This window comes from Pteropus medius, unplaced genomic scaffold, assembly GCF_902729225.1.
Source record: "Pteropus medius unplaced genomic scaffold, Ma_sr-lr_union100, whole genome shotgun sequence".
Taxonomy (NCBI): Eukaryota; Metazoa; Chordata; class Mammalia; order Chiroptera; family Pteropodidae; genus Pteropus; species Pteropus medius.
The window spans coordinates 516,996-584,359 of NW_024348242.1; the positions used below are offsets into that span (position 1 = coordinate 516,996).

At 59.3% G+C, this 67,364-nt stretch overlaps 4 protein-coding genes, 1 long non-coding RNA gene and 1 pseudogene across 5 annotated transcripts in view; 2 read left to right on the plus strand and 4 right to left on the minus strand.

Annotated features, from left to right (window-relative positions):
• LOC120615970 (polypeptide N-acetylgalactosaminyltransferase 9) overlaps positions 1-4,942 on the plus strand; it is a 6,785-nt gene extending 1,843 nt beyond the window's left edge. Inside the window, exons 2-5 of the mRNA XM_039879201.1 lie at positions 1,435-1,572; positions 1,941-2,036; positions 2,989-3,156; positions 4,247-4,942. Coding sequence (XP_039735135.1) covers positions 1,435-1,572; positions 1,941-2,036; positions 2,989-3,156; positions 4,247-4,393 — 549 coding nt within the window. The 3' untranslated portion in view covers positions 4,394-4,942. The remainder of the gene's footprint in view (positions 1-1,434; positions 1,573-1,940; positions 2,037-2,988; positions 3,157-4,246) is intronic.
• Positions 4,943-10,113: 5,171 nt separating this feature from the next.
• Positions 10,114-10,232, minus strand: LOC120616184 (uncharacterized; annotated as a pseudogene).
• A 3,544-nt stretch (positions 10,233-13,776) lies between these two features.
• LOC120615972 (uncharacterized) lies at positions 13,777-16,534 on the minus strand. Its single transcript, XR_005656406.1, has 2 exons — positions 15,744-16,534; positions 13,777-15,401 (listed from the first exon to the last, which is right to left on the minus strand). It is a non-coding gene; the product is annotated as an uncharacterized LOC120615972 (long non-coding RNA).
• Positions 16,535-17,903: 1,369 nt separating this feature from the next.
• Positions 17,904-22,345, minus strand: NOC4L (nucleolar complex associated 4 homolog). The gene is made up of 15 exons (XM_039879202.1): positions 22,185-22,345; positions 21,775-21,895; positions 21,193-21,299; positions 20,808-20,915; positions 20,394-20,543; positions 20,207-20,306; positions 20,083-20,117; positions 19,669-19,719; positions 19,482-19,593; positions 19,241-19,301; positions 18,946-19,056; positions 18,676-18,836; positions 18,509-18,591; positions 18,156-18,269; positions 17,904-18,070 (listed from the first exon to the last, which is right to left on the minus strand). The coding sequence occupies exons 1-15, from the start codon at positions 22,296-22,298 to the stop codon at positions 17,951-17,953; spliced, it is 1,548 nt and encodes a 515-aa protein (XP_039735136.1). The 5' UTR covers positions 22,299-22,345; the 3' UTR covers positions 17,904-17,950.
• A 109-nt stretch (positions 22,346-22,454) lies between these two features.
• Positions 22,455-33,297, plus strand: DDX51 (DEAD-box helicase 51). The gene is made up of 15 exons (XM_039879203.1): positions 22,455-22,753; positions 22,839-22,990; positions 30,136-30,286; positions 30,440-30,585; positions 30,671-30,742; positions 30,813-30,919; positions 31,052-31,160; positions 31,248-31,393; positions 31,515-31,707; positions 31,784-31,899; positions 31,976-32,092; positions 32,210-32,311; positions 32,434-32,497; positions 32,574-32,708; positions 32,883-33,297. The coding sequence occupies exons 1-15, from the start codon at positions 22,486-22,488 to the stop codon at positions 32,907-32,909; spliced, it is 1,905 nt and encodes a 634-aa protein (XP_039735137.1). The 5' UTR covers positions 22,455-22,485; the 3' UTR covers positions 32,910-33,297.
• Positions 33,298-43,466: 10,169 nt separating this feature from the next.
• EP400 (E1A binding protein p400) overlaps positions 43,467-67,364 on the minus strand; it is an 84,458-nt gene continuing 60,560 nt past the window's right edge. The window contains exons 31-51 of the mRNA XM_039879483.1: positions 65,468-65,608; positions 65,172-65,255; positions 64,418-64,552; positions 64,110-64,154; positions 63,872-64,025; positions 63,427-63,668; positions 63,108-63,281; positions 60,727-60,863; positions 60,545-60,601; positions 58,319-58,397; positions 57,966-58,211; positions 56,955-57,000; positions 56,775-56,884; positions 52,816-53,017; positions 52,545-52,714; positions 51,263-51,481; positions 49,274-49,469; positions 48,813-48,937; positions 47,318-47,464; positions 46,824-46,901; positions 43,467-46,397 (exon numbers count right to left, since the gene is read on the minus strand). Of these exons, the coding sequence (XP_039735417.1) occupies positions 46,125-46,397; positions 46,824-46,901; positions 47,318-47,464; positions 48,813-48,937; positions 49,274-49,469; positions 51,263-51,481; positions 52,545-52,714; positions 52,816-53,017; positions 56,775-56,884; positions 56,955-57,000; positions 57,966-58,211; positions 58,319-58,397; positions 60,545-60,601; positions 60,727-60,863; positions 63,108-63,281; positions 63,427-63,668; positions 63,872-64,025; positions 64,110-64,154; positions 64,418-64,552; positions 65,172-65,255; positions 65,468-65,608 (3,060 nt within the window). The 3' untranslated portion in view covers positions 43,467-46,124. The remainder of the gene's footprint in view (positions 46,398-46,823; positions 46,902-47,317; positions 47,465-48,812; positions 48,938-49,273; positions 49,470-51,262; positions 51,482-52,544; positions 52,715-52,815; positions 53,018-56,774; positions 56,885-56,954; positions 57,001-57,965; positions 58,212-58,318; positions 58,398-60,544; positions 60,602-60,726; positions 60,864-63,107; positions 63,282-63,426; positions 63,669-63,871; positions 64,026-64,109; positions 64,155-64,417; positions 64,553-65,171; positions 65,256-65,467; positions 65,609-67,364) is intronic.

Consider the following 67,364-nt stretch of genomic DNA (forward strand, 5'->3'; position numbering starts at 1 on the left):
GGAGACTCGTCCTGGACACAGCTTTTTTTTTAACGTCGGCCGCAGTAAGAGCTGGAGTTTGTAGCATGACCCGACACACACGCGTGCAGGTGTACGTCAGCACAGGGGTTTCGCACACACGACAAGGTTGCAGAAGCAGCGCTCACCGCTATGTGTGCAGTGTGTGCCGACAGTTTCAGTTCTCAGTGCAACCCCCTAAATCAGTCTCCTACCTGCTAGCAGAAGGTACCCCAGTACTCCCTGGGGGCCCCATGGGCGGTTTCCAGCCGCGGACCAGGAGGCCGTGAGCGCACGCTCTCGTGTGTAGAGCATAAGCGGGCTCACCTCTCGTAGCACCTCGTTTTCCATAAAGTGAACCGACAGGGAAACTCTAACCCTACGACACCCCCAGTAACCCTCGAAAGGCAGCTTAGGGCGCTATGGCCGCCGGACTGACCAGCGACCGCCCCCCACTTCTGACCGTCGAGGTCTCGGGGGGCCCCCACGCCTGCAGACTCCCTCGGTCCTCGTGGGGCTGCACGGGGCTTCCTCCGTGATCACCCCACTGTGCAGATGAAGGAACCACGGCCCAGAGGTGAAGGGACTGTCCCAAAGCCCCACACTCGGCGCTCGGCCGCCTGCCCGCGGCTGCCCGTCACACCGGGCCCTGTGTCTGTCTCCGTGGACAGAGGGCTGAGGGGCCCTGGGCTTGGGGAGGGCACGTCCTCAGACCCACGCAGACCCAGGGGCTCGGCGCTGGTCCCGTGTCGGGGCCCAGGCCCACCCCCAGATGCAGTGACTGGCCAGGGGGACAGAACTCAGCAGAGCGTTTCATCCAGGGTTGTGGGTTATTACAGAGCGGGGATGCCGGTTCTGGGGGTCACGCAGACCGCTCAGCTCTCCTGGCAACGACGCATCACCACGTGTAAGGAGTGTCGCCAGGCGGGGACCTGTGGCATGCCTCGGCGCCCGGAGCTTAGCGGGGCTCCCGCGCTCAGGGCTGACATCCCATGTCTACCTCAGTGTCCAGCCCTCGCAGCCCCCAGGCTGACTCCCCGCAGCCCGACCCCTGCGTGGGTCACACTGCAGCATGGACGCTCTGGCCTGGCCCAGATCCCAGCAGACAAGGACACTCTTACCAGGAGGGGTGTCCAAGGGCTCAGAGGTCACCCCCTGGGAGGGGCACAGGCCAGTGCAGGGGGACAGACGAGGCCGCACACACAGCCAGCAGCTTTCTGTCCAGGCCCCTCCCGCCAGAAACAGCCGTCCTGAACCTGTAGGGTCCTAGGGGTGGGGCCAGGGGGCTGCCCCAGATGAGGTCCAGCCTGGGAGCCCTGAGGGGCAGGGCTGCCTCTAGGAGGAGGCCCCCCATTCCTGGAGCACCCCATCACGGCGGGGGCCGAGTCGTGCGGTCTCACACACTCAGCGCCGGTCCTGCCTCGTCTCCGCCTCCAGAACCCCGGGGTGGACTTCGGGGACGTATCCGAGCGGCTGGCCCTGCGCCAGAGGCTGAAATGCCGCAGCTTCAAGTGGTACCTGGAGAACGTGTACCCCGAGATGAGGACCTACAACGACACCCTCACGTACGGAGAGGTACCGCCTGTGCCCGGGTGGGCCTCGGGTCAGGCAGGCTTCCCGCCCAAGCCCCGAACCCTGCCACTCCGGTGCCCGGCCCCCAGCACGCTCACGTCCCAGCTCCCTTCCGAGGAGCCCGGCCAGCCCCTCCCCAGCGAGCTCACCGGCCGGAGCCCAGGCCCCTGCCCCGCGCCCCTCCTCGCCTCAGGGCAGACCCTGAGCCCCGCCGGGCCTCAGCCGCCCCTGGGCGTCAGGCTTGTTCCTGAGACAGCTGGCCGCAGAGCAGGCCCCTCTGGCCCTGTCAGGGGACAGGGTGGGTGAAGCCCCCCGGCCCGGCCTGGCCTTGAGACCCCGCCGTGGGTTCCTCCTTGCGCTTCTGGCTGCAGGTGAGAAACAGCAAAGCCAGCGGCTACTGCTTGGACCAGGGAGCCGAGGACGATGACCGAGCGATCCTCTATCCCTGCCACGGGATGTCCTCACAGGTAGGGCAGGGGGACGCGGGGACCGCAGGGCGGGGGTGCGGCAGGCCGGCCAGGCGGCCCGACGCCACTGTGCTGTGAGGCCACCCGGAGTGGAGTGGGGGCCTCCAGGACACACGCACATGCAACAGACACACGGACTCACACGGAACACACTCACACACACTCAGACCCAGCACAACACAGTCATGTTACACACTCACACCCAGAGTCGTTCATACACGCCCATCACCCACACGCTCACACACGACACGTTCACTCAGTCACACACTCACACTCACACTCATTTGCAACACACTCATTCTCACACTCACATTTACTCACACACACACACAGTTGCACTCAGTCTCACATGCACACTCACTCATGCTCCAGGCAAGTGAGGAGCGAGGCCTTTGGTGCCAGTGGGCTTGGGCGGATCGTGAGGCCCCCGGGCCCGGGGCCCCCTCCGGGGTGACGGTGGCGGTCACCCTCAGGGCTGTGCCACAGGGGACGCTGACGGCAGAGCGTTTGCCACGGTGCAGACGTCACCCAGGAGATGGGCGCCGTCATGCACGGGTCGCTGCTGTGCACGGAACACTTCACGCCGGGCGTCCACCGGGCCCGACGCCCTGTGAGCTCCTGGTTACAGACGGGGACCCGAGGCACAGAGGGTGGCATGACGTGCCCAGGGCCAGGCAGCGGGGGTGGCGGGAGTCTGCAGCGCTGGTCTCCGCTGTGAGCGAGCGCCGCCTTCGCAGAAACAGTGTGAGCTGGGACACGGCCGTGTGGCCTCGGCCCCTCGTGTGCTTGCCTTGGGGACTGAGGGTGCAGGAGGTGACTCTGAGGCTGAGGTGTGGTTCGGGGGCGTGGTGGCCCCGCCGGGAACATGGGAGGAACGGGCTGGCGAGCGGGGCCAGCCCTGGCCCGGCCTGGGAGCGGCCGCCCAGGTCACCACAGCCCGCGGCCTCCGCAGCTGGTGCGCTACAGCGCCGAGGGCCTGCTGCAGCTGGGCCCCTTGGGCTCCACCACCTTCCTGCCCGACTCCAAGTGCCTGGTGGACGACGGCAGGGCCCGCACGCCCGCCCTGAAGAAGTGCGAGGACGTGACGCGGCCGGCGCAGCGGCTGTGGGACTTCGCCCAGGTCAGCGGGGACCCGGCTGCCCCTGTGAGCCAGGCCGTGAGGGGCTGACAGCAGTGGGGACCCCGCGCCAGCTGCTCCCACATGAAACCCGTCTCACAGGGGTTAGGCCACCTGCCCAGGGTCACAGCCAGAGAGGGGCCGGCCGGTCTGCCCAGCCAAGGCTCACACTCCCCTGCCCTGCAGCCCACGCCTGGCGAGCTCCGGGGACAGGCAGCCTGGGACGGCCACCCGCCGGCCACAGGCGAGGGGTCCAGGCTAGCTCCCCAGGCTCGGCTGGATCAGCCCCTGGGCCCTGTGGGGGCTGCTGGGCTCGAATGCCGAGCCCCGAGGACAGACAGGAGGGCTGACGAGTGTGCTGGTGGCCTCCCTCTCAGGACCGAGGGGGGTGGACATCACACGCACCCTCGGTGGGCGGTCGTGGACCCAGTGCCTGGGAAAGGGTGCAGGACATGGGGCCAGCCCTCCCGGGCCCTCGGCTGCGTCCCTTCCACCCTCTGCCCAGGCACTGCCGAGCCCCAGGAATGTTCTCCCCACGTCCCCGACCACCCACTCACGCCCAAGCTCCTGCTGGGCAGCACATGTCCAGGATACATTCCTGATCTCCGTCCCGACAGCCTCAGCCACCGAGCAGGCCCGGGACGGTGTTTGGGGCTTGGGGCGTGGGAGGCTGTGGGGCTAGGCGGAGCCAACCTGGGTCCCCAAGAGGCCAGAGGAGCTGGGACACGCAGTCCCCAGACCGCGTGTGGGGACACGGCGGGAGAAGGGTGGAGAACATACAGGGTTTGGCCTGGGGGTCCTCAGGCTCCGGCCAGTGTCCTCGGTGTTTGGGGACCAGAAGGCCTGTCGAGGTGACCGAGGGCAGGTCAGACATGCCAGAAGCGAGGGAGGTGCCAGGGACATGCCCGAAGCCTGGACTCTGTCACCTGGTCACCCTCAGACCCCGGGAGCAGGGCCAATGGGAGGGATGTGGGGGGTAGACAGGGCCCCGAGTCTCAGGCGGCCATGAGCGACCACATGGGGCTTGCACCCCTCACTCCTGAGGTGCCGTCGGGACAGCCCCGGGCGCTGACCCCGTCTCCCTCCCCTGAAGAGCGGCCCCATCGTGAGCCGAGACACCGGCCGGTGCCTGGAGGTGGAGCTGTCCAAGGACGCCAGCTTCGGGCTGCGGCTGGTGATGCAGAGGTGCTCGGGGCAGCGGTGGACCATCAGGAACTGGATCGAGCGTGGGCGGCACTGACCCCCGCCCCTTCCCCAGCACGGACCCCGGGCCCTGGGGAGGGCGCCGCCTCGCGCCAGTGCCCAGAGCCCGGCCGTGCCTGTGCCATCTCCGGCTGGGACCTCTCCTCGGCTGCCGGCAGCCAGCGGGCCCTGTGCCCTGGAGCAGCGGGGACCCCGCTCTGGAGGCCAACTTCGGGGTCAGCCACCTGCCAGGAGCGCGGACCGTCCTGGCTGGGCCTCCGCCCGAGCACACCGCTGAGAGCCGGCTCCGGCCCCACACCTCGTGCCTTCCCACGGTACCCGGCCCAGCGCCTGGATGGCCACCCCTTTTGCATGTGCTGAGGCCCCGTCCATCCCCCAGGCAGCAGTGCCCGTGGACTCGGGGGGCGGCGGGCCACGCCCTCCTGCAGCCACCCCTCGGACTCCAAGAGCCCGCCGAGCCTCTCCGTGGCCGGCGCGAGGGGCGGCAGGGGCGCCCGCCCCGGGGCAGTGCGGGGTGTGACGCTGTCGCCGCCTCGATCCGAGGAGCCGGCTAAACGCTGCGGACCTCGTTTCATCTGCCAGAGTCGGGGCTGGTCCGCTGTCTCGGGGGGGTCCCTGTCCCAGCGCCTGACCCAAGGGGTCAGCCAACAAGGACCCGCGGCCCCTCGCCCGTTTTTATAAATAAAGTTTTATTGGCACATGGCCACGCCCACCTGGTTATCTGTTGTCCATGGCGGCTTTGGCCTCCAGGGCCGGAGCTGAGAGCTGGCCTGGGCAGGACGACTCTTCCTGCCAGTGACAACTGCAGGGCTTGGGAGGGACCAGGAGGAGGTCCTGGTGGCCCCTTGCCGAGCAGCTGCTTCCTCCTGCTTCCTGTCCTGCTGTCCAAGGGGGGTGGGGGTGGGGGTGTCCCGAGCTGGCCTGGCCCACGGGGCAGTGGGAACAGACGCAGGAGGGCGCCAGGCTTCCTATAGGTCTCACCTTGCTGCAGTCAGGTGGCCCGTGCTCTGCACAGGACTGGGAGCCTGGCCCAAGCTCCAGAAGCGCCGCAGTCAATCCCAGGGGAGTCGCTTTCCGGGAGAGGAAAAGTCATTCCTGGTGCCGCCGGGGGCCCCAGATTCCAGGAGCCGTCTCCCCAGAGATCGGCCCTGGAAGAGAAAAGCATGAGACTGCAGTCCCTGGGGGGGTGAGGGCCTCACCTGTCCTCAAGGTCAGAGGGGACGTGCGTGGTCATCCTGCCCTGAGGTGGAGCAGTGAGTCTACACCTCACTGACCTTCATCGCTGGCCCAGTTACACGTGCCCATCCCCGGGGACCTGCCCAGTGGGCGTGCACCCCCACAGAGCCCCTGCCTCCACCTCTCCTCCCTGGGGACCTGACTACTGGGTGTGCACCCCACAGAGCCCCCTCCACCTCTCCTCCCTGGGGACCCCGATCTCCCCCTCCTCCAGGTCCTGCTCCTGCTGCTGGGAGAAGCTCCAGAGGGTCCCAGTTTCTCCATTCTCGGCAGAGAATTCTACAGGCTCCCACCCAAGCCCCCAAACACTCTATTCTAGGTGGTCCCCAAATTCTAAGTGAATGATGGAAGCAAAAAGCTGGTGGTGAGTGAGGCCTCAAAAGCCAGTTGCTAGCCAAGGATCTACCCCCTGGGTCCACAAAAATCCAGAAGTTATGACATGTGGCACCATGAGTGAGCAGTGTCCTGTTTGTGGTTTAACATGGGACATACCATGAGCTCAAACTTACAAAGCTCACCTGTGTTAGAACTCGCTAGGCAGCGAGAGTCATATCAAAGTCGGCTGGTTCGCAGCCCGCACAGGAAACCTGACACCTAGAAAATTACCTCTCAACATCTCGACACACCGCCTTGGGAGGTGGTGCGTTCCCGTGTTTGAAAGCCTGCTCTGTCAGCCAGAGTCGTGGCTGGGCCCAGCTCCTGCAGGCACCAGGACATGCGAGGGTGGAGGAGGTGCCCGGGGGGAGGATGGCACTGACCGGGTCCACAGGCTGGAGAACAGGCAGGTCACCCAGGTGGCCAGGCGGAGGCACCAGCACAACTAAGCTGCAACAGGTTGGCCTCCTTCATAAAACGTGGTCATGAATCGCTCTTATGTCTCTATTCGCCTCAGTCTTACCTACCTCACGAAGCCTGGCTTTCCGGGAAGAACTGCCCGAGGATCCTGGGGCTAACTCAAAGCAGAGATCCGCTCCCACTCCCACCCCCCACCTCCACCACCACCACACCCCCCACGAAGAAACCCATCCGCTGGAAAGAGATAGAAGGTGGGCAGGACATGCACTGCTGGCATGCAGCTCACGGCCACATGGTGGCGCTGCTGAGATGGTCCCTGTGTAGTTTTGTGATGGACATTTGTCCAACAGCTGTCCCTGCGGGTCTGGACCCCTGCCTGCACGCCACGTGTGCCCCACGCTGGGGCCGGTTCACAGGTCTTCCCAATTTACAGTGACATGCACTCCCATTGAGGTGCCCTGGGCTCAAAATAACTTCCGAGCCCATCTATGGGCTGTATCCGAGCCAAGTCCACTCCCTGAACCCTCCGGCCCTGTGTCCACTCCTCTTTCGCCTAAAGCTCCAATCGTTTTTCTTCTTTGCCTGTTTTCAAAGGCACACACTCGGCACGAGGCGGGCCCCGGTTTCACACGCAGCTGCTTCCGCAAGCCTGTTCCTTCCACGCTGCCTGACAGCCTAGTGTTTTTTTTTTTCTTTTAAAACAATAGTCATGTTTCAAATGGCCAAGATACAAGCAAACAGAATTTAATAACACTTAATAGCAGACCTGCTTCTTTCATTAATTCAATTACAAATTGGCTCTGTAGCAAATTCAGAGAAATCCACATTGTTTGTTTAAAACGGTTCACTGGTTACCAAACCTAGTAACTGGGGCCTTGGAAGGGGCTGTTAATACTCAGATGCTTCTGATGAAAAGCAGTGAACACAGATTTCTCCCTTTCCTCTGCTCTTGGTAGAGATAATGAGAATTTTGTCCAACAAAAACGGTCATCACTCCAGTGAGTCTTCCTTTACCACTCAGACCGTCTGGGTGAGTGGAACCTGTGGGAAGCAGTGGGCAGTGGGATTTGGCCCAGGGAGTGGGGTCCCCAGGAGAGCGGGCAGGGGTGCGGCAGCCCCCAACACCGGGGGCAGCATGCAGGCCTGGCGAGGGCTGGCCGGGCACCCGACGGACAAGGAACAGAGCCTTCTGCAGATCCAGGAGAAGCACTCGTGGAGCCATCTCCTGGCCCCGAGAGCCGGGCTGGCCTGGAAGAGGACACGGGATGAGGGGCACTGGTGTCTACAGCCTCCTCCCACCCAGTGCCCACCCCATCCTGGGGCCCCTGGCCCAATCCCGGGCGCAGATGGCAAAGGGTACATTGTGGTTCCTCCCCCTTCCAGGGGGTCCCTGGGCATTATCGGCTTTCAGAGCGGAGCCCTCCCCCCCCACATTCAGCAGACATGGGAGGGGGTGGGGTGAGAGGTCCAGGTGACGGGCATATGGGTCTCGGTCCTCTCCTCCACCCCCACACCTGGCCAGCATCCCACAGGTCCGGCCGGGAAGGGCCCCAGCCTCACTTAACACTTACTCTGAGATTCCTGGTCACACCTGCAAATTGCGTGGTGGGTCCTGCCCACACGCCTGCCACACCTGAAACCTTTCCCCAGGCCCCCCTTTCCACAGCGACTTGCCTGGGCCAGTCATTTATTCACTCGCTCACTCACTCATTTATTCAACAGGTTCGCTCCGAGCACAGTGGCGGGAGGACAGGGACGACGGGAGCCCCGCCCCCGCCAAGTCCGAGAGTGGGGAGCAAGGTGCAGGACCCCCTGGGCCAGGTGAGTCATGACCGAGGTCTCTACAAAGGTTTGCGCAGAGCTCTATGACGTGACTTCATAGCGCGTCACCACTTTGGTTCCTGAGAACCGAGTGTTTATAATCGAAGGAAAGGCTACTTTTCATTTAGCAATATCGACTAAAAAACACCAACTAGGCGTTCGTTACCGAAAGGACTTATTGCGGGGCTGGGGGGGAAGGTTGCATCCCGGTGCGCACAGACACAGCGAGCCACGTGCACGCACTGTGGGCCCCAAGGCCAAGTGCACACGGCGCAGAGAGAAGCTGGGACCGAGCCCTGCGGCCTGGCGCGGCGGTGACAGATGCGAGGACTCCGCCCACAAGGCCTAGCTCCGCCCACAGACCCGTCACCACGGAGACGGGGCTCCTCGGCGGACCTGCTCCCAGGAGGGACGTGGCCTGTCCGGGGAGCCCGCGTCCGCTTCCGTGGGTCCTGACGAGTGTGGGGCTGGGGAGCGCGCGGGCCTGTCCGAGCTCGGGGTCCGAGCACGGAGGCGCGAAGGGGCGGCAGTGGCCGCGTGCACGGGGTGCGAGCCCCCAACTCGAAGAGCCCCGAACGCCGCAGAGAAGCTGCACCCGGTGAGCTAGGCCGTGGCGCCCGTGGGGCCGGGGCGTGTTGCTTCCCCGTATTAGTGAGCTGCTCCCCCAGAGGCCAGAGTTAATTAACTGGCAAGCTCGATGAGTCGCACAGTTACCTGCTCCGGGGTAAATAAGATGAGCAGCTTTGTTTTTCATTCATGCTTGCTCTTTTAAGCACCTGATAGTCATTTTAAAATTAAATTAAATGGCTTATCTGTGCTGATGGGAATCGACAGGGCCATCTTTCTTGGGTGACTAAGCGTTGGCTGACAGGCCTGCCACCCTGCTAACAGTCATCACAGCACCATTTAGCCGGGACACATTATGGGGCTTCAAAGTAATGCATTTCCAAACCGGGTTCATTCTTCCAGGAAGGTCAGTCAAGTGTTGTCCTTTCTAACCTCAGAACCCGCCTTCACGTGGTGTCTGGTCTGTGGTCTGGAAGCCACAGTGGCCAGATCGGCTGCCAATGTCCCCACGGAAAACAGAAGTGTCCTCCCTGGTGGGCTGGCTCCTCTGTCCCTCTGCGAGGCTGTGGGGGCTGCTGGACGAGAGAAGGGGGCAGGGAGGGGGAGACCAAAGACAGAACAAAACCATTCCAGAAGGAACCGTCCTGGGAGAGTGTCTCATTTTAGAGCTTAAGAAGGCAACGTTTTAAAAGGAGAGCTTAGAGACCAGATGGCAGAGCTAAAGAACGAGGTGAAAGCCACCGATACCAGAGCTTAAGAAACAAAAGGAGGCTCAGAACAACACAACGAGAAAGTGAAAAGTCAATGGGACTGAGCAGAAAGCGAATGAGCACAGCTAAGACCCAAATCGCTGACACAGAAGGAAAGCCGAAGCTCTCTCGATGATTAGACTGCAAAAAACTAAAAGCAATAGAGAGAATAAATTACTTGGAATCCACATGGAGATGACTCAGCATAAGGATAATCGGTGTCCCTAAAAAGGAAACTTCAGAAGCAGAACAGGAAAGTGGGCTCAGAGGATCCAGAACAGAACAAGGTCGTGGGGCGCACAGCGCGCAGCCCCGCTGTGGCCGGCAGCAGCGCGGCGCCCGCCCCGCTACGCAGTCTGAGGTGGTGCCGAGCCTGCGGGAGGCGGGAAGCTGTTTCAGGGGCACGCGCGAATCCTGTCTGATTTTGCAGTTCTTTTTGCCACCTAAATTATTTCAAAATTAAAAAAAAGAAAAACACTTTTTTTTTTCCTTTTCTTTTTCTTTTCTTTTTTAAGCGAGGCAACTCTTGGTTGACCTCACAGATTCTAAGGACCTTGCCAGCTTACAATCCCTTATGTTTTATTTTTTACGCCTACAGCACCTGGTCTTCCTAGGTGGTCTGCCATCCAAGTACTCACCAGGCCCGACCCTGCTTCGCTTCCGAGGTCAGACGGGATTGGGCTTGTTCAGGGTGGCACGGCTGTAGAGAAAACACTTTTTAAATGCACATTTTATTATCTGTAAATTATGCCCCAAGAAAGAAAATGTTTGTTTAGAGCGCATAAAGTATAACTCTGCTTAGTAAATAAAACGTGTGTGTGTGCGTGTGTGCCGTTGACCTTGAGATGGAATATGCCTGCAGAAAAGGAATCCTGTGGTCAGCAGGGCCCAAATTCATAACCAGCGTCCAGTGGCCAGTGTTTACAGGGGCTTCACACAGCCTGCATATGGGAGAATCCCAGACTGAGCTGCCACCTCCTGACCGTGTTCCTGCTGGCTGAGCTGACCCTATAAAGGACTTCCTGGAATCGTATTTCGACCAATGGACTGAAACCAGCCCCATCCAATCAGAACTGCACAGCTATAGCCTCATTTGCATCTTTACTGACCAATCAGAGCAGCTCCATAACCACTAATCAAGACAATCCTATTTGAACCAATCAGACTGCGTAAATTTGGATCCTTCATTTATATGGACATAGACCCATCAGAAACCAGGGGCAGGTACCCTCTATTAAAGCCAGCTTCCCCTTTGTCTCACGGATGCAAACTTCCGGTGTCCTCCAGAGGCCCGGTCTTCCCGGTTTCCACACTGTTTACCTGAATAAAGTCTCTCCTTTGACAGAACCCAGAATGGGGACGCCCGTTGGCACGGTGTGCGTGGCAGCAAACTCGTTAACAATGCAAAAAAGCTTAGAAGCAAATACACCTGAACCCCACAGGGACTATGCATCAGTAGTGAGTTTAAGAAGTTTCATGTCTTTGTTGTGCTTTTCTGTTCTATCTATAATAAGGAAATTATATTCTATGTTTCATAATTATGATCGCACTTACAATTAATGTCTATAGTAATTATAGTAATAGCTTCATTTGTTTAAATATAAATTAATTATATTTTTATCTATTATTTATTAGTTATTTTAAGTAATATTAATTATAGTTACTATAATATATAATTCATAACTAATAATTAGTATATTAATTTTATACTTATATCTTAACGTAACTGTTATTCATTTAAAATAACTAAGTAATAGTTGTAATTCTTACAGTTCTTCTATAATGAAATTTCTAATATTATTCTATAACAAAAAGCAATTATTTTTCAAATCGAGGTGAGTGGAGTGGGGGTCCCGGGTCTGCTGGGCTGACGGGACCCAAAGGGGCACCCTCAGGCCCATCAGCAGCTGGGGTCCACTGTGTGTCACCAAGACCTGCCTGGCGGGGGTCCCGGGGAGCCCTTCCTGGGTCCCTGACAGGTGCCCACCTGTCATTCCGAGCGCGTCCTGCCTTGTCCATGCTCCCCACTCTGCTCCTCAGATGCAGACCGATCAGTTGTGACAGCTAAAGCCACCAGCCCAGCTAAGGGGGGCTCTCGTGCCCATCCTCACGGGCGGGCTGCGCTCCTGCCGGCTGCTCTGCCGGCCCCTCGTGACGCCCTCTCCTTTAATTCCCTTCCGCCCCCCAGAAAATGGACTGTAATTGCTTTGGGAAGCGTCCTTACTTACAGGAAGAGTGAGTTTATGTCCGCCCAGAACCAGCCATTAGACCAAGCGAGCGACGTCTGGACTAGAGGCCCCGGGAAGCCCTGGGAGCCGCCGGCCTGAGGGGCAGGGCCCGCCGGGGGCTCCTGGCAGTCTGAGCACAGCAGACCCCGCTGTGGCTCACGTGAGAAGGGGCGGCCCCACCCCTGCGGTTTCCGCCCAGGTGGGCCGAGAATTTGCCTTTCTTTTTATCTTAGAGTAAAAAGATGTTTTCATGTATATTACATGAGAGAACCACATGGAAAAAACGAAGAACATCTACAAATCAGAAGAAAGAAATCGAATAGAAAATGGCCGGATACGCCACCTGGACAGAGGCCCCGAAAGTGACGACGCAGACGCGACAGACGAGAGGCCAGCCCGGTGCCGACACTGCTGGGTGCTGCGGCAGCCGCGAGGCGCGTGCGTCTCGTGTTTTCATCGCAATAAGAGATGATTTAAAGTGATAACTGGCATTTCTAACATGCTCCGGGGTGACGATGCTGCTGCTCCGGGACCCCGCTTTGAGAACCAAAGGTGGGAAGCAACCCCGCCCTGCTGAGATCGTGGCCACGAATGTGTCCCAGCCCCTGCAGGCGAGGGGAAAGGTCAGGTGTGAAAGTCGCCAGTAAGCCCAGGAGAGCCCTGGCAGGCCACCTCCAGGAGGGGGCCGAGACGCCGCCGGCAGCTTCAGGGAGACCCTGGCTGGGCTGGGGCTACACTAGCCGAGTCCCAGACCAAAGCTCAGACACAGACTGGGACCCCTCCCTGCACCTCCCCCATCTGCTGACCCCTCTCCCCACTCCCCCACCCCAGGCTTCGTGAGCAGGGCAGGCGGCCACCCCAGGCCCCCGGGCAGGGCCACAGGAAGGAGCCTAGAGGAACGTCTGTCTCATCAGGGCCTGAATGGAATGGAGGTACGGACAGGTGTGGGACACCAGGTCTCACTGGGCCCGGGGCTGGGACACCCTCACCTCCCTCAGCCCTCAGGGGCTGGAAGGTGCCCGGGAGCAGTTCCTGGAACTGAGCACCAGAGTGTGAAGATGCTCGCTCAGCTGGAGCAGGGCCTGGGCTGTGGGCGGCGTAGCCCGAGGCCTCTCTGCGGGGAAATCTGAGAAAGGTGCCCTCCCTCGCCCCCGAAACGCCCTCGGAGGCCACCCTCTGGCTGCCCTCAATCATAGCCATGCGGGTTGGCTCCTGGGCTCAGAGCAGGTGCAGGAGGATGGGACAGATTGAAGGCAGGCGCCAGTCACCCCCACTCCACAGCGCCCCCAGCAAGGGCCGGCCCAGGGTGCAGGATACTGCTGAGGCTCTGAGGGCCTAGAGGGCTGGGGCAGGCCACCCCAGGGCCACCTGTGGGGACAAGTACCAGTGCCTGGAGCAGAGCAGACTCAGACACAGAGAAAACCTAGAGCACTGGGCCAAAACAGCCTGGACAGTGGCACCAAGACCCTGAGCGGCCGACGCCCACTCCCGGCTGGGGACAGAGAGCGGGGAGAGGTTTGGTCCTCATGCTCTGCCCAGCTGTTCGACCTGTGACCACGGCAGGGGCCTGGCCGCCGGCTTCGTGCAGGATGCTGGAGGATTCGGGGCTGGTGAGAAGCCCCGGGCCCCAGCCTTGACACCCCTGTCTCCCTCCCAACAGAATCTCACCCTCCCCGTGCCACAGGATCACGAGGTGAGGCCAAGAGCCCTGGTTACACACTAAAGGACACGAGAATCCGGCAAAGTAGCAGCCACTTGGGGCAGGAGCTCCATCCTGGGTGCAGCCCAGGAACCGCCCAAGTGGCCTGCCAACACAGACGAAGGTGCCCCGAGTGACGCACGGCCCCATCGGCTCCCTCTGCAGGACCCGCGGCCCCTGCCACACCACCTGGGCAACACCAGAGTCCCCCACCTGCTGTCTGGCTGCCCTTCCACGGTGGGTGAGGTGAGCAGGCCTCCTGCCCAGACAGACCCTCCCGACCAGCCACCAGGAGCCCTGCCCGCCCCCGGCCACCAAGAGTGCGTGAGGAGGAAGCGCCACGTTTATTTTTTAGTGGATCAGCTGAATTGCTGGGTCCGGGGCCACCCTGGCTGGGGCAGAACCAAGATTGATCGGAACGCCGGGCACCAGTGCCAGGCTGACAGTTCTTGCCTGATGGGCTCACACCCCTCCGGGGCCCCCGCGTGGGGCTGGACGGAAGGAGGATCAGGAAGGGGTGGACCCCTGGGCGGGCACAGCTACAGGGCCAAGCCTGGTCCCCCATCACCCCAGGTCTGTGAGCGGGGTCTCCGGCTGCCCCCTCTCACCCAAAGAGGGAGGATCCCTCCAAAGGGCCAGCTTTGCTCGGGTAGACGGCCCTGCCCTGTCCTGTGCTGTCTTCCTGCAGCTGGGCACTCCGTTCTCCTGGCTGCATGTCAGTGCCCGCCCCCCCAGGCACCCCACAGCTGCTCCCGACAGACCCCTCCCCAGGCCCTGCCCCGTGTCCCAACTGGGACCTGGGCACTGAGAAGGCGTCTGTCATTGAATCAGCAGCAGCGCCCTTTGCTCCTGGCGGGTGGCGCACAGGCTCGGGGTGGGCGGGGGCACCCATTCCCCCTCTTCCATCCTGAGGCACTCTGCAGGGCCCTGCGGGACAGAGACAGGCTTTGCAGGCCTAGAGAGGGGACAGTCAGGGGCTGTCAGTCAGTGGACGGTCACCTAGGGCTGCTCCTGGGTGTCAGTGGGCATCTGGAGGCGGAGGCACCCCCGGGTGGCTGGATAGAAGGACTCGCCTTGAACGGTCAGTGCAGTGGCCGCTGGCCATCACCCATCAGAGACGGATGCGGTCACGTCCCAGAGGGCTGGCTGCCTGTGCGATGCTGCCGACACGCTGCACCCTCAGGCAGCGTCTTCCTGGGGATGCCCCACACAGCCCCCGCCGGGCACAGGACCAGGCGACCTGCTCAGGGCCTGGCGTCCGTGGGTCAGCTCTGCGCGCACCCTGTTCTCGTTAGCGGGTTGCTGCCATTCAAGCTCAGCAGGGTTCAGGTGTGTGCAGCGGGTGGGGGGCTGAGGGGCCGTGGCAGGTATGACCGTGGTGGAGGCAGTGAGGGACAGGGCTCCCAGCAATGCACAGCACTTGGGGCCTCGCTGCAGACGCGCCCGCCCCGGGGCGCCCGGCCATCTCCACAGGTGCCCAGCCCTCGGCGCCTGCCTCAGTCAATGAAGAGTTTCCAGGAAGAGGGAATTTCAGGCGTCCACATGCCTCCCATCTGCCTGGACGTGACTCCGCCAGCACAGCGCCAGCTAGGAGCCCAGAGGGAGGACAGAGAGATGGGAGGGACAGAGAGCGGGGGAGAGGGGCTCATCACCAGAGCTGCCACATTTAGAGCTGGACAGACGAGGGGAGCCACGTTGAGGTCCAGAAGGGGCGAGTAGCAAATTCAGAGTGAGTTTCTTGCTCTTCTGTGAAGGACCAGTAACCAGCCCTGTTGCCCAGAGGTTCAGGGGCAGGAGAGGTGTCACAGGAGCCGCCTCGGAGACAAGCCCGGGCAGCCCCTTGGCGTCACGGGGTGGGGTGGGGGGCAGGTCGCCAACACAGAAAGAAGCATAACTCGGCCCTGATGGCCTCCTCGCCTCTGGTTCTGGCCACCGGGGCGATGACCACCCCTGCTGGAAAGAGGTTGTGCCATTCCTGAATTTTAAATGAAGCCCCAAATGACTGCGGGGGCAGGAAATGTTCCTAACGCTTCATTTTTGCTTGGAGCACTGTCTCCCACTAATTAAAATCCCCAGCTCGGAAGCGGCTGGAGGAGCCCAGCCCTGGGCCCTGACCGAGGCCTGGGGCTGCGACCTCCCGTCCCTCCCCTGTGGTCTCCGCAGGGCCGCCCCAACCATGGTGACGGGATGGCCAGGGACTCATGTCCCAGAACCAGCCAGGACTCCACGGATGTGCCTCGGGGCGCCCCTCTCCCTCCAGAGGCTGCGTCTCCCCGTTTGTACACTACTCACCTGAATAGTCTCTCCTTTACCTGCGCCCCAGACTGAGGGTACCTGTTGGCACAAGATGGGGTGCAGCGACCTCTGGTCGACAGGTGAGACCTTCAGACGGTTCCCAGAACTGACTGCAGGCCCATCGTGAAGCCAGAGTGATGCGGTGTGTGCCCCCCGCAGAGCCGTTTACTGCGCATCCCAGGCCGAGAGCAGTTTGCACAGAACTCCAGGCGCGGCTCCAAGGCAGTGAAGACCCCGCGACAGAAACAGACCCCAGGGTCCCCAAGCCCTCTGGGACCTGCCAGCCCTGCCCAGAGCTGTGCCCGCACGTAGCCCGTGGGGACAGGCCCACGTTGTTGGCGACTTTCCACATGGCCCACAAAGCCACCCACAGTCACTCCCTCGGCAGAAACCTCCCAAGGACCCCGCTGGCCTTGGGGAACCTTCGTTTGTCTGAGGTTTTCCCTTCCCGCCTGTTTCTGCGACACGTTTTTACAACGCGCATGAACAAAATGAACGGAAGGGCACCCGTCCGTATCTGGCACGTCTGTTTCGCCATCTTCGTGGCTAAATGATGGCGGGTTCCAGGCCCCCCGACCTGACAGGCTCTACTGCTGTCCCTCGCCTGCCAGCCTGTTCCCCGCCGGGAGCAGCCCTGCCCAGACCTCAGCTGAGCTCGACCAGTACACCCGAACCACCGATGACCAAGTGACTCTCATGCTGTCAAGCTGCGTGCCACTAAGTTGAGTGATTGCCACGCGGTAGTGGCCCCTGGGGCAGCCCATGGTGGATGACAATGAGGCACAGAAGAGCCACACAGTTTCCCACGCGAGCACCTTCTGGTGGACACTGAGGCCACGACCTTCCCCAGCCAGCTGCCAAGGCCCTGGGGACACAGTGACAGATCAGGTGCCAGCAGGCAAGGGGCCTGGGCTCCCAGTCCGGCGGGTCGCAGACTGACATGTCAGGAAGTCAGGAAGTCAGCCTCCCAACACCTGTCTGCAGCCAATTTGCTGGGAGGCCCTCTCGTTGTCAAGTATTCATGGCATGTGTGACTATGACGTAACAGGCCAGAGCCCATCCATGTCCTGGGGGAAGACACGGCATGACACAGGGACACTGAGAGACTGAGACAGATGGAGGATCCACTGAACTCTGGACCCAAAGTCACTGGAGCCAGTCAGGGGCAGATGCTTAGGGGTATGGGAAGGAGTCCCCACGTCCCTGGCTCACCGAGCAGAGCAGGCACATGGGAAGTGCAGCGGGCACAGCTCAACCCACACGTGGCGGATGCCCCGACTGCGTTTCTGCGAGGGGGCGCAGTCTACCCTGAGCTCGTACCGAACGTGGCAGGAGTGGGGGCTGCTGGTCGGGGCTCCTTCCCCAGCTTGCGTGGGGCTAAGGGAGATGGAGGGTGCATGGGTCCAGGTTAGGCCGGGAGGAGCCACAGTTTGACACGGGCTGGCTAGGTGGGGACAGGGTCATCCAGAGACTGGCAGTAGCAGGAAGCCAGGCCACTGTGCTCGGGGGTTGGAGGGCCAGGCTGTGGGGGAGCCCGTCGAGACCCCTGTGACATCAGCCCTGGGTCTGCGCCATGGCACTCAGAGGAACTTGGCTTGGCAGTCCCCTGGGGGGGTGGGGCACTGCCCTGATGGGCACCTGGGAGGCCCACCATCCCACGCAGGTGGCTCGTCCTGCCTTCACACCTGTGAGGCCTCCGCCTGCCCTTGCGCCCCCTAATCCTGGCACTGGTCTGGACGCTCATCCAAGGGTCCCTGTGGACACTTCCCACTCAGGAGGCCTTCCTCTGCTGCCTGGAGGGATTGGAAGAGTGGACTGGCCACACCGGTAACACCCTGAAGACCCTCCACCACTCACCGCCCACCTGTGTACCTGTGACTCAGGGTGGACTCGGGATAAACGCGTGCTCCACAGGACCTGGCCAGGGATGGGAGGCTCGTGCCCCTCCCTGCACTTCCCACGACTGACGCGCATCGGCCCCTCCTGCAGCCCCCACGCAAGCCCCACCTTGGCTCTCTCCGCAGACAGCACACCCCACGGAGGCCAGGTGCATGGCAGGTGCTGTGGGCGGACACCAGGGCACCCTCTGGGCATGGCCAGCACAGCCCTGGGACAGAAACAGGCCGCTGCCTGCCTACCCGCACCCACCAGAGCCACTCTCCTACAAAACCGTTTATTGGGGGTGGGGGGTGGGTCCCCATGGGTCAGCTGAGCGCAAAGTGCTGGGCACAGAGGTCAGCTGGCCGGCCCAGCAGCCCCTGGGCTGGGACGAACTCCAGCGGCACCGTCTCGGGCCCTTTCTTCTTCAGGTCCCGCTCGAAGATCTGCAAGGAGCAGACGGGCAGACGCTCCGGCACCCTGAGGACCCCGTGCCCCACCCCAAGCCACTGTACCCCGCCACGCCCTCACCTCGAACGCGGTGAGCTCCAGCAGTGGCGCGATGCTGACCTCAGGCACAGACAGTGCCTGGTTGATGACGCTGGCGGCTTGAGACACCTCAGGATGGTAATGCTGCTGGAGGGCCTGGCGGGAGCACGCGGCTGTCACCACACCCCACGGGCAGAGTCTCACCTCCCAGCAGCCCTCGCGAGAGGCAGAGAGGGACTACAGACGCAGGCCTGGGCTGCCCGAGGTCACTGGGGTGCTGGGGCTGGGACCCGGGATTCTGGAGTTTCTGGGAGGGACCAGAGCCGGCAGCTCAGGGAGTCCGCGGAGGCGGGGCACGCGGCGTGCAGGACTCACGGCGGCCCCAGTGCGCTCACCTGCAGCTCCCAGAGGGAGCTCTCCAGGGCTCGGCTCTTGGCTGGGTCCTCCTCACTGGGGTCGTAGGGGTCGGCATCCAGCTCTGGGGACAAGACCCAGCCCTGGTCTGCCACCTGCCCTACACACCAGCCCCTGAGACCAGCCTCCCAGGGCCCCGACGACTCACCAGGGCCCTGCGGCCGGTGCACGAGGACGCGGCAGGCTGGGTGTCTGCGAAGCAGGTTGCAGATGAAGGGCAGGACCATGAGCAGGGCCTCGGGGGGCGCCGTCAGGGCCAGGCGGGACAGGCGCTTGGCAAAGGCAGCCACCAGGTAGGCGGGCAGATGGCTGGGCAGGAAGGCAGGAGTGAGACACCACAGCTCACGCAGCAGCCCCTTCCCGGCCCTGGACTGCAGCCCCCTGGGGGCGGGGACCCTGCTGCATCCCGGGCACTCACGAGGACGACAGGAAGAGATCAGCCAGGTGGAAAAAGCGAGCCCGGTACTTGACGTGGAAGACGGAGGGGTCCAGGAGGCCATAGAGCTTCCGGTAGAAGTCGGGATACTCCCTGGGGTGCAGGACCAAGTAAGGGGATACACACTCGGGGGTGGAAGCAAGGAGCAGCAAACAGGCCAGGGTCCCAGGGAACCACAGCCCCATCGGCTCAGCACCCTCCCCTGGGCAGAGCAGAGACCTGGTCAGTCAGGGAGGGGGCAGTGGAGAGGCCCGCACGCCCCCGAGTTGACACTCACAGATTGTGCTTGTGAATCAGAATGAAAAGTCCGTTCAAGGCCAAAAGGCTGATGGCCCCCCCTGCCAACAGACACACAGCTATGGAGCCCAGCCTGACCTGAACCCCCACCCTCACCCTGTGGACGAGCCCCGCAGGGCTGGAGGCCACACGGCAGGTCACCAGAGCCACCTGCCCACAGGCCCGCCCACCTCCGCCCTGCACGGCTCGGGCCCCCACCCCGACTCCCCCGACGTGCGCACCGACATCGTAGGCGCGGGTGAGGAAGTCGATCATGAGGCTGGGCTGGGCCAGGTGCGGCAGGATGGAGTCGTGCATGATCACCAACACCTTCTTGCAGAGGCTGACGGGCAGCTAGGGGAGGAGCAGGTCAGGTGCAGCCCGTGCCCGCCCCCGGGCCCAGGCCCCCGCGTCCGCTCCTGGCCCTACCTTGTGCTTGAGGAAGCCGAGCCACATCAGCTGGAAGGCCTTCCTGTGCTCCTGTGGGGGCAGGGGGTCCAGGCTGCACACACACCCCGCCCGCCCCCACCCTCTCCTGACGCGCTCAGTAGGAGCAGCTGGAGCCCGAGCCCCAGAAACCCCGATGAGGCAGGAAGGAGCGTGCTGCCTCCCGCGCACCCACCGGCCGCAGATGGGCGCTGCGTTCAAGGACACAGGGCACGGAGGGGCCTTCTGAGAGGCGTGGGCAGGCCACTCTGAGCTCCAGGAACCAACTGCCTGCAGGCCTCCTCTGCCCCATGTGTCCTTGCGAGTGACCCCGTGGCTTGTCTAACCTGGAAGAAGGTGGTACCCCAGGAGAAGGCCTGTCCCCGAGGTGGCCACCCGCTACCCGGAGTGCCTCACCTTCAGGTGCATGACCTTCCACTTGTCTGAACGCTCTGCAAGGCAGGGAGGAGGGGGCGGCTCGTGAGGCTGTGAGGGTGCAGGGTCCGCCTGGCCGCCCACCCACCCTCCCCCGGACACGCACCCACGCGCTTCACGTAGAAGCTGGACGCGGCTCCATCCTGGCGGGGCAGGCTCACGGCGGACAGCAGGGTGAAGGCGTTGTTCCAGAAAGCGAGGGGCACCTGCAGGGGCCTAGCTTGAGCACCGGGACTCCACACACACGCGGCCTGCCCCGCTCCCCCACCAGACACACGACCCAGACCGCTCACCTCAGGGTGCCTGTTGGTGACCCGGGCCACGGTGTCCGTGGCCGCCAGCATCGTGTGGTAGCGGATGTCGTCGTGTTCCAGGTACTCCCGGAACTGGGAGAGGAGCAGCGAGCGGTCCTCCTCCAGAGACAGCAGGCCTTCCACCACCGACTGGGCACAGGGTGGGCAGCTGAGTGCCCCTCCCCCGCGGACCAGGCCACCCAGGGACTGAGCTCACAGAGCAGAGTCCGGGTGGGCGGCCAGAGCCCGCCGGGTCCCACGACCAATGGACTGCCCAAGGAGACTCCCGAGCTGGCAGCCTCGCCCCCTCCCACAGATCAGATGCGGCAGAAGCATCACACTCAACGGCCGCCTGCACCAGGACTGTCCCGGCTCTGGCCAGTGACATCTGCTGGGACCCCTCTGCATGCTCACCTTGAAGAGTTGGCGGGGGAACAGGTAGCTGCCCTCCCACTTGGGTTTCTCCAGGGGATGCGTTCCTTCCAGCTGCACGAACTTCATGAGCGTGCTGAGGGCCAGCTCCTAGGAAGAGGGTGGCAACGTGGCTGCGGTGCCCCAGGGACAAGGCAGCCTCCCCACAGGCTGATCCGCCAGCGTTTAGGCCTGAATGCCTACGAGGAAGTCAGGAGACAGGATGGAGGGCCCCACCAGGAAAAATGGAAGTGTTCTTACCAGACAGGTAAGCGCGGAGAGACAGATCCCCGCAGTGCAGCCCCAGCCTCTGCTGAGCGGGAGAACCTCGGGGCCGGGGTGCAGGAAATGCACGCGGGTGAGGCCAGGCCGAGGGCCCGAGACTCACCGTGACCTGGAACGAGGAGTGGGCTAGGAGCTCCGCCAGGCGGTTGCAGCAGCTCTGGTAACGGTGCCTCATCCACACCTTGTACTTCCGTGTGGCCCCCTGGGACCCTGCAGGCGGGGGCAGAGTGGCCAGCCCACATCAGTGCCCACACACGCCAGACAGGCCACTGCCCCCTCCTCAAGCCAACTGGGGAGATGAGCGGAAACCAGGGCCCCAGACCTGGGGCGGGACCAACACATTCCCCCAGCCAAGGCCAGCAGCTCTTACCCCAATGGCAGGGTCCCCATCCCCTTGCTTTTCCCCAAGACCTGGACGGCCCAAGAATCAGGACACACAGTGCCAGCTTTGTGTGGTACTGACAGTCAAGGTTAAATGGCATGAAGCCCCACAAGTGGTACAAAACACACACGAAAATCATGCCTTTAACTTTCATTAAATCCGTCCTGTCCCCTCCCCACACGACCACCAGTGTCCACGTTGGCCTAGTGAGTCTTCCCACCAACCTGCACCCTCTGACGAGGTTGAGGGTCTCCTCCCATGTTGACAAGGTCTCCCGCCAACCCTGCCTTCCCGGGCGCTCACCTGCCATGACCATCTCCTCCGGGGGCAGCTGGCCCACGAACAGCTCCCCCCGCTCCAGCAAGGCTCCGAAAAGGCGGCTGCAAGCGCGCACCGCGTCCTGGATCTCCTCCTGGTCCTCGGACTGAGGGAAGAGGGCGGTCGCAGGGTGCCCCACCGGGGGCTGTGGCCCTACCCCTCTCTTCACCGGGACTCCAGTCCCATCGCAGCCCACCTTTGCCCCCGGCGTGACCCTCCCACCCCGCCTCTGCCAAACCTCCCACCGGACCCTCCGATCCGGGAGCCCTGCCGGACCGGAGAAGACCCCCAGCGAAGTCTCGAACCCCGCGTTGCGACTGCTCGCGCGCGCCGGAGCCCAGGCCCCACGGAGGCCGCCCCCGCGCCCCCCGCGCCCCCCGCCCCCCGCGCCGCACCTGCAGCACCGCCAGGACGTCGAACACGGCGTTGGCCTCGCCGCGGCTCGCCAGCACCGCCTCCAGCAGGCGGCCCAGCGCCCGGCGCACGCCCCGCGGCCCGTCGGGGTCCATGCCGCGGCCCCACGCGGAGCACCCGGGCCGTCGCGCCGCCCGGCGCGCCAGTGACGTCACCGCGCCCGCCCCGCGCGCAGGGGCCTGGGCCTCCGGCGCCGCCGTCCGGCGCGCCCCTTACGTCACGGCCCCGGCCCCGCCCCTGCCGTCATCGCGGCGCGCCGGCGGGCGGCGTGCGGCCGCAGGCATGGCGCTCTTCCACGTCGCGCGGTACGCGGGGCCCGAGGCGGCCGGGGCGGAGGCCGAGGCGGCCGGCCGTGCCCGCGCGCTGCTCGAGCGGCTGCAGCGCCGGGCCCGAGAGCGGCAGCAGCTGCAGGAGGAGCCCGGGGAAGCCGCGCAGACCGCGGGGGCGGCGGGGCGGCGGCGCCGGCGGCCGCGCAGAGCGCGGAGGCGCCAGAGCGGCGGGACGCCGGAGAGCAAGCGGCGGAAAGCGGACGGCGAGGACGCGGGCGCAGGTGGGCCCGCGGGGCGGGGCGGGGCGCGGCGACCCGGGTCCGCGTGGGGCTGACGCGCCGCCCCTGCCGCGCTTCTCGCCCGCAGAGAGCAGCGAGGAGGCGCCGGGGGAGAGCGGCGGGGCCGCCGAGGCCGCGGGGCCGCCCGAGGCGCCGGGCGGACGCCCCCTCGATGGGGCCTGTGGACCCCCAGCCCACGCCTTGCTACTCGGGGACTTCAAGAGGAGCAAAGCGCCAAAGGTGAGCGGCCGGGTGGCACCAGCGCGGCGGGGAGCCTGCAGGGCTGGGTGTCCGTGGGGCGGCGGGGACGCTGGTGCCTCTCCTCGTGGGGCTCGGCACGTGTTCAGCCCGTGAACACCTTCACCGGGGGGCGAGCCGCACCTCCGATGTGCGTCTGGCAGGGTTTTCTTTCCTTAGTGGCTTGAATCCCGCACAAACAGCATTTTTACCTTAAATTGTAAAAGTTTTCCATTCTTTTTTTTTTTGGTCAACGAAAAGAAAGTTTGGACTTTTTTAGGTGAGTTTTTTATTTATTCCCAGCCCAGGACATGCCCAAGAGTAGAGTTCCAGGAAATCAGTGCTGGGACTTTAGGCACATGAGGGGACGCTTAAGGGCAGGGGACGGAGGAAGACACAGCTGCGCGCCGCAGTTCAGTTCCGCGCCGCAGTTCAGTTCGGCGCATTCAGGGGTTAACAGTGCTGCGTCCGGGGAAGAGGCTGTGCAGATAAGGCAGGGTTGTCAGGCACCTATCGTCGGGAGTTGTGGAAGCAGTTACTTGTGCGTTTGTATCAGGATGTGGAAGGAGCAGGCACCGCCATCTACATGTTTTACCTTCGTAATTGGGGCTGTCAGCAAGTGTGAGGCCGCCCTGTGGAGGCTTTGCTTCGGAATTCACTGCGTCGTCACCTTGGTTACCGAACAAGCCGGAGCTGCAGCGTAGACACCCTTTCCTTTCTCAGCTCCCTCTCTGGATCTTAAATCAGTCTGAACGTTGCTCTGGTGACCGTTGCGATCATCCTTTGGTCCCCTGCAGGGAGGAAGGCTCCTTTCTAGGAAGTCGACTGTTGTAACCGCGTCTGCACGGACCAGCAGGGAGGAAAGGGCTCGCGGGTAACCTGGACCCTGAGCCTGGGCGGATGGGCGGATCGTTGCAAACGGCCTTTTCAGTGGGTCGGGCCAGGCGTCGTTAATGAGGGGGGCGCTCCTGGGCGCTCCTGGTCGCTCCTCATCCACCAGCTGTTGTGATCCCACTTCTGTCTTTTCTCCCCTCGTCTGTCATGACGGAGTGACAGTAAGAGCCAGGTAGTCGCTCAGCTCACAGGCTGGGAGCTGCGGCCAGTGTCAGCCAGAGAGCCCTCGTTGCGCGTCGTCGTCGTGTTGATTAAACTGTCAGTGAGTTTTCCTCTTCGTCTGCTGTCATCTGTGCGTTGTGGTATGTCTGGCCAGGCGAATAAAGAACTTTAGTCATTTCACCTAAAAGCTCTAATTTTTTCCGGCCACTTTTCGTGGGAACAACATCACGGGGAGGTCAAGTTCAACCCCCTAGTGCACGTGATGTTCATTGTCAAAGTTGCAACAAGTGTCATGAGCCTCAGGTGAAGTTATTTTGCTTATAACCTCAGTGTTACTCCATGTTCGTCTTGTAGTGTTTAACATAAGTTGTGTCAGTGCAATGAAGTTACTTAGAGTAACAGGAATTTTTAATTCTTCCAAACAAAAAGTTCTTTCCCATGTAGCTGTATTGTTGTTTATTGGGGTAGATACAACAGGCCAGGTCTGGGCGAATTCAGAATTCCATACAGTTCGAGGGCGTTCACCTTTTCAGTTTTTACAGTCTGACCATGAGCTGGGTTCCTATTGTTGTTTTTTAATACTATCCATCCATTTCCCATTGGAAGCATTTGAGAGTTATTAAGAATAGACCATAACCAGCCAGTTGAACTATTGAAAATTTTAGTTTAGGGTTCAGCTGAGGTGCCTGAGTTGTTAAAATACAACATCGTAAGTCACATTTTCCACCTAAAACTTCCCAGAGTCCAGGAGGACCGTGAGAAACCGTGGACGTCCGGCCCGGGCTTCCGCACCCGTCACGGTTGGCCGTGGCTTCGTAGCCACTCCGCCTCCCTGTGTGTTAACACAGACGACGGGCCTTGCTGAGCTGGCGCGCAGGCCCGTTCCCGCTGTCGGGTTCGTCCTGACCGGTGAGCTGAGGCTTCGTGGCTTTTGCAGGCTGTTTCCATCCACTCCCTTCTCGGAACAGCATTTCTTCATGTGTGCGATTTTAGATAAAGAATCTTTCTAACGAATGACATTTATTAGCTGCAAATGCAGCTTGTCCCAGAATACCAAGGCAGCCACGCCCCTCCAAGTGTCTCTTCATTTCTTACGGAGGGTCAGTGCTGTCGGATCCACCAGACGTGTTGTGGCCTGGGGCCATTGGGGTACACCACGTGAACCCACGGTGTCGAGTGTCCCATGCCGTGGTTAAGTGAGTAGTGGTCACTCCCGAGAGCCTAGTTTGGGCATTCTATAGCGCATCCCACAAATGTCCGGGCCTTGAGTTGGGAGGGGCGCGTTCAGGGGATTTTAATTCACAAGTTATCCCTGTGGTTCTTTTTGAGGTGGCCCACGTTTATTTTAGTGTTTAATCTGTACCTTTCCAGCCCCGAACACATGGTGGTAATTGTGGGGGAGGAGACACTATAACAGACAGGCACGTAGCCACGAGTTTTAGATTGCGGTGACCATAGATGGCCTTTTCTGGTTTTCTGTTGTTTGTGTTTATAGCCACACAGTGTTCATCTCTCTTTGTTTATCTGTCTGCCAGGGAGATTATTAGGGAGATGTTCTTGAAAGTGTTCTCCCAAAGTGAGCCATTTAGCCCAGTTTTTAAAGTGTAGCTCTTGAGAAAAGTCGGAATCAAGGGCTGTGTCAAGGCTGAGACTGCCCCGTAGAACCGGTCCTGGTGGCCCCACGGGCCCGTCTTTGTAGGACGTGATGAGTGAGCTCACGCACTTGCTGCAGTGCAGGTGAGTGGGCCGTGGCAGGCGTGATCGGCTTCGCGGGCCGGGACGGTCTGGCTGCCGCGTCAGCTAAACGATTCGGTTCCTTCCGCTTCGCCGGCTGCAGCTGTCGCGTGCCGGGAGCTCTGATCATTCTGCAAACTGTTTGCCCTCCCTTGTGGGCGGCCCCGAGGGAGTTAAGGCTTCCACAATGTCCCAAAGTTGTGAGCTGCACTGAAGGCCTGGCCGCGATCCGTGTACATATCGGCTGCTTGATCTCCGGCCGGTTGACAAGCTCCAGTTAGAGCGATTAGCTCAGCTTGCTGGGCAGACAGCCAGGCGAACGGCACGTTTCTGTGACGCCCTCCACGGAGGTTCCTGCGCACGCAGCTCAGCAGCCTCCTGTTTGTCTTTGAGACAAGACCCGTCTGTAAGCCCAAGTTAGGTTGGTCTTGTCGCTAGGCGTCTCCCTCAAATCTTTCCTCGGAGTAAGAAAAAAATGGTTAGGGGGACGCAGTTGTGGCCGCCTCTGTCCTGTGGGAAGGAGGACACCTCCACGCACGGTGGCAGGGTCAGGGTGCTGCCCCGAGTGAGGGCAGTGCCGGGTGCACAGACCCACAGACCGCAGCCCTTCCTGGGGTCACCTGCTGGCGGGAGGGCGCGGGTGTGAGGAGAGCTGGAGCGTCTCAGCTGAATGAGACATAGACGATGAAGGCTTCTGGGACGGTTCCTCACATGATAGCAGGGGTGGCCTCGTGCACAGACGCGGTTCCTTTGCTCCTGCGTCTGCCTGCTGACGGTAATCCCTGTAGCAGGCCGCTGGGGGTGGCCACGCCTAGGCCTGTCTCTTCTCGTGGATAGAGAAAGAGCGAGCAGCAGTTAGGGTGTCTGGGCTTCGGGCATGTTGTGTTTCAAGTGCTCTCAGCCTCCCGCTCTGGAGCCACTCGACCAGGCCTGGCTGACCCAGTCTGCGTAGGTCCCGTAAAGATAGAGCAACACGGGAACAGTTCGGTACCTAATTTCTGCAGTCACCTGTCAGCCCTAAAAATTCTTTCGTCTGTCAGTTTTTGGAAGAGTAAAGGCTAAAACTCCTTTTATCCGTCGCCACTGGCCAGCCCGTCCATGTGGGGCCAGCGCAGACGCCTGGGCAGTGTGAGGTGTCAGCCCCTGGCTGATGTGCGAGGGCGGTGGGCGGGGCTCGCAGCCAGCGTCCCTGTCCGGGTCGCGCTGGGAATGTGCTGGGGAATGACGCCTCTTACCGGGGCTCGGGGCTCCGAGGGGCCACCGCGCTGGTGTCAGCCCCTCCAGCCTTCCCACTGGGCTCTTCCACGGGAAGGGCGGGGTGCAGCGGGGGCGGCACGTGGAACGCTGGGTCCCGTCTCTGGGTGGTCCTGGGTGGAAGCCCTGCGCCCTCGGACTCGGGCCCGTTGCGTGTTGGCAGTTGGCACAGGTTCAGTCCTCACTCACCTGCCGGAGGGCTGACTCGTCCCCTGAGTCAGAAGTGGGGCGCGCCCACAACCCGCCAGGCCCATTTTGTGATATTCGCTCGTTCTCCAGCCTCTCTTCTGTCTGTTCTATAATCATTCTTTCACATATAGTTTGAACTTGAATCCCTAATTCTAAAATTGCCACCTCATGGGAAAGAAAGGTGGGCACCGTGTGCACTAAAACCCCTCACTTTTGTAAGTGCGCCGAGCCCTGTGGGCTGCGAGGGACACATGTTCCCCTGGGAGGCGTCCTCGCTGGAAAGCAGTCGGTTCCGAGGAGAACACCGCCGTGCCGACTCGGAGCCCCTGCCGTTTGTGCTCTTCACGCGGAGGAGGCGGGTAGGGACAGACGGTGCGGCTCCGGTGGCAGCGAGAGCCACTTCTCTGGGCGGGTCCGTACGGAGCGGGGCCGCCCGCCAGGCTCCTCGGAGCAGCCGCCTGCTTGCTGTCTTCTTCCTCGAGACCCCCGTGACTCCCGGAGCCCTGCGGGTGGCCAGGTCGGTACAGCGACAGCAGGCCGTGTGCGGTCGTCGTCAGGGGCTTTCTCACTGGCTCGGTTTGGTCACCTAAGTCATTGTAGTTATAAATTCGTAATTTTTGTGGCTTCATCTTTTTTTTGAATAGTTTTAGGTAGTTGACTGGCCAAGTCTACTGTTACGTTGGCATGTAATGTGGTTCAGTCTAGGTTATGTCATTTTATTAGGGTGACCAGTCAGTCCTGCATTTAGCCCATTAAAAAGCCGAACTGCTGAAGGAGTATTTGGTGGTTTTGGAGGCTGGTGGTGCCGTTCCCGAGTCTCGTCAGGAAATCCGGCGCAGGGTCGCCGGGCCGCTGTTCCACTGTGAGATGTTCGCCCATCAGGTGCACGAGCCCTTCATAAATTTTGGACATTATCCCCTTGTCAGGTGCATCGCAGGCGGAGGTCTTGCCCCACTCAGGAGGCTCTTTTCGTTTCGTTGGTTTCCTTTGCTGTGCAGAAACTTTGTAGTTCGACGTCGTCCCGTTTATCGTTTGTTTCCCCCACCTGAGGAGACACATCCAGAGCGTGTGACTAAGCGCAGCGTCAGAGCTTCCGCCCGGTTTCATTCTCGGCGTTTCATGGCTTCAGTCGTACGTTTGAGCCCGTGATGCATTTTGGCCTTGTCCCGGTATTTGGGGTAGCACGGCGGTCTGCTTTCATTGTTTGCGTGTATCTGTCCAGTTTTCCCAGCACCATTTGATGAAGAGCCTGTCTTTGCCCCATTGTATGTTCTTGCCTCCTTTATCACCGGTTAATGGACCACGTAGGCGCGGCTTCATTTCTGAGCTCTATTCTGTTCCATCGATCTGTTTGTTTCTGTCCCGGTCCCGTGCTGTTTTGATGACTATAGCCTTACAGTGTAGTTTGACATCAGGGAGCGTGATTCCTCTAGGTTTGTTGCTTAAGGCTGCTCTCTGGCTCTTCAGGGTCTTTTGCTGGTTAATATAAATTTTAGGGTTATTCTCGTTCTCTGAAAAACGCCATTGGCATTCCGATGGGATCGCACCGAATCTGTGGACTGCCTGCTCGGGGCCGCGTTAACGGCCGACCCTCCCTCCCTGCGCGCGTGGTGTCTGCCTCCATTTATCTGCAGCTCCAGTTTCTTCAGCGTGTTGCTGTTTCGAGCGTGGCTCTTTTATTGTCCCCAGGTATTTTATTCTTTTCAATGTAATTGCAAATGGGGTTGTTTTCTTAATTTTATTTCCCCCGTAGTCTGTTATTGGTGTATAAAAATGCAACCCATTCCTGAATATTTTGTATTTTGCTACTTTACTGAATTCATTGATCAGCTCTAACAGTTTTTTGGTGGAATGTTGAGTGTTCTCCATATATAGTATCATGTCATCTACAAACAATGACAGTTTTCCTTCTACCCTTCCGATTTGGATGCCTTTTGTCTCTCGTCTGACTGCTGTGGCTGAGGGTCCCAGCACTGCGTTGAGTAGGAGCGGGGACAGTGGGCATCGCCGTCTGTTCCTGATCTTAAACAGAAAGCTTGCAGCTTTTCTCTGTTGAGCGTGAGTTAGCTGTGGGTTTGTCGTTTATGGCTTTTATTTTGTTGAGGTGTATTCCCTCCATCTTCACTTTGCTGAGTTCTTATCATGAGTGGGTTTTGGACTGTGTTCAGTGCTTTTCCTGCCTCTGTTGAGATGATCATAGGATTTTTATCCTTCGTTTTATGTGATGTATCACAGTAACTGACTTGCAGATATTGAACCAGCCTTGCGTCCAGGAACAAATCCCACTTGATCATGGTGTGTGATCCTTTTAATGTGTGGCAGAGGCCAGTTTGCTAACATGATACCACGTGCTCACCAGCCTGAGAACCAGATGGGAGCGTCCACGCGGTCCCTGGGCTCGGCAGGTCATCTTAGTGGATGGTTTCAGTAATCAAGTTCTGCAGGCCTCTTGGAGGGTGGCGAGGGCGAGGCCCGGTCTGTGCAGAGGGAGGGGCCCTCTTCCGTCGGGGCCTGCATGCGGGTCCCCTTTGAGTCGAGCCCAGCTGGGATGGGGGTGGGGGAGGCGGGGCCCAGGCCGAGGGAGGCAGCAGAGATCTCAGTGTTACGAACAGGTTTCTGTGGTCGAGTGTGGCCAGGGACAGGAAACGGGGTGGGGGCAGATGCGTGCCAGGCCTTGCGGGGCCTTGGGGTGCCTTGCGGGTTTGGCTCAGGGAGTGGCTGTTACGTAGGCGTGAGGGGAAGCCCCAGGTGGATCTGCTCCGGGCAGCAGGCAGTGGGGAAGCCAGGACCCCGGGTAGAGGCTCGCTGGCCTCCGTCCTGCGGCCTGTGTAGCCTGGTTTCTGCCAGCCTCGCCGCCCTGGCCAGGGGTGCCCTGGAGCAGTCACCTGGCCTGCTTCTCGTACCCTTTGTGATAGGTCCAGCCTTTCCTGCCAACGTGGCTGGCTGAGCCAAGCTGTGTAAGCAGGAATGTCACCGAAGACTTAGTGCCCATTGAGGATGTCCCCGAAGTCCACCCTGACCTGCAGAGGAGGCTGCGGGCACATGGCATCACGTCCTTCTTTCCAGGTGCGCCAGCCCTGGACAGGTGGCGGGGGGTCAGGTGGTGACGCTCCCTACGGAGAGCAGCCCAGCTTGCTGGCCACAGATGCACCACATACCTGTCCCATTGGGGGGTGGTCCCCACACGGACGTGACAGGTGCCTTGTCCCCCTTGTCCAGTCCAGGCCGCGGTGATCCCCGCTGTCCTGGAGAGCGCAGCCGGCGGCTTTCTCGGGGGCAGGGGTGGCTACCGGCCCAGTGACCTCTGTGTTTCAGCCCCGACGGGCAGTGGGAAGACGCTGGCTTTTGTCATCCCTGTGGTGCAGGTGAGTGTGAGGACCCTGCCCTCCGAGAGGGGTTGGCAGGCAGGGCGCCGGCCCTGATGACGCAGGTGGTCCCCCTCCCCCGCAGGCCCTGCTGCAGCGAGCCGTGTGCCAGGTCCGCGCCCTGGTTGTATTGCCCACCAAGGAGTTGGCCCAGCAGGTATGCGAGCCCCACGCCCGGGGTCAGACCCAGAGTCCTGGCAGCTGGTGACACCTGTCCCCGCTTCCAGGTGAGCAAAGTGTTCAACCTCTACACGGATGCCACACCTCTGCGCGTGGCCCTGGTCACCGGGCAGAAGTCGCTGGCCAAGGAGCAAGAGAGCCTCGTCCAGAAGACGTAGGTCTTGCCAGGCCGTGGGCTGTGTGGGGACGCGGGCCTGCTGAGCGGGAGGGGAGTGGCCACCAGTCCGCAGGCTCCCTGCCCAGGGGTCAGAGCAGGGGCCCCTCCGAGCTGCTCTCTGTCCCGCAGGGTCGACGGCTTCCGCTGCCTGGCTGACATCGTGGTGGCCACCCCGGGCCGCCTGGTGGACCACATTGACCAGACCCCAGGCTTCAGCCTCTGGCACCTCCGCTTCCTGGTAGGTGGCCCACCGCCCGGAGGGAGGCCGGGCCTGGGGCCTTTGCTGCTCTCGGCCGCCAGACGCCAGGCCTCCTGCTGCCCGCAGATTATCGACGAGGCCGACCGCATGATAGACAGCATGCACCAGTCCTGGCTGCCGCGGGTGGTGGCGGCGGCCTTCCCGAGTGAGGGGGACCCGGATCCCTTCGCTCTGCTCCAGCGACGGCAGCCCCAGGTCGTGACCGCCGCCAGGTACCCGGCCCCGAGCACGGCCCCCCAGTCTCGTCCCTGAGACCCACTCCTCCCTTTTCGGGGCTCAGGAGGGTGGCTGGCCAGGTCAAGGCTGCCCTCCCAGCGCCTGCCCCTCTCTCAGCACCTGCTGCCCCCAGATGCCACTGCAGAAGCTGCTCTTCTCGGCCACCCTGACCCAGAACCCCGAGAAGCTGCAGCAGCTCGGCCTCTACCAGCCCCGGCTCTTCTCCACGGGGCTGGCAGGCAGGGGCCCCAGAGATGCCGCCGTGGACGGGGACTCGGGCGGGAAGTACACCTTCCCCACGGGGCTCACGGTGAGCGGGGTGCTCGGGGAGGGGAGAGGAGGGGTCACCGTCCCGGGACCCGGCCAATTCCGTGCTGTCCCCCCAGCACCACTATGTGCCCTGCCGCCTGCGCTCCAAGCCGCTTGTGGTTCTGCACCTGATCCTGGACTTGAACTTCTCAAGGGTCCTCTGCTTCACCAACTCCCGCGAGAACTCCCACAGGTGCGGCTCTGTTGGGCGGGGGAGGTGGGCAGGCGGGTCTGGCCCTGGCCCACCAGCTCCAGCTTTTCCCACCCAGGCTCTTCCTGCTCGTCCAGGCCTTTGGAGGTGTGACCGTGGCCGAGTTCTCCTCCCGCCACAGCCCAGGCCAGCGGAAGAGGATCCTGAAGCAGTTTGAGCAGGGGAAGATTCAGCTGTGAGTGCTGGAGCGCGGAGCCGGTCCTGCTCTGGGGTCTGCCTGGTCCCCAGCGGGTGGCAGTGGGGTGTCCTGGCTACGGGCCACGGGCAGGGCCCACAGCTCCTCGCCCCACAGCCTCATCAGCACAGACGCCACGGCCCGCGGCATCGACGTGCGGGCCGTGCAGCTGGTGGTCAACTACGACGCCCCCCAGTATCTGCGGACCTACGTGCACCGGTGAGTGCTGGCTCGGGGCGCAGGCCCTCGGGGGGCGAGGGGGTTGCACCGGGAGGGAAGCTGCATCCCGCAGACCCCCGAAGGGCCAGCGCCGCGCTGGAGGTGCCTGGGCTTGGTTTCAGGGTTGGAAGGACCGCCCGCGCCGGGAACACCGGACAGGCCTTCACGCTGCTGCTCCGAGTGCAGGTCAGGCCGGGGCCTTGGTGGGAGGGGCCGGGCGGGGGACGGCAGCCCCTCCAGACAGCTGGCCGCTTCCCTCCAGGAGAAGCGCTTCCTGCGGATGCTGGCTGAAGCTGGGGCGCCCGAGCTGCAGCGGCACGATGTCCCCGCCGAGCTCCTGCAGCCGCTGGTTCCCCGGTACGAGGAGGCGCTGTCCCAGCTGGAGAGCGCCATCAAGGTGGGGGCCTCTGCCGTCCAGGGGACCTGAGGGCGCTCAGCGGCCAACATGGGGAGGGAGGGCGGGCAGGAGGGACGCTGGCAGTGGAGGCCGGGAACTGCACTCAGCAGGTGGGGGACCTCCGGGGTACAGACCAGTTGGGGGGCAGCACTGAGCTCCTTTCTTCTCCCACAGGAGGAGCAAAGGCAGAAGGCAGCCTAAGCGGCCGGCGGGCGGACAGGACGCAGCCTGGCGGCCTCCACTGCAGTGTGCAGCCCCTGCCGGGGGCCCGGTGTGTGAGCCAAAGGCACAGGACCTCGGGGTCCCTCAGCCTGCTGCCTCCTGGGCCAGGCCCCTGGACTCTGGGCCCTGCTGTCACTTGATTCCTTGTCGCTGCAAATGAGGGGCCAGGAGCTGGAACCTGCGTGAGACGCGTCCACACTTATTGCTCGTGTCCGGGAGCCGAGGGCCAGTGTTTGCCGTCTCCGGAAAAGCTTCCAGTTCTTCGTCTTCGGGACGCGGCCTGTGAAGTACTTTTCCTAGAACAAGATAAATTTTGCCTTTAAATTTTTTAATTTATAAATTAAATTGCTAAAATGAAAGCTGGAAACTGTTATTGTGGTCTTTTAAAAAAATTCACCGGTATAATGAAATCAAATCATTTGGGAGCTTTGTTACATTCTTAGTTAAAAAGTGATTTTTGCAGACGCTGGATTCCTTGTCACCCTTTCGTGCCCTGGAGAGTCACACAGAATGCCAGTGACAGGAGAAGCTGCTGCAGGAGGCCCTGAGATGCAAGACCCAGCTCCAGTTTAGTTCCCTAAAACTTTAATTGAAACTTCGTCTTAGATTTAAAAACTGCAAAGCTATAGTTGCAATATACATATAATAGTGTAAACAGTCGTTTTAATGACTTGTAATTTGATTTATTCAAAAATACTGCAGTTTCCCCCAATACTATATTAAAAATAACTCATGCTATTTTCTGATCACGTAAAAAATTTGGAAACTTCAGTTTAGCATAAAGAGTAAAAGTCCCACCCGCACAAGTAACGAGCGTGTCTGTCTCGCACACTCCGTCAGGGTCACCTTCCTTGTGGGTCGATTCCTTTCTCCCGAGGGCAGGCTGGTGTCCCCCGACTCTGCAAACGCCCCAGATCCAGCTCTTCACTCAGCGCGGGGACATTTACATCTGAGCGGGCAGAGCAGACGTCTTGAGTCGTGGTCTGAACGTGACGAACCATCGGTTAATGACGCGCCCGCTTTGCTCTCCTTTTCCAAGGAGCCTCCTCATTTGAAATGCAAAAGCAAGGACGGTCCCTAGGAGGGCCAGGCGACAAGAAAATACACTTTCAAATCTGGGACACTCATGGCAGCAGCTAACTTCCCATGGTGCATGCAGGAAACGCGGGGCCCACACCGAACCCCGAGCGCGCACGTGAGCAAGAGGAAGGGCACCCCGTGCACGGTGCCGGTTCAGACCGACTCGGACACGCAGGGGAGCGCCTTCCTTGATCGGGGACCACCAGGGACGCCGCCGGAGAGGCTTCTCACCGTCCCATCTGGAAGTGGACGTTCGGATACCGGTCAGCACGGAGGCCGTCTCCGCTTACGTTGTAGGTGTGCCGTCCCTTCTCACGGAGGTCGGAGGGCCGGACCATTTGAAGTTTAGTAAGGTCATAAGTCCCCTGTGGAGTCTGGGGCGCCCACGGCAGACACCCACACGCACGCCAAGCGGGTGAGTGAACCAGCGGCTCGGCCAGGCTTCACCCTGCGCATCTGCGGCCCGGGGAACACAGTGCCATTTTTCAGGCTTTGGAGATGTTTGAATCATAGGTACGGTGTGACCCTGCGCGACGGGGCCTGCCACAGCTGGCACACCTCGCAGTCACCGGGAGGGACAACTGGGATGGAACGAACCTCGGGCAAGGCCACACGTTTCGATTTTAAGTAATCCTAAGGAAATTAATTTTGAAAATCGACTCTAAGTGGTTCAAGAAATCAGCTCTCCAGAGGGCTGACCAGAGGGAGTTCACCGGAGCTGACGAAAGGGTCACACGGCCCCGAGGCCTCTGTCCCCGAGAGCAGACTACAGTTCCGTCACCCCACGGAACCGGCCACCCCGTCGCTCTGGGTTTCAGGTTCAGCACTGGCTTCCAGCGCCCTCGAACCCTCACCCACAACGGTAAAGTCCACGGCACACGGCTTCGTCTGAAGTCCGAACACAGCCATGCGCAGCAATGGCTTCCGACAGGCGCCTGCAGAGCTGCTGCCCCTGACGACCCTTGTCTGCGACATCGCAGATCACGCTTGTCGAGGTTCACAGGGTTTCAGTTTAGCGCTTCCCTTGAACGTTTGTTCAGGTTTATTGCCTTGTTTCTTTCGACATTCCATTTAGACTTCAATGTCTACTGCCTAGAAAAACCCACGAAACACACAGCCGACCACTCGTCAGTCCCCAGGGTAAACTCAGTGCAGACGTGCGAAGGAGCGTCTACCTGTCCCGTATCAGCCCGAAACGACGGCCTCTGCCCGTCCTGACCCCGGGGAGTCCAGCCAGCATCGGGCCGTCTGGAACCACGGTCGCCGCATCGTGCAGCTCCCCAAACGCACATGAGAACAGGAAAGCCGCATTTTCAGCAGACACGTGTCTGGGAATGAGCGCAGCCTGTTGCTCCCAGGTCCAGTGTTCGTCTCCCACGTGCTCCAGCGCCCCAGTGATGCCCCGCACTGGGCGCGAAGGGCTGTGCTGGCAATGGCCCTCTGTGGCCCTCTGTCACCGGCCAAAGACCCTGCGTGATGAAACGCGGACCCGCAGTCACGCCAAGCGACCCTCTCCAGTTAGATGAAGTGACATGCCAACCGGTGCAAACGTGTCCACACGGAAAAGCTCACTTGATAGTGGCTGCAACAGGCCACACCAGGGAAGGCTGCTCCCGCTCGTGACGGCCCGGAGTCCCCCACTCTGGCCTCGGCGGGCGGGCGGGGTGGCCACGAGGCGGGTCCTCAACCCCCACCGCAGCACCGCCACTTCCCAAGTGCGACCTGTGTGACGACCCCCGTCGGGGCCCACCTCGCCACAGGAGGCTCCGCCAGCCTTCCCAGCGACACCATGGCAATGAACGCCTCACTGCGCCCAGCAAGACCCCCCAAGGCTCACTTCCGGGCCTGCCCCGAACCCCTGGCAGCTCGGCCGCGGCCCACCCAGTCGCCGGGACCCTGTGGGCCCCGTGTCTGACACCGCGGTGCTGGTGCGCCTCGGCCGCCCCTCACGCCGCTCGCCCTGAACGGCCACCTCATGCCCGTCTGTGCCCGGGGGCTCCCTCCCGACCTCAGCCCTGCGCCCCGGCCCGAATGCGACAGCACGTGCACTGAGCACAGATAGAGTGAAAAAGTGCAGGAGAAAAAGTCAAACCGTAACTAAAAAAATTTTTTTAACTTACAAAAAAAGAAAAGGAGCAGGAGGAGGGGAGGCGGGGCTGGGAGGGGCTGGGGGGTGGGGGGCGAGGGCGAGGGCCGCGGGGCGGGCGGGCCGGCAACACTCACCTGCGCAGGGCCCCGACCCTCCCTGCGCTCCGGCGGTGCCAGGTGCCCGCGTCGGAATGGTGTGCGGACACTTCGGTTTGCACGCTCCTCTGAGCAGCTTCGTAACAAGTCCCCGTCCCCGAACTCAGCTCCCACCAGCTTTATTTGCTCTGTGGTTTTGTCCGGTCGCCGCATTCTGGGCTCTGAGGACCGTGGCCACAGCCAGGCCCGCAGGTCTGCACGCGGCAGGAGACGCCGCTTTGGTGCATGCTGGGGACGGAGGTGCTGCCTCTCCGCCCGGGACCAGTGGACAGGGACGCCGAGGGTGGAGGATGCGAGTGGGCAGCGAGCTGGTCCGCAGGTGCTGAGCGGCCTGGGTCGCGTCCAGCGAGGGCCCCGTCGGTGCCACAGTCCGCCTAGAAAACAACCACCTACTCGAGAGCAAGCTGCTGCCGCCCGCCCAGCTGACCGTGTGTCCTGGTCACCAGCGGCTTCGGCCAGAAAGCTGCCCTAGGCCCCAGCCGTCCACAGGTTCTTAGTGAGAAGCACAACTGTGATTGCTTCCCAGGTCGTTGGGACCACACAGGTCACAAGGCCTTGGACAGTACAACCAGAGGATACTGGCCTGACGGCACAGGGGGCCCGGCGGGGAGGGGCTGAAGGCCAGGACGCAGGGTGCTGGCTGCGCTGACTGCTGGGCACCGGCAGCCTGGGGAGTGAGTGTCCAGTGGGGACGGAGTGTCAGTTTGGGAACATAAGGAAGTCCTGGAGATGGTGGCGGCGGCTGCACAACACCGTGAACATGCTTAATGCCACTGAGATGTGCACTTGACAATGGTTAAGACGGTAAATTTCGCATTATGTATATTTTACCACAATTAAAATTTTAAGTATACAGGAGAGAGGAACTGAGCTGCGGTCCCCAGGCACCTCCTCGCATTCTGAAATCTAGAATCTTTGTTCTTTGCTACTCATTACTACGACATGTCTAAAGAATAGAATAAACTCACTCTAGCAAGGAAATGATTTAGAAATGGACTCATTTAAAGGCAGGCAAATAAAGGGAGAAGAGAGAGGCCACAATCACACAAAAAGCATCAAAAAGCAAATACATGAGAAAGGGAAATAAAAATGAAAAACGTCCACGCTGAGACGTTAATAGACGTGAGCCAACGAACCAGAGACGAACACGTCTTAATCTAAACGACAGAAAAGAGAATGCACTGAAATGTCGAAACTTCATAAAGTCCTCCGATACGTGTTTTTTAACTGCAAAAGACAGGCTCTTGGAAAATATCTGGATTCTTGCAGAGAATACCAAATCCCCAGACCCGAGTGAGGAAAAGCTGGGCTGGGGTGACATTCGAGAGCCATCGAAAAGTACCTGAAGTGGTTGCTGCTGGGATGAGAAAGCAGAAACATTTGGAGGAAGCTGGGTTGCTATGGCAATGGGAGTACCAGTCTGCCCATCCTTTCCTGTCACAACCTTGACCTGGGAGGAAATATTTGGAGGGACGGGAGGCAAAAGGGAAAATCATTTTTTAGGTTTTTGAAGTTGATCGATACTTGTCTTTCACACTCAGATGGTGGGACCTACTGAAAAGCGGACATCACTTGAGCTGCCACCGTGTGATTTTGGATGAGCACAGTGGAGCCACCGTTATTTGCCATCGTCATTGACTCACGAGTGGGCTGGAAAGGATAAAACCAGTCCCCGGGCACTGAAAGCTTTACGTCCAGTTCAGACGTTCCACGCGGCACTGCTGGGGGGGTGACGAGCCACGCATGACGGAGGTCTGCACAGCACAGTGACACGCCATGAGCAGCCGGGAAGGGCCCTGGTGTGCCGCTGACTGGGGAGGGAATGAGAATCGCCCCCGCACTGGAAATGTAGTCTCTCAAAATCGCTTTGACCTGGTGAAGCGGGACGAGCTAACCCGCAACGCCGCGGCGATGCACCACTCTGTTAAGCGAGTGAGGTCTCTCGAGAGCCATTACCTGCTTCTTGTCCAGGGTATTCGGACAGAACGCACTCTTGAAATTAAATGACCTGAAAGTCAAGCAGCCCCTAACGTCTCAAAAGCTCACACAGGGAAACAGAGGAAAAGGAACTGGTTCATCTGGCTAAATACATCTGGCTAAATACAAGGCAAACTGAACAAACATGCGCCATAAAAACACAAGTGGAACCTTAATGACTTAACAACATCCTGGAAAAAATGACGCTTTAAAAACAACCAAATAAGATGGCAAATTTTATGTTCTGTATATTTTACAATTAAAATTTTAAAAATCAAATAAGTTAACGCTATAATCAAGTGAGCTTGAATAAAACACACAAACATTTCTCATTCTTCCCAGAACTGCAACGTTAATTGCCAAACTGCCTAGAACAGCCCACGCCAGCTAAGTGCCTCAGCCTCAGCGGGGGACCCGGTCCAGTCGGAGATACCAAGGCCTTGACTCTGATCCCTACTGTGAAAGCGGGAGCTCTGGAGCCTCGGCAGGCCAGGGCAGCAGGCCAGGGGGAAGGCGGGGGTCCCGGGCTCCGAGGTCCTGAGTGCCACCTGCCGGTGGGTGCCTGTGGAGGCCTCTGCCTGGAGGCTAGTTTGCTCCCTTCTTGGGTGGCAAGAAGCCTCTCATCGACAAGTCTCACACAAGCTTAGAACACTGAAACGGGGTGTTAGGGGGTGGCTCGCCCTTTACCGAAAGGTCAGAGGCATGAAGGTGCAGCACTCTCTTGATCCAGTGGCTGATATATTGGCTATAAATACGTCGCTCGAAGGCGTCAAGGGGGAAGGCCTACTGTCCCGAGGAGCAGCGACATAGGTTTACATACTGACTTCTCGAGCACTTCTAAAAATTTCCTGAAAACTCGATTTAAGTTTTAAAATATCCATAATTCACTCAAAAATGTATAAAGTGTGTTTTCGCTTGTATCAACTCTCCAGGTAAATAACCCAGGGGCAAATTTACTTAATTTCACTTCAGTAATTGATTTCCAATTAATTTCACTGCACACGGGACAGCCCACAGGGGCTGATGTTTAAATTTTACCGAGGTTTCCTTTGGGGTCAATTTACAAAAATTTTCCGTGTATACTTTAAAAGAATTTTTTTACTTTGTTGAGTGAAAGTTTTTACACACACACGCGCACACACACACACGTGCATTTGATATATATGTACACATATATGTAGTTAACGCGGATAATTTTTGTGCTGGTCACGTTCTGAATCCCTATACTTCTTTTATTTCCTTGATTTAGTATTTTCTGAGAGAAATGCTAAAATCTTGTCATATGATTCTGGACTTAGAATTGAGCCCTGGACACTCTGTAAAATGGGCCTTACATATTTGGATCTAAGTTAGACCTACGGTAACTTACAGTGAAAAATAACTACATAAAAATGTCCCAAACAAAGTAAAAGGCCAAAAAATAACCAGGGGGAAAATCTATGCAACATTTTATTTATAGCTGCAAAAAGTAAATAACCCTGATACACAAAGAGCTCCAACAAATCAATAAAAACAACTCGCCCGGGAAATGGGAAGGAATCTGGCCGGTACTTACGGAGGTGGCCAGTGAGGTGGCCAGCGGGCACCAGCGACCAAGGAAAAGCAGCACGACGTAACAGCAGGATGCCGCGTCACCCTTCAATGGGCAAAAATCTTCGGATATGGAATAAAAGCTGAATGGCTTACAGGAATGTAGATCGTCTAACTTTCCGGGAAACAACTCCGTCAATACCTATTAAAATTAGCTCCCACTAACGGGACTTTAGAAATGAAGTATCAGGACCTACGTGTAAAAATGCTCATCTCAGTATGATTTGTGGTGGCAAAAGCCAGACTCAAAATGAGAACCCGTCGCCGGGGAATGAGCGAACGATACGGTGTACACGCAGTATCAACTATTACGCAGCCATAAACAGAATAAATTGTCTTCTGACTCGAACAGATGTTGGAGACATGTTTCTAAGTGAAAATAAAGTGGAGGGGGGTTAAACAGGGCTAAAGAGGACATAAAGGAATTGTTATTTTTCTATGTTGTTTGAATTCTCATGAGGATGTACTTGCGATATTTAAAAATTAATTTAAAACGTCGAATTACTATGTTGAACACCTGAAACTAACATAATACTGTAGGTCAACTTTGATAAAAAAATAAAAATAAAAATACTAACTTAAAATGTCTCATTACAAGGTATGAAAAAAATTACTGTGGCAAAGTGAAGTTTTCCAAAGTATCTTGAGATTCAGAGAGGTCAACAAGCCAAGAAGGAGTATATAATCGGTGGCAGTTGGGGTGAAGTAAGCACAGCCCCTCCTGCCCTCTGCAGGGCGCCCCTGCCCCCCACCTCTGGGCCAAGCATGTTCCTGCAGCACTCTCTCACAAGGTGTGTGTCACCAAAACTTCCAGGGGACCAAGAATCAGTTTTAAACATTTGTTCTCCTGGTCTAAAAGTGTGGCACCCCATAGTTTTTAGGATCATTCCTGAAAATCATATACTTCTAATACTTTCAAAGTATGTAAATATTGCCCGACACCTGGGTGACCCTCCCAACACCTGTCAAGGCTCCTTCCATGATCGACTTTAAGATAGTAAAACGACCATTTTCAGTAGCTAGGATGAAAACTGTTATAATGATCATTTATATTTAATTTTTAATATTGTGAATCGTCACGTCAGTTGTGTGTCCACAGGCCCAGGAGTACAGAAAGTCATGCCCAGAATTACTGTGTGTCACGCCATCACCCCGCAAACCTTCCTTTCCTTGCGCCTGTTCCATTTAGGGATGAAGTTGTTTGCCTATCGCTGCGATGTGAGCGTTTAGTAGAGACATAATCTTCCAGGTGAAGACGTCTACTGGCTTGCGCCACCCGCGAGGAGCTGGGCAGCCCGCCCGCCACTTGCTCTGAAGGCCCCGCACCAGCGCTGGAAAACCAACCGCACGCCGAGTCCACGTCCCAGCCCTGCGGAACGCGACGTCGCGGAGCGGAAGTCCGGTCTGCGGCCTGATGAGGGCCCGGGGCGCGGCGCCGCTCCCCGGCTTGGACAGCGCCGGGCGGGCCGCGAGGACCGGCGCTCGCTCGGCTCGCGGGCGCGTTTAGGCGTCTTCTTCAGACGCGTGGCTCGCGGTGGCCTTCAGTGCAGCGGCCGGAAACGCCTCCTGGGGAGCGGTGTCCCCGCAGCGGCCGGGAGGCGTCGGCCCGGGCAGGGGACTCTGCACGGCCGCCTCCTTCGGGCTCTGGGCGGGATGACTCAGTCCCACCTGAGAGCTCGGGGCGGCCAGCACCACGGACAGCGGCCCCAGGGCCAGGGCACGGTGGGGGTCACTGGGGAAGAGGTCGGGGTGTGGGTGACCGGGTGGCAGGCACCGGGGACGGGGCTGCCGCGGCGGGCGACTTCGCCGTGCGGGGAGGAGCGGGCAGTCGCGGGGGTCCGAGCTGGCAGAAGGGAGGGGTGGTCCGAGCAGAACCCCATGCTGCCCGTTCACGCGCCCCGAGGCGGACACAGCCCATCGCTCACCAGCGCTGCTGGGGGTGGGGCTGGGGGCTCCGCCCACTGACTGGACAACACCCGCCAGGCGGGTGGGTGGTGGGCGCAGACACTGCGCGGGGCGGGAACGGACCGGGCGGGGGCGGAGCCAGAGGAGGGGGCGGGGCCCGCTCCCTTAAACCTGTTCCCTGAGTGGGGTAAAAACAATTCATGCACACAGCAAGCCGCTCAAGCAACTAAAAGGTTATGCCAAACAGAACGTAGCACCCTCTTACTCCTGAGCACCCCACCTCCGCAGAGGAGCCAGTGTTGACGGTTTCAGGATATTCTGCGCATGCGCAGGTACAAGAGCAGCTCCACCCGGGTATCACGCGATCCTGCATCTTAAGCCTCAGCCCTGTTCCCAGCTGTGCTCTGCCCCCCTAAACTCACGGTCCCTGACTCACCCCGCAAACCCGGCCTCTGGAAGATCAGCTCGCATTGCGGCGTGGCTGGTGCAGGCCTCGGGTGGAGCGGAGAAGACCTGCAGCCCAGAGCCGAGGCAGAGGAGGTGTGTCCTACGTCCCCATGGGTCACACAGGATCTGGACACCGGCTAGAAGGCGGGCGGCCAGGGGCCTCAGTGAGACCTCCAAGCCTGGTCGAGGTCCAGTGGCCTAGAAGGCGTGCTTCAGGTAATCGGAACTTAGGTGCCCTAGGCACTGGAGGTGGTGGCCAATGGACTCGGGGTCAGAGGTGCGACCCACAGGCGGGACCGCAGGATGGCTCCCCCAGTGAGCTGGCCCCACTAGAAGGTGCACAGAAACACAGCCACCCTCAGCCTCCTCTGCACGATCGGCTGACAAGGCTGTGATCCTGGGTCGCGGTGACGGAACAACGGTTCTGCAAACACAACCCTCCATAACAACCCTGAGAAGAATCAATGGCCGACTGCAGGCACCGGGGCCCAGTGCCTTGGGAAATGGGGGAGGGCGCAGGAGGAAACAAGGCACTGGGGTGAAGTCGCTGGCCTCCATCACATGGCTGGGTGGGCGAGTCCAGGCCCGCATGGCCATCGAGTGTCAGAGTCCCAGCACCCAGACCTCCCAGCACGGCAGGCCCTTGGCACAGGGCTCTGGGGCTCCCCGCGACCCCCAGCAGGTCTTGGATGCAGGTGACGCAGGCAAGAGCTGCAGTACTGGGGTATGAAATGTGAGCCCACATCTGCAGGCCCATTTCTGCAGAGGAATATTCCAGAACCAACCACAGACTTCTGAGGTTGCTTGATTAAGTGCGCAATTTTTCTAAAAAGTGTTTTTTTCTTTCTTTCCTTTGTAACCAGAAACATTTTTTTCCCCCAAGAAGAAAAGAAATACAAAAGCGAGAGAGAAGGCAGAGGGGAAATGTGAGGGGTGGGCCGTCTGAGCGTGGTCAGGCACGAGAGCACCGCGGCGGACCTGCCTGCCAGGAGCCCGGTGCCTCTGGGTGGCAGGACACGAAGGAACAAGGCAGTGGCGGTGGCACCTACACGCAGCGGTCCTTCCCACATGTGGCTTTGTAAGTCAGTGGCCAGGTAGATATGGGCTCTGCAGGCAGATGGTACCTTCCACTGAAACCTTCGCGCCCACTCCATTCCTTCTAGTTCCTTCTACAGGGGGGTGGTGAGAAAGAAATCTGTCTCCAGCACTACTTGTTTTCTTCTAGTTTTTTTCTTAACACATGAAATAAATAAAATAACATCTTATTTTAACAGTTTTCTATGAAAGACAAAATAAAACATATAAAAAGGTCATTTTATTGTACCTTTTGTGTGGTGGGGTATCAGTGCCCTTTAAAACCCTACTATTCAAGTACAAATGATTATGTTTACAAAGTATTTACATGTCTTCTTCCTTTAAATATTTTAAAACACAACAGCTATCTGGTTACAACAGTTAACAAAAAAATCATAAAGGTCGCAAAAGGAAAGCCTTGCCAGGCAGCCAATCAGCCAATCCTAACGCTGGGGACCCAGCCTCCTGCTCCCTGGGGACGTGTTAAACAGAGCCGGGCCTCCAGCGGAACAAACAGCACCTGCCGGGAGACTAACAGCATCCAGTGTGGCCAGGCCAGGAGCCTCCAGGTTCTGAGGCCGCCTCTCCCCTCACCGCAGGGCGTGCTGGCGGGAACCAGCTGACGAGGTGCTGCAGGACCTGCTAACAGCAGTGGCCTGAAAGTGCAGGTGACTGACAACCCCCTGTAGTCCTACCCAATTCTTAAATAGGGAAAGTTTAATCTCTGAAACAACATTCCAGGAAGATTTTTCCTTAGATGACTCTACTGAAGACTAGTAGGTCAGTGGGGACATATGAATGTCACTAAGCCGAGTGATACAAGAAAACTATCTTCTGTTCCATATTCCGCATCACGGAATTGCCAAAGAAAAGACGCTTCAGAGGCGAGACTGTCACTCTGTGATACGACGGGGCAGCAGTGCCACACGGCACATGTTCAGGAGCCCAGGTGTGCTCTTGTACGAAGCCCAGAGAGAGACTTCGAATCTCGCCTGGGTCCTGCGTCCACAGAAGGTTTCTACTCCAGCAGCTCCATCTGGGACACTCTGAGTGAGTGCACTCTCTGCATGTCATTGTCACCACCAGGAGATGGCCAACACCCTGTGAGGGACAAGAGGAACGAGAACGGCGCACAAAGAAAATATACTGAAAAAAAGAGGATGCCTGCAGGTCCAAGCTCTGCCCGCGGGGACCGAGCAGGACACCCGCTCCCCAGGGGGCTGATCAGAGCGCCCCTCTGGCTACGTGCTCAGTCCGCCACGTGCCAGACTGAACGGATGAGCTTGCTCGACGGGCTCTGTTCTGAGGTGTTCAATGAACTAAAAGGCTAAACCATTTCCATTTCATTCACCCTTGATTTTTCTCTTCCCAAATTTCTCGCCAAGAGCTCCAAAATGAGCTGCCCCGTTGGCTGCAGCAAGTCACCGTGTTACCATCCACAAAAACTGATGGGAAACAAAACACTACAGGACAGAAGACTTTCCTTCGTGCCATTTAAAGTGGTACGACAGGGAGTGGGAACCAGATAAAATCAACCTCTCTCAGGATGCCGTCAGTCATCCACAGGACACAGAGACCAATAGAAGCCGAGTCCCTGGACCCAGCGAGTCAGAGGCCAGAGTGGAGAGGGTGTCGGCAGACGCCCACCCTGTGTTTGGGTGAACACTTCCAGGTTCACCTGTCGGGCCCACTGGGCTCGCTTCCATCACCTTGCCGCGGCAGAAAACAAAAAAGTACAAACCCGGGGCCTCCTCTCTGCCCCTCGACCGCAGGCCCCTTGGAACAGCATGGATGGTTCGCCACTTTATGCGGAACCACTAGAGGGTGTGTGTGCTCATGTGCGAGCGCCTGGCACAGAATTCGCGCGCCACCGTCCACGAGGAGCCACCACGCCCATGCCCATGCAGAGAGATGACCTCGTTCGTAAGATGACCACTGTGCATGAGCAGGTGTCTCGCCTCTGGGACCATGCCCGGGCTGGGCAGGAAAGCAAGACAGGCACCCCCGCTCCTGCTGAGCACCGGACACCAGGCAGCGACACCCGCATAACACTCACGCGGTACTCTGGACCCAACTGGTTGGCGGCAGGAGCCTCACCAAGTTCCTGGAGCTGCTTCAGGGCCTGAGGGCCGAACGTGCACGTCATCCGCAAGCTGAGTAAGAGTCACGATGTGCTGGGAGGGGGCGGGCCCGCAAGGTCCCACCCCATGGAAACAGTCACGCTGGGGGGCGCGGGGAGCCGCACCGGCTGCTCTTCAGGATGAAACTTCAGTCCAGACCGCTCCCTTCCACGCAAGCTGGGAAGGCATCAGAACGTGCTTCAGTGTGACGGGACCAAATGCTGGACACGGAAAGCTCAAACGGTCCGTCTTAGGCGGGAAGGGAGAACCACGTCGGCGCTCTGATCTGATGACGGACCTCAGCCGGCCCGTCCTCTCCGAGGGCCACGATGCGTTTTCAGTTGGACGGAAAGAACCAGCTGGAGGTGACGCTGTCAAAGACCTTGCTTTGGCTTCATGGAGTCACTTCATGGCTCACTGCACACTCCCAACAGGTCCTCTGATGTGCAAAACATGGCGCACCAACAGACTCTAAATGGCTGTGAGGGCCCGGCACTGTCTCTCTGGAGGGGAGACCAAAAGGTCACGTGACTGAGGGAAACCTGCCACTGTCGCCGTTGCAGGTGAGTGGCACGACGGAAACGGCGTTCAGTGCAAACACGCTGTAATGACGGGATCCCACCGTTTCAATCACAGCTTTCCAGGTGCTGGACGCCTCACGTGACGCTGTCCCAAGGCTTGACGATAAATGAGTTGGCCGGTTCTGGCCAGGTGGTGGGGTGCTCGGTGGCCGCCCGGAGACTGCCTGCTTTCCTGGCTAGGGGCACGGAGGTTTGGTGGGCGTCTTTAACCGGACGGCAGGGACTCTCATTTGTAGCTTGGGCTGCTGGTTCGGGCTATCAGCGCTGGCTGGCACCTGCGTGGGGTTGGGGACACCAGGGGCCTGCAGCTGGGCCGCTGCTGTCGTCACAACCTGCTGCTGCATGAGTTTCTGCTGGACCACCTGTGCGGTTGCGGTCACTGCGGGGATCATCTGGACCTGCGGCCCGGCTGCGGTCGCCTGGGTGAGAGTCACAGTCTGTGGGGAAGCCTGAACGAGACAGAGAGCGCAGCACGTGACACAGTCCCTATTTCTGAGGGTGAGCAGGGGCTTTAGAAACTTAATCTATATACCAAACTATGGCCTCTGCTTTCTAACCAAATGAAAGTAAAAAACCGAACTATCGTTGCTTTTAGGCTAAAACTAGATGCCTCTGGGGAAAGCCAAGGCCTGACGCGCGGGCACTGGCTGGGCTGGTGGCGGTCAGCCTCAGCACTGCAGTCACCCAGAACACGCGGGTTCGGATGGCCATTCACTGATGTGAGGTGTCCGTGTGCGAGAGGCCGGTGCCGTCACCCCACCCTCTTAAAATCCCACTTCCCCGAGATGAACACCAGAATTCTTCATCTGTCCGATGTGAGCTCACTGAGAAATCCACGTGGGGTCTCCCCGGTGGCTGCGCGTGTCGGGCCCTACCTGCTGCGAAGCGGAGGCGACCTGCTGGATGCTGGCCACAGGTGTCTGCTGCTGGACGACCTGAGGGAGTTTTGCAACCTTTCACGAAACAAAAAAAGCCAAATTTAGAATTCAAAACAACGTGTGCACAAAAAGATTTTTCTCTCTTCCTTTCCTTTTTAGTTCCTAACACAAAACAAACAAAAACAAAAAGCGCCGTGGCCAGACAACACAGAAGAGCAACGCTCGATGCGTGCGCTCCTGGAAGCCTGAGACCTGCTGGTCCACACGCCTGCCAGGAATGCAGCCTGCACACTGGCAGCTGCGGGGACAGACAAGTCCGGTTCCCAAAGTAACTCCCAGAGGAGCCTTGCACGTAAAGGACACCACTACAGCGTGACCTGAGCACGCTGCGGCCACATGCAGGATCCGAGGACTGTCTGGGAGACGCCGCCTGCAAGGAGCTGCGAGGGCCCGAGACCCTCTCACCTCCCAGCAGCGCCGCCCGCTCTCACCTGGATCTGGGTCTGCACCTGCTGAGACCCGGCCAGCTTCTGCGCCTGAGAGATGGGCGTGGTGAGGAACTGGGTTTTAAGGGCTGGCTGGGTGGCGTAGGTGACCTTCTGTGCTTGGCCCTGAGTAGCCATCTGCTGTGCGGTGATCTGCAGAAACAGAGAGCCCTCTCGGGTCAGCGGCAGGCGAGGCTGTGTCCCTCCAGACCATCGGGGCCTCCTCTGTGGGCACAGCCACCTCACCACGCAACCTGCCCACCCTGGGGGCACCCTGGCACTGCCTACCCTCCCAGCGAGCCCGGCCTGTGTGTCACCTGCCTCCTCTCCTGGAAGTCCCTCAAGGCCCAGGCTGGGGTTCGTCTTTATATCCTCTGTGGCACCTGGTGCCGTGTCTGCTCATCACGTGAGTGAACTTGACCACAATGTAGAAAACGCATACACACCACACCTTCACTCAAATCTAGTTTCAATAATTTGACATGTACCCCAGAACACCGAGCACGAGAAATAACAAGCCTCGAGGCACCATCTTTGCATATTTAACCTAATTTCCAGTTTTCTCTGCCAGGAGAACTTAAACACTATTTAGAAGGCTGAGCACGCATGTCTGCTTGACTAAGCCACGTCCACTATAAAGAGGCTCAATATCTCAGAAGTTTCTTTCAAATGATACCTACGTGCAGACTGCATGACATACGGCAGGACTTGGGACTGAAATCTTTCTATTTCTTCCAGATGTAAGCTAAGCCTATGTGACCACCCAGGTTCTGTCTGTCGGCACCGTCATCCTGTGCTACCAGCGCCTCCCCTTGCCTGGCGCCCAACCATGGCAGCTCCGCTAGCCACCCTGCTCCTGGTAGCTGGCCCACAGGACTGCTGAGAAGGTAACCCTGAGAGGTGTCCTTCTGCAAACTGTCCAGCAGGACAGAAAGCGCCTCAAGTGTCAACACAGTGCCTGTGTAGCACACGCCCCAAATGCCAGCCTACTGAGAGGGACTTGGTTCTGGGGCCTAGATCAGCTCAGAGCTGCTGCCCACACTTGAATCAGCGAGATGCTGACAGTCAGCCTCCACGCTGGCCCTCCTCCCCTTGCTAACTCCCGTCCCCACCCGAAGCTCACACTCACAACCTCTCGGTCCCCATTGGCTCCTTGCCTGAATACAAGCTTGGCGGCGGCTCTGCACGTTCCACGTACCGGGTCCAGGCAGGTTGCGTGCTATGTGCTACACCTGCCTCCCCCGGACCCACGAGCCCCTCCCCAGGTGTACCCCCGCAGCCTGCCTCCCTCACTGCTCTCCACAAGCTCAGTGAGCAGGGCTGCCCAGCCCGCCAGGCCCCCTCCAGAGCTCTGGCATAGCTCCAAGCCTGGGGCCTCCTGTGTGTGGGTGCCGGGCAGCGAGGCAGGCCCGCCTTGTCCTCCGTGTGCCCCGTGCCCAGGGGCGGGGCCCAACTTGACATAAAGACAGGACGGCCGAGTACTCCCGCAAGAACCCAGTACCTTCTGCTGCACGGCCGCCGGGCCTGGGGTGGCCTGCGGCTGGATGGCTTTCTGCTGCTGCACGGCCTGTTGCTTGAGCTTCAGCAGCTGCTGGACGTGCATGGGCTGGGCCACGACGGTCTGCCCTGTGAACACCAACCCGGGGGTGAGACGCGAGCGCGGAGTCGGGGCTCACATCCAGTTCCCGCGTCTCCGTGTCACTGATTCGTTCCAGCTGCCTGCTCTCCACGAAAACTACACCTTGAAAGCATGCCGAGACAACAACGCCGCCTCCCACACACACTTCAAACGTTCCTGGGTCCACGGTGACATTCGGATCGAGGTACAGGGAGTTCAGAATGTCAGTGGCTAAACTCGTGCTCGGGAAGCTGAGAGACTTCCGCTGAAATGCACGACATTCTCTAAACGGGTGTCTGGCAAAGGACCCCCACTGGCAAAGGCTCACCAGCCCCACTGCGCACCTGCGGCCTTCTGCGGCTGCCCGATGGCCACGCTGATTCCAGCGACGCTCACAGGCAGGGTGGTGACGCCTGGTGAGGAGACCACGGCAGCGGGCACGGGCACCACCGGAGGCTTCGCCAGGGCCACCTGAGCTGGCGGGGGTGCCTGAGCCTGCATCTGGCCTTGTGCCTGCAGCTGCGAAGTGGGGACCCGGGTCTAAACAGAGAAAACAATGGGTGTCCAGACAGGCTTGGGCCTCCACATCGCTGCAAACGTTTCCACACAGGAGGCCACACGGTGAGAAACCGACGAAGGTTTGTGAGGGTGAGAAGTGAGTCAGCCAGAGGCAAACATGTCACTGTGGCTGACCTACCTGCTCAACCGTCAGCAACGAACACGGGGAACGGGGTTTGGCAGGACGCACAAGCCAATCAGTCACACTGGTGTTCAGAGGCTGACCCTGTCACATGGCATCCACCCCCACTTCTCCCTCCATCCCCTGTACCTGAGAGCAACCCAAGCCCACCCTGTGCCCCAGAGAACCCCACGCTGCCTAGGCCTCCGGCTGAAGGTCGGCCCACCGCCCCGAGCGCACCCGAGATCTCAGAACAGCACAGCCAGACACTACTCAGCAGCACCCTGCTCCCAAGCGCTAAAACGGGAAATGCAAATCGATCCAGTTCTGGACGCAGAGTCTCAGACGAAGAAGATACAGGCGAGTGGAAGTCGATCGCCCATAAGCCCACACTGCCCGCACGTGAATGTGAAAACCGGCATCTAGCCTGCCGGGCCTCGTCCTCATCCACGTGGCCTGCTGTGAAAGCAGGCGATGTGGGTGAGCCAAGGACATCTCCTCACGAGTCGCTCACTGTCCATCATGTGGATGCTGTACAAGCAGCTAAGTGAACGCCGTTTCCTCCGACGGCCCTGACGCCAACGAGCTTGCACGTGATCGCCCTGCAGCTGCTATGCTGCTTCTTCAGGGTGTAACAGAGAGAGGACCCTGCACCTTCCTTAGCTCAGCTCCTAGAGCCCCGCCCCGGGGGGCAGCTTCCTGCCCGAGTCCTGCGTGAGGAACGAGCCTCCCCGTCCTGGCTGTCGGACCTCATCACCCCTCTTCTCATTTGAATTTGCACTTTGCATGAACAGAGGTGAAATAAAACTTTCTTTTGCAACTTTTACCCACTCCTATCCTGATTTGCAGACTTTTAAAGTGGGGTGAAGCACACACAAAGCAGAGCCTGAGCACATAGGCCCCCAAATCCTAGCATGCGTTACAAGTGACTTGAACAGGATTTGGGCAGGTCACCTAAGCTGCTGGCCTCTGTTTCTGCACCTGCCAAGTGGAGTACCATTACAACACCTACTCCTGCCTTGCCAGCGGTCGGTGAGGACCCATAGGTGACAGGCATAGTGCCTAGGGCAGTTCCTGACCAGGAGCAAGGTTGCCGACGTGAGCTGTCATCAGTGCCAGAACGGGGCTCCCCAAACTGGGCGCTGGCTGGCCTGATGGGAGACTGAATCAGCAGGGGGTGAATGTGACTGATCTCTGCAGACACTGCTTTCATCCTGACGCTGCTCCCGCCTCAGAAGTCTCTTCGTGCCTACAGAGCACTGTGACGTCGGAGCCTGGTGTTGGGGCCTCGCCCCTCCCCACAGCTCCTGTGGTCTCCCGCACCCTCTCCTCTCTGCACCTCTCCCCGGCAACATGGTGAGGCCTCCCACACCTGTGTCTTGCCCTCCCGTCACCCCCAACGTGAATCCTGCCCTCTCCACAGCCTAGCTTGTGCCCTACCTCCCACAAGCTCTAGCTAGGATGCTTAATTTCTGGGAAGCCTGATTATTTGAATGTTCCCTATGCGCTGTTTCATCCTCTCCGAGGACAACTTAGGTTCTTGGGGGGAAAAACACGCCTCCTAGAATAGCTGCACATCCTGAGTGAGCTAAACAGTTAGGTTAAAAGATAACAAGATGGTGCTTCGGAAAACAACGTATCGAGGGGGACTTACGAGCCGGGCCACCTGGAGGTTGGCCACGGTGGTGCCAGTGAGCAGGGCTCCGGGCCTGGAGGCCGTGACGGTGGTGAGCTGTGGGCTCTGCTGTGGCGCGGGCGGCGGGGGCTGCACCGGCACCTGAGCGCTGGGCGGCGGGGGCCCCGGTGGGGCCTGTGGCGGGGGCGCCTGCTGGGGCAGCTGCAGCTTCTGCTTCTGCATTTTGAGCAGATGTTCCTGGGACCCAGACAGAGTAGCCTTCGTCAGTATTAGCCACGTTCTGTGCCATACGGCTTGACTCAAGCTACGTTCTACTACCCGTTAAACACCGAATAGCCAGTGGCTAACGTGCAGGATGCAAACCGTCCTCCTGGGCCTCGCCACCCATTTTTAAATGTCCTTTTATTAACGATCAGCATATCATTGACAAAAACTAGAAACAGTGATTCTGACCGATTAGTAAATTCAGAGCTAAACTTCTAAGTTCTTACCACTCATGAACAAATCCATTTAACTCTGTAGTACCACCAAAAATTCAAAGGTCTTAAAATCATAGTCCCTCTTAAAATTTTAAAATTATAACATGTGGATCAGCTCAATTTATTCCAACCATCTCTAAATAAAAATTTCATGTTTTTCGGTTAAAACATCAGGATATCACAGTAGTTAAAAAGACTTCTAAGGAATGATTTTTTTTTTTTTTTTTAAATGTACACTGAGCTGTTATCAGACTTTTCAACATCCTGAAAATGGACCCGGCTGTGAAGACGACGGAGAAGGAAGAGCAGAGGATGAAGGAAGTGGGCGGTACGCGGGCCCCAGGAGGCCAGAGGCGGGTGAGTGGGGCACTGAAGGCCCTGGAGTGTTGGGTGGGAGGGGCCCGCACGTTCCAGGCAAAACCCAAGAGCGGCACACTCCAATGCCGCCCTAGGAGACTCGGTGCTCCAAGTGACCTAGCCCCGAAGAAGCCGAGTCTCCGTCACCCTGTGCCTGGGGCTGAGGAGGGCTCCCGGCCAGCACGTGCTCTAGGCAGGAATGAGACCCAGTGGCCTCCAGCCCTATCTGGAGCCCAGAGAGCAAAGGGGAGCCGCACTGGGAACAGGGAACTGAGGCCTCCAGAGCGCAGTGAGCAACCTGCTTGTGGGTCACGAAGTGCGCATGTGGAGAACTGTTAACGATGACACAGACACACTTCCTACAGACAGCGGCAGATCTATGTGAAAGACACCTCGAATCCTGTGACGCAACAAGGTGTTGCCCCCCCCAGACAAACGCTCACGGTTTTCCTGGAGCAGCTCACCGGCGTCAGCTTGCTGACGGCCTTGATCTGTGCGGGCGACGGGGCCGGGCCCTGCACCTGCGGACTCTGTTGCTGCTGCTGCTGCTGCTGCTGCTGCTGCTGCTGCTGCTGGCGGAGCAGCTGGAAGTGCGCGGGCGTCAGCGCCTTCCCGGGGAGCTGGACGCCTGTGGCTGGAGGGAGCCGCTCGTCAGGATCGCTCCCCGCCCACCGCACACGAGACTTCGCCGGCCCCCACTGCCAACGGGCCACGGACCACCCCACCTGGCTTTACCTTGGGACACCTGCGTCACCAAAGACCGGGTTGGGGTCTGCACTGCGGTCAGGCTGGTTGTCACCACGGCCGAGGCTGTCACGGAGGTGACTGCGCGAACACCCTGGGTCGGTGCTAGGGATACCAGGTCGGACGTGGCCGGGGAGCCGACTGCTCGCGGCTGGGTGTGGACTACCTGGGCGGGCGCCGAGCCTCCGGAGGTCTGGAAAGGTGAGTGGAGGGCTGTCAGAGGGTCTGCACTGCCCTTCGAGGTTCGTCCTTCACTATCGTCAGGGGGAGAGAGAAGGGCACCCAACTACACTCAGGAGGTGACGCAGGAGGTGACATGCACCGAGAAGGGGCAGGGGGGCTTGCTCGCTTGTGAATTCAAAGCATGTGCCTTAGCTAGAGGAGCTGGTCGGCCACAGAAAGAGCCGTTTCAGATGACGAAGTCCCCGCGCCCGTTCTGAAACGCTGCCCCGCCTTTCCGTCCTCATGCGCAAGCCCTGTTGAGACTCTATCACCCTTTGCACACCAGTGTTTATCCCCCAAAGCACGCACGTGGCCCCAAGGCTCCAACTCTGCACCGTTACCCCTGACTGGTCCGGAACCTTCTCCACGTGCTCAAGGCTTGGGGCACTCCAACCTCACCCCGCCTGTCAGTATAATTCCTCCCGTGTCCCACACTTGGCCAAACTCTGATCCTCTGCGCCCCGGCTGCCCCAGCCACCCCACTCTGAGGCGGCCCCACTGGTGCAGACGCACGTGTTCCCAGGCCGCTTGGCTGGTCTCTGACCTTCTTCCACTCTGCCACGTCCGTGCCAGGTCCAGACCTGGCCTCTGCCGCGCTTCCCATCCCGCCCTCCGTTCCATTTCTCTCTATCGCCTTTTCTGCCTCTGGCAAATTACTCGTTTCTCCTCTCAGTTTTCCCTCCCAGTGTGAAATTACACCCCACTTTCATTCTTTTGGTGGCTCATCTAATAATTACATCATGAATACTTAGCAAAGTCTAATCGAGAGTTCGGTTTTCCGGAACACCAGAGATGCTAAGACATTTCGGCGCCTCTAGCCCTTCCCACCCACGTGCTGCTGCTTCCTGTGTGTCCCCAGCCTCGTTAACCAGCGAGTGACCTCAGTCCACACACTTATTTCCTTCTCGTTCCTCAGATCTTCCATCCGGAACACCTTCCTTCTGCCTAAAATACGTCATTCAGTCAAGATCGACTGGTAAACTGCTTCTGATTGAAAGGCTGCTCTTTCACCCTATTCAAGATGTTTGCAAAGAACACAGAGCTCTACGGCTGGCGGTTATTTTCTCTCGTTCGAGCAAAGACGCCGCTCCTGCTTCCTTGTGACCAGGAAGAAGCTGCTGTGCCTCCCAGGCACCGCCCCGTGGCTGTTTCTGCGCCCTCCTTGCTTGGCACTCTGGGGGTGCGGAGCTGTTCCATCACTCTGCGCCGCGAGTGGCTGGCCTTGCTGCACGTAGGTAGGTGTCAGGGCCGGTGACCAGGCTGGGAGCGCGCGTCTTCACTGTCTGCGACACGGTCTGGAACTCTGGTTGGGCACGACTCCCACGGCTCCAAATCCGCTCCCGAACTCGCGCCCGCTGATCCACTTCATTAATTCTTCAACCGCGTGTGAGCTGATGTTAAGCTCAATCACCAGGGACTATTTTTCTTTCCAATTTTGGTAACCATTTTTCATTTCTAAAGGTTCTCTATATTCTTTTTAAACAGTTTCCTGAATTTTACAGACGTGTTCGAGCTTCCCTTTTGTTTTCTTAAAATAGAAAGTTTCATTGCTTCTTGATCCATGCCCAATAATACTGTAGATAAATTACTTTCTCTTAAAACATATGCAGAAACAAGTCTTTTTCAAATAAAACACCAAATCAAAGATTTGGGCTTCCCACCCTCACAGAAGTAGGGATACCGGTCACATGGTATTCCCAATGCCGCAAGCCTAACAGCTTCTGTTTCTGAAAAGGCTGAGTCTGAAGTGGTCTGCTGCAAAGCAGGAAGAAAAATCAATGGAATTATTCTAAATCACATACTAGAAAACTACTTTCGCATATATTCTATTGCTTAGAGAATAACTTCTAAGCCAGATTTAGATATGTAACGTACACATACAGTAAAATCCACCTGTTTCAGGCACGCAGATCCATGAATTTTTACACATGCACACGGCCAATCGAGACAGAGCACACACTGTTTTCTGTCCCAAGTCTGCCTTTTCCATGTTACCCAATGGGATCACACTGCATCTCAAGCCTTCTGGAGCTCTGATCACTCAGCGAAGCGTGTCTGCGATCCAGCCTCGCCGTGTCCTGGCGCCCGTCCTCTGCGCCACTGGGCGGCACTGGGTGGTGCGAGGGACCCAGCTGCCCCTCCTCTGGATGGCTGAGACACATTTCAGTTGCTCCCTTTTTAGTAACTATGAATAAAGCCACTGTATATGTTCTTGTTCAAATTTCTGTGTGGATGTGTTTTTATTTCTCTTGGGGGAAAATCAAGCTGCAGAACTGCGACGTCGTATGATGAATATATGTTCAATTCTGGGAGAAATAACCAAATTGTTTTCCAAAGTGACTAAGATTTTGTATTCCATCAGCAATGAGAATTCTCGCTGCTCTGCATCTCCCAGAATTTGGTACTGCCAGGCCTCTGTGGTTTGAAGCCATCCTCAGGGGTGTACAGTGGTGCACCATCGTGGTTTTCATCTGCACTTCCCTAATGACTAACAAACACTGAGCATCTTTTCACATTTGCTACCTACATATCAACCCTGGCAAAACAACTGCTCGAATATTTTGTCCATTTTCTTAAAGTTGTTTTTTTTTTTTTTTTTTTTGAGCGAAGCATCTTATATACTTTGAAAACCAGTCCTTTATCATGTGTGTTCCGGAAATAACTTTCATGCTTTTTGTTTTCTTAATATTTTTCAAAGAGCAGAAGTTCTTGATTTTGACGAAGTCTAATTTATTCATCTTTCTTCCACAACTCACAGGCTTTTGGTGCCCTAAGATCTTTGCCCAAACCAAGGTAGCAAAGACATTCTGTGTTCTAGTTTGGGTTTTACATCTTGAGTGACTTTTCACATATACGTTACAGGTCACAGATCCTGTCGTTTTGCACAAGGCTACCCAAGTCATCCGGCAGCATTTGGTGGCAAGCCTATTGTGCCTCCATTGAGTCCCCCGGCACTCTTACTGAAAATCAACTGCCTGCCTGCGGATCTGTTTCTGGACTCCCAACCCTACCCCAGGGACCTGGTGTGTCTGTCCCCTTGCTGGCACCGCACCGCCTAGATGACTATGGCCACATCTTCGTAGGAGACACTTTTCAAATCTCAGGAGGGCCTCCACTCTGCCCACCAGAGCACTGCTGACTGAAGCCGTGTCTTCTCGTTCAGGGCCTGTGCTGCCTCTGGAAATCAGTATATGAACTTAAATGTCTGACTCTCAGATGCTTTGTTTTCTGTGGTGGAACAGCACAGACAAGGGGGTGGCGACAGGAGTGTGTCCTTTGGTGACCACCAGGTCTCTAGTCAGTCTCTGGCTCCTGCTTATGTGCATGAGGATCTTGGGGCTCTGTGTCTCTCTGCCCTCACCTGCTCCCGTGCATGGGTCCAGACACCCCATCAACTGACCACTGCCCCCGTGCCCTGCCTGCTCCCCCACTCCGGCAATCCAGGTGAAAGCACATCTCATCCTGTGTGATGCCATGTCCCCTCCCCTGGCACAACCCGTCCAAGAGCAGTCACTCTGCGCCCCCACAACCCCCTCATGGACACAAAGGGCGCCCCCCATCAGCAGAGACTGTGACACACCCTCACGCCCCACCCTGCTCCTCCGGGGTGTCCTGGGGGATTTCTACATACGCCCTCAGAAGGCAGAACACAGACTCCACCAGACACCATTTCACGACACTCAAACCAGGTCAGCAGTTTCTGCAGCCACGGGGCAGGGAGGACTCACGGGCAAGGCTCCAGGTGCCACGGGTGAGGCGAGGCGCTTGTTAATCGACTGGAAGGTGGCGGCAGGGACACCCGCGATGGTGTTCACTATCACGCTGCCGCTCACGGTGCCTGCAGAGAGCGGTGTGTGAGGCAAGGGCGCCGGGAACCGGGCCCGTGCTGCGGCATCTCTGCTGCTTACCTGCCGGCATGCTGGTCCCCGTCACGGCCGTTTTAATGGCTCCTGCCTGCTGAAGAAAGAAACCGTTGAAATGTCAAGTCGAGCTGGAACACAAATACCAAAAGCCTTCCGAGTCACCAGAATCAGAGCCAAACTCCTGACCAGAGTTCCCCCGGCCACACGGGCCGACTCCAGCCTCCTGTCCCCACTTCCTCCCAGGCTGCGGCGTCTGCTCCTCGGTCACTGGACTCTGGCCACGCTGACCTTTCTGACTCCTGCAGCTGCCAAGCTCACAGCCTCTGCTCCTGCGGCTTTCCATTCTTTTCTGACACCTGTCACTCAGGCCACGGCCCAGGGGCTAGCTCTGACCACCCGGCACCGCTCCCCTCAGGGTCCTGCCTGGCCGGCGGCTGCCCTCACACCAAACGGTGCTTCACGTGTGCGTCTTCCGAATGGAAGACAAAGGTGCCCAGGTGCGCGTCAAGATTCCACTACAGCGAACAGAATGCAAACGCGTGTGAGCTCAGCATGCACGACACAGGTGCACAGCAGATGGGCACACAGTGAAGGCACACGCCAGGGTGTGGCGGCAACGGCGCGGAGTGGGAGATCCCAAGCCTGTCTTTCTTTCCCTTCCCTGGCGCCTCTTAGGTGTTTCTCTGACGGGCACGGGAACTTCACACGTGCACGGGAGCACGTGTTTTGAGGACAAGCAGGAAGAATGAGAAGAGAAGTCTGCAAACCAGTGCAGATGGCAGCTGCTCTGCAGGTCAATGGGGAGGAAGGGGGCGACTTACTAAGCCTCGGTTCACAGGCCCTGTCTGATTCCAAACTGCCCAGACACCAGCCCCTGAAAGAGATGCCTCCACCCCCAAGTCGCACAAGCCCTGGAGGGCAGAGCTGGCAGCGAGGCGACCACACGCATCCCCCAGGGAAAGGCTGGGAGTCCCCCCCTCCCCCGAGAGTGAGGTCCGCAGTGCCGGACACCTCGAGAACGCCCGCGGGGCTCGGAAGCTGGGAGGGCCTGCTCACCAACACAGAGGCACTGCCCACCGTCGTGATCGCGGGTGGCGCCTTCGGTGGGGGCTGCGTGGGCTGTGCTGGGGGCTGCGCCTGGGCGGGGGGCTGCACAGTGGGCGGCCCAGCAGGCTGCTGGTTGCCCGTTGCCGGGGGCTGGGGCAGAGGCGGCGGTGGCTGCTGGGGTGGCGGGGGCTGTGGCGGGGGCGGCGGGGGCTGCGCCACGGGCGGCTGCTGCGCCTTCTGCTGATCGGCCAGAGCCTGTGAGGAGAAAGGAAAGGAGCTGGAGCAGCAGCCAGGCCTGTGGCCCCTGCCCCGACCGCCATGCTGCACCTGCCCGCACAGCAGCCCGGCCCCGGCTGACACACCTTCTTCTCTTTGGCGATTCGCTCTGCGCGGAGGGAGGCAACCTGAATGGGAGGCAGGGGTTTGTCGTAGTTGATTCCACTACAAAACAAAAAAGTTAAAAAATAAACCAGCAAGTTCTGAAGTAGACAAATATTCCAGAAACCCAAAGCCCTCACTCGCCAAGCAGCCAGTACTGGAGGCATCAAGAACCCAGCCCTGAGGCGGGTGCCAGGCAGACCGGCCTGGGGAGAAGGGCTGCCACACCGTCCAAGCCCAGGGTTCCGCTCCGTCCAGGCCTGTCCGAGACCCCCCATGTTCTGGGACCGCGCAGGAGGAACAAGCTGGTCTTCCATGGTGCTGGGCCCCCAGGCAGAGCCTGACCGGCAAACCTGGGGGTGGGGTTCCTCACTGGTCTCTTCGCCCTCTCACGAAACCCCTGCTCCTGGGGGCTGCCACATCTCCACCCACAACTGTCACCTACTAACCTCCTGTCACAGAGAGGCTGGCTTGGCTTAAAACTCTGTGCTCCTTGTGCCCTGTTCCCGGGCCTCCCGTGAGCAGAGCCAGGCCCCAAGCCTTACCTGCCAGGTGCCTCTGGGTGTCACCACCTTCCCGCCCACCTGTGCCCCAAGCCACGTCAGTCCACTCAGCCCCCGCGCACGTCCTGCTCACTGTCCTGCAGCTTTCATCTTAACACCGGCGCCTTCCCTCGCCCCACGTCCATCACACTGGGTGGTAAAGCCAAGACCAAAGCCACAGTAGGCACCCCAGTATCTGCTCCACGAGGGGTCCCAACTCCTCCCGCCCTTGGCCTGGCTCCCTGTCCCACCTCCCCCTCAACAACAACCCACGCTTGGGTATCACCCAAGACTCTTCTGTGCACACCTGGCCACGGCTCCCTTCCACTGCTCCGCCGGCCCTTCTCCCCACCGCTCTCTAAAGTACTGAACAGCATTCGTCTCCCCACCGAAACACACAAAGTTTCGAAAGCCCCCGGGTGCTCCCCATACGTCCCGCTCTTCCTCCCTCTAGTGCACCCTAATCACGTTGCATCCCAGCCCCCGCCTGAGATCCTCAGTCACCTCGCTGGTGTCCCCACCCTGGTACCACCCTGGGACCTCCCTGCTCCCCACTCTGCTGACCTGACTTCTAATGCCCCTTTGGCTCCACGTGCTTCCCACCCGCAGCTGAGGACTGACGTGGCTCGGCCCCCACCCGGAGGAGCGAGGCTGCAGCCCGACCGCCGCCTCTCAGCCGCCGTGCACTCCCGGCTGGGCCCTTTTGCGGGAGGACCCCTGCCCTCGGCTCTGCCAGGCTGAACCTATTCACCACAGGATGCACCCCGCCTCTGTAAGGTGCTCGGCGTTTGCCGTCTAAGGAGTAAATGGGAGGACAGACTGCGCCCATCTGGTTTGCTGCTGAACCCCGAGGCCCGCACAGTGTATGGATGATCCACTAACTTAATCCCCCAATGCGCATCCGACACCTGCTCTGTTCCTCCAGAACCCTCACCTGCATGGGGCTCAGACGCTGAACCATCCAGTAAAAGCGAGACCCTGACCTGCACTGTGAAGGACAACATAGTGCCCGGGGGCAGTTTTCGACAAGGTGAAGATGGTGACATGTGGGGGGGCCTTGGGACAGATGGCTGGGGAGGCACTGCCCAAAGGCAGGCTGCTGGCACTCAGGGAGGCCGGAAGGGGGGCTCTCCGCAGAGTGGCACCCAGCCACGTTCGGGCAATGGCGAAGACTGGAATCACAGGGGCAACTGGGTTCATCTGACCTGCATCCCCAACGCTTTCACGTGAAAAGTAACACTCAGAGAGGAGCAGGGACCGCGCCACAGGCGCCAGACTCTTCGGCGCTGCTGGTCCCTCTGCCCACTGCCTCCTCCCGCCTCCCACCTCCTCTCTCCTCTGAGGGATCACAGAGCAAGTACGCTCACCCCCAAACCAGGGAGATTTTTATGGAAAGGCCAGCAATGCATTTGCCAGATGAGAGGTGGGTGTGGGGAAGACAGGAGCAAGCCCTCCTGCCCTGTCTGCGTCCACCGGACCACGGACAGGGGACCCCCTGCCTGTGTGAACAACAACACCCTCCGCGACCCAGGCCCAGCTGCTCCGCTGCCCGCAGCTGATGGCGGGAGACGCCATTTGTACCAGTAGCCAGTAAACTTATTGGGTTTAAGAAAACACTGAAATCCCATTGTTTCCAAGAGAAAACTGCATGTCACAAAAACCAAGTACCTTTCTGCCAACACAGAGGCGTGCTTGGGGTTTTTCTGGAAGGGGTTCATGCCAAGCCTGCAGCACAAAAAGGAGACATGCGTCATCGAGGGAAGGCCACAAGGAACGCTGACGACAGATGAGGGAGTCTCGCCGCGGCACAGCTCAGGGCAAGACACCGGGCAGTGGGGACCCAGGCCTACAGAGGCTTGATGGGGGGGCTCCTCTTCCCGGCTGTCATCTTCATCAGGTCGAAGTGGCTCGTGTACAGCTGGGTATGCGTGGCATTCTCGTCCTGCGCGTACATCTGGCCTGTGCGCAGAGGGCGGTTGTTCTTACTCTGAAACGCAAGGGCGGGCAGCTCAGCTGGCAGGCAGTGGTCCTGCTGACTGGAGGCCACACGCCGAGCCTGTGATTAAGTCCCTCTTCCCGAGAGCCAGCACAGAATAACAGACGACACAGTAACTGGCACCTGCTGGGGGCTGACGGTGCTCCACGGTCTGCCCCACCTTCCTTCCCGCATGTCACCTGAGAGAGCCTCCCGTTACTGGGGACGCAGAGCCCCGCCTTCGGCTGCAGAAGGAGGACGGACCTGTGACGCAGAGCCCGAGAGCCCCTTCACCGTGTGTCCCTGCGGGCCTCTGCCCACAGCGGGCGCCGAAGGGGCCTGATGGCCCAGGCTCTGCTTGGGGGCTTCGGCGCTGCTTGTGACTGGGAACCTCGCCGCCCTGAGCCCCACGGCGAAACCCAGCGCCCCCTGCACCCATACGGCTTCACAGCAGCCCCTCGCGCCACGCAGCAAGTTCTCGGCCCACGGGGCGGTGTGTGCAAGGCCAGCGGGCTCATCGTGACCGGGTCACGGCCAGGCCACCGAGCTCCTGGGTCCCTGCCCAGGCCCCTCTGCGGCATCCCTCAGCTCTGCTCACTCCTGCACAGACCCAGACGGGAACTGAGACTCCTACAGTGAAGAGCCCCGCACGTGCGACGGGCATGGGCGTGTGAGCGTGCACAGACACACCACGTCCTCCACGCGACACGGACACCTCCAGTCAAGGTGAGCCGACGTGAGGAGCAGACACAGAGCTGCTTCCCGAAGCCAGACCACCGTGCCCGCTCCCCGTGTTGAGGGCGGCGGAGAGGGGAGAACCAGGCCAGGCCCGTGAGAGCCAACCTGGGTGATGGGCCGGCCACAGCAGGCGAACCATCTGCGCGGTGAGGCGACCTCGTCAGTTCTGCCTGGGAGTGACGTGCTCCCTAGACAGCATGGGGCTGGCAGGGGCCTCGTGGGCGTCTCTCCTGCCAGCACAGCCCTCTGCCCACTGCCACCATCACAAGCTTCAGTGAGGCATGAGCAGGCTGTCCCCGCGGGTGGTGGCCTCTATAGCAAAGATGCAAATCCTCTGTAAAGCACAGGAGACTCCGTGCACTGCTGCCCAGGGCAGTGCCGACGCTCCGGAGCCTGCTCGGTGCCCAGGACCTCGCCTGCACGCCACACGCCGCACGAGCCCTCTCTTCCCAGACCAGCTCCGCCCACCACTAACAGACGACAAGGCTCTTTCTCACATCAGTTTTCCGTGAGAAGACAATAGCAACCCTAAGAAATCCTTCCAGAACGTAACAGGCCTTAGCAAGAATCCAGGAAGTCTCTGTGGCGAAGGCATCACGAGTAGTGGTCTCAGGAAAGCTTGCTCTTTTTCTTAGACAAAAAAGCCCCAAATGCTTTGGAAGAAACGTGTTTTGGACAGTGAAAACTGAGATGACGCAAAAGGTGGCTAGTGAGATAAGTAAGTCCCACAAATCAGAAGCACAAACAAAAGTTCATCACAGCACGGTGTCTGCCTCTGCGGCATTCGCCCGTCTCGCCACACGCAGAGGACGTGACTGTCGCTCCCGCTCTCACAGGACATCTATTACGGGAAATGACAATACCCGCCCAAAGGACACAGGCATGACCAGCACGCAGAGGCCTTCTGCACGGAGCCGTGGACGTTGGCCCGAGGAGAGGCGAGTAGCCGAGGAGCAAGAAGGGAGTGGTGGCTGCGGGAAGACAGCGGCTGGAGACGTGGGAAGGGACAGATTCGGCTCCAGAGAAACAAGAAAAGACACCTGCGTGGAGCCCTGCACTGGAGGCCTGGGCTCTGCGCTTCCTGGTGACAGACACCAGGTAGCCGACCGTCCTGTGGTCAGCAGCATCCGTGATGCTCATAGCTGACTGGGACCAGGGTGTGCAGAGCGTGTCACACCAGTGCAAACGCCAAGAGGCCAGTGACAGCCCTGACAGACGTTTCTGCTGCTGGGCTTAACATCGTAGAGCTAACAGACTCGTCCACTCGCCCGGAGCAGGAGGGAGGGAGGGAGGGCCAAGCACCTGATGGTGCCCGGATGCACCAGGCAGCACGCAAAATTCTCTAGGCGACAAAGCAGACGCTCCATGTCGGGGCAATCCCAGGCCCTGGGACTCCCGCCCGCACTAGTCGTGGCCATTGGCAGCCGCACCCCAAGCCCTGTGCAGGCACAGCACAGGTGTGCACCGCACCAAACCCTCTGGCGCCCGTGGAGCTGGGCGTCACTGGGGCACGCTCACCTTCCCCTCCTCCCTGGGAATGAGCACGCTCTCGTAGCGGCTCCGGCACTGCTTGGAAGAGCGATAGATGCGGCTGCAGGAGTTGACGACGTCGCTGACGAGGTCCCAGTTGGGCGTGTGGGCCGGGGACACGATAGTGAGGTTCAGAGGCAGCTCCAGCAGCTGCTTCACGGCCTAGGGGACCAAGGTCGGGCATGAGATGAGCACGCTGAGTGCTGTCAGGGTCCTGCCTCCACGGCGGTCGGAATGACAGCGATGTCGCGTGGGGGAAGACAGCCTGCAGGATGCACACCCTGCCGGCAGGAGCCCGCGTGCTCACCTGCAGCAGCGCCCAGTCCTCGCTGACCAGCCACTCGGGGTTGTCGGGGCCCGATTCGGTGGCCGGCTTGGCGAACGTTGGCAGGGGCTTGGCGAACTGCGTCTGCTGCTTCAGCAGCATGTTCTTCTTCTGCTCCTTCCCCTCCCGCCGCATCTTCAACAGGCCCGGGGTGGCGCGGTCAAACAGTGACCGCGGGGGCACGACCACCTCCCCATGCCGCTGCTTCTTCTTCCTGCCCGCAGCTGAACAGAGAGGCGGCTCAGCACAGTGGCCCCAGAGCCCAGCGTCCCCCGAGGGGGGGAGCGCCGACCCAGAGGCCTGTCTCCGAGGCGCCTGGTTAAAGCCTACTCCTGCTTTAGTGCCAGCCAGGGCTGCAGTGGAAAGGCCCCTCCCTGCTCACGGGAACAAAGCCGGTGACGTGGGGGCGTGGCTGGCGGGTGAGCACCTGAGGGATCTGTCTTGTGTCGCCTGCGCTCCCTCCTCACGTACACGGGCGGCAGCTTAGACTCGGGGATTGGCGTGGCCTCATAGGTGAGACACACAACTGGGTCGACATAGACATCGCTGTCGTCCTGCGGGGGCGTGGGCGGGGTCCAGAGCTGCGTGGAGAAGGGGAGCCCGTGAGTGAGTGGTCTGCCTCACGGGAGGGAGCCAGCCCCAGACAGAGGGGATGAAGCGCTCACCGGCATGACTTCGGTCTGCCCGTCGGCACCTTCGTAGATGTATTCCTACGGGAAAGGGGAAATTTCTCAATGTGAATCTGTTTCGTCATTCAAGCCACACGTGACATACTTTCACAACTTCTCGAAATAAGGGTGACAGCCCTCACTGAGTGTAAGACTGACGATGCCCTGGAATCACAGCTGGCAGTGCCACTGGGGGAAAAGCCAACATGTAACCGAAAATCGTGAAACGGGTCTTCCGGAACCCGGCGCAGCTGTCGCAACGCGCGGGGCTTGCGCGGGGGAAACGCGTGGCCCTGGCCACGTACCGCATTGTAGGCGTCCTCCCTGGTGTAGGTGAGCAGCTGCTCCTGCTCCTGCTCCCGCAGCGCCCTGGCCTCTGCCTCTCGCAGCACCCGCAGGTTCTGGGCCTCCCAGGCCGTCACCGCAGTCAGCACGGTGTCCTGCTGGGAGACCACAGGCTCGGACAGTACACTCCTGGCACCGTCCCACCCCGGGCTCCCACTGGCCTGTCCCCTCCCCTCTCGCCTTGAGCACTGGTCGTGCTCAAATAAGGGAACATCTGCTTCTGTCACAAGTCCCCTTCCTAGCTGTGATTACTCATCTCCAGAATGTCCCTGTGTTCCCAACACAGTGCTCACATCAACCCCTATGCGGCTTCAAAACACATTAAACCAGCGGTCCCCGACCTTTGTGGCACCAGGGACCAGTGTGCCTATGAGAATCTAATGCCTGAGGACCTGAGGTGGAGCTGAGGCTGCGATGCCGGCACTGGGGAGAGGCTGTGAATACAGATGAAGCTTCGCTCGCTCGCCCGCCACTCACCTCCTGCTATGTGGCCTGGTCCCTAACAGGCCATGGACTAGTACCAGTCCACAGCCCGGGGGATGGGGACCCCTGCATAAACCTCGGGGTATCCGAGACATCACTGTCAGGTAGCTTCTGCACTGCTGGATCGCCTTCTATTACCGTGATTTGAGGCGAGTGGCACTGACTTCAAACAAACAGAACACTGAAGAACGTGAGATTCTCATGTGTCCGGATAAGAAGTTCAGCTCTTACCTCACTACTTCTCTCTTTTTCGTGATCGATGGAAGTATGGAAAAATTCCAGGTAATTCAAAGCGTATTTTTCAATTGGTGTAAGCTGTTTCAAAAATATGTTTTTTTCAATATGGTCAACAGCAAGTTAACAAGGTCGTTTAATTCCTTACAACACTCTACTGACACCAGACTCAAAAGAGTGTTTATTCTTAGCTAAAATAAACAGTAAATATTTTGCAAAAGGGTCAAAATTTAAGAATATTTAGCTGTAAAGAAAAACACTAAATTAAGGCAGAAACGCGAAAATGCCCAGACCTGTCCCATAAAGTCAGCCAACTCCTCCAACTGCGAGGGCGCCTCGTCCCGCCCGGAGCCGCCCGAGTCCGGGGACCCGGGCACAGCCTCCTCCGTGGGCTTCTGCGCGTCCTCCTCCAGGTACTCGATGCTCTTCAGGGCCTGAAGGGGTCACGGGTTGAGACAATACTGCGCTGGTGTGTTTTTAGGTTTTAAACCAAAGGGTTCTGAGAAAGGGCCAAGCTATGCAAAGCTGAAAGAGGCTCCGCTGCACACAGCGCCCCAGGTGCCACGTCCATCCCTCAGAGCCCTGCCCACATGGGGCCACGGCGCCGAGGGGACAGGAGATGAATGTGAGGCAGTCATCGCCACGCTAGTGGGGGGGAGGCACCGTGGGCAGGCATGTGGACACACACAACGAAACTCTGAGCAGAGCAAGATGGGTGCCTAATCTCACGGCGACACCCATTAACAGCCACAGGGCCTGAACCAGCAGAAGAGCTGTCCACACACCAGTGGAGGTGAATCGCCCAACATCAAAGCAGCCAAAAACGGGTCCATGGAAGACGGGGCACAGGTGACGACAGACATGCAAGCAGCATCATCACAGTTCAGAAAGTGCAAGTCAAAGGAGACAGACACGCCACTGTGCGCCTGTCCCAACAGCCGGGAGCACACACCTGATGGATGTGGCAGATGTAGAGACGTGGTTAGAGAGTGTCAACGAACACCTGGCACACCCTCTTCTCAAGGTAATCTGGCACAATCTGCAAAGTCTGAAAATACAGCCCTGCCTCACAGCACGTGAGGAATCGTTTCAGACATGCCCCAAACGTGAAGACAGAAACGCAAACGTCCGGAAGAAACGGAGCGCCCAGCACGCTGACCTTGGGGCGTGCAGCAGCCCTCACACGGAACGAGCGCCCTGTGCAGGATACAGACCGGCAGCTGAACGGCATTAGGACCAAGGATTTCTGCTCAAGGGAAGCATCGAGAAGGCAAACCCGACTGGGGGAAGATTCCAACTGAGCCCAACAAGGCCTCGTATCCAGAACACGTCAGGAACCCACCAAGTCGCTGAGACTGACGGCCTGACTAAGAAGGCAGAGCAGAGGTGTGAGCAGACGCTTCGGAACACGCCCCGCCTGCCCACGGCCACGGCAGGCGCGCAGACCCGTGCGCCTACAGCAGTGCACAGACCAAACCGGGGGCCCAGCACGAGGCCACTGGCCGCGCCATGGCTCCGGGACAGCGTGCAGCCACTGCACCACTCCTGCACTGCCAGCAGGATGGCAGGTAGCACGGCCACCTCAGGAAACTGTTGGCAGCATCTGTCCCTGTCACGCGTGCTGACGTGCAGGGACTTCACCCCAAACCACGGCCATCAGAAAGGCGCCGCGTCTCTACCAAAAGACAGGTGGAAGCAATCACAGAAGCCCCACTCAAAACACCGTCCACCGGCAAGTGTCGTGTGGCGAGGAGCACGAGCACCACTGCACAGGACACGAGGCGTCCTGCCGAGTCCCAGGGCTGCACACAGTCAGAGGCAGTGCTGGAGGCCCCGGTGGGAGGGCGGGTGCTTCCGGGCCGCTGGCTCCGGGCTCCCCATGGGGCAGCTGGGGCGCAGGCCTGACGGGCGCTCCTGCACAGCCCCGCCTGCCCTCCACGCACAGACCCCACGACACACAGCCCTCTGCCAGAAGGCCACGGCTACGCCCGCGCCCGGGGTGTGGGACGGAGGGGCCACCCTGACCCTCACCCTTGTCCACACAGCCCATCGACTCCACCATCCAAAGTCCTTCCAGCCTCCCCGCTCCCCTCTGTCTACACAAGTCTACACACGACTACACTGCAGCCAGCCGTGTTACCGCTACTGGCCTCTGGACTGGTTCCCAATCTGGTCTCAACATGGCACCAG

Excerpts from the sequence above, each read along its gene's own strand:
- DDX51 (XM_039879203.1), top strand. The coding sequence starts at position 22,486 with ATGGCGCTCTTCCACGTCGCGCGGTACGCGGGGCCCGAGGCGGCCGGG. Across the intron at positions 31,394-31,514 it reads CAGGTCGTGACCGCCGCCAG|CACCTGCTGCCCCCAGATGC; the intron begins GTACCCGGCCCC and ends CCCCTCTCTCAG. Across the intron at positions 32,312-32,433 it reads CTGCGGACCTACGTGCACCG|GGTTGGAAGGACCGCCCGCG; the intron begins GTGAGTGCTGGC and ends GCTTGGTTTCAG.
- NOC4L (XM_039879202.1), bottom strand. The coding sequence starts at position 22,298 with ATGGACCCCGACGGGCCGCGGGGCGTGCGCCGGGCGCTGGGCCGCCTG. Across the intron at positions 19,594-19,668 it reads TCGGCTTCCTCAAGCACAAG|CTGCCCGTCAGCCTCTGCAA; the intron begins GTAGGGCCAGGA and ends CTCCTCCCCTAG. Across the intron at positions 18,270-18,508 it reads GCTCCCTCTGGGAGCTGCAG|GCCCTCCAGCAGCATTACCA; the intron begins GTGAGCGCACTG and ends TGCTCCCGCCAG.